Consider the following 66601-nt stretch of genomic DNA (forward strand, 5'->3'; position numbering starts at 1 on the left):
CGTCTGCAGGGGGAGTGGAGTGGAGTGAAGGCATTCTCTTGGGAGAAGCCCGCCGGCTTACGGGAAGAGTGTGCAATTAAACATACCAGCCACGCGAACACCAAGAGCCGTAAGCCCACAGGCAAATGTACAAGTGGATATAACAATAAGCAGGGGGTGACTAATGCCTAACGAATCAGCTGAAGCAACCTGGCTCTAAACCACCTCATATACACCTAGCTCCAAACACCCACAAAGTAGTAAACAGGTTACCCGATCATCACTAAGTTGAATTCATAATAATCAAATAATAGCATGCACCCAATTTAAGAATTCAGATCCGCAACGACAACAGCACAACACAACAGACAAATGTTCAAATTTGTTCAAATCCCACAAGGTAAAGCACAAGTTCTTCCGGAGCATTCAGACGCCATATATTTACCAGCAGAAAGTAAAACAGCAACGTAACTGTTCTGACATAGAACTCCTATTATAATATGGACACATTGCACATCCAATTTAAGTTCCTACTCAAATGCCCACGCATTCTCCCTGCGGACCACTTCTTCGTCCTCCGGAGTGCAGTCCTCAAGGTTGAAGTATTTTCGAATCTCCTCCGGAGTCTTCCCCTTGATCATCTCAGCCACCTTCTGACATGTTGAATCCAGCAGGCTCTTAATGTTAAGATAATTGGCTGCCTGTAAATAAGTTAAAACGAGCTCATCACGATCAGTTTATCAAAAAACGGTTTCGCGAGACACCACCATGCATACAGAACAATAACTTGAATGTTGGAAATCTTTTTCAAAATTTATTCAGGTTCCTTATGAGCCATAGTAATTACATTGCACATAAAGGCTCAAGACATATGTCAGATCCTAGATCTAATAGGGATAATTCTCAGCTATTTGAGAAGAAATTAGGCGGGGAAAATTGAGAGGGAAGCGTGAAAATTAGAGAATTGAGGGGGCAAATTCGAGAGAGAATTGATGAGGGAATCTGAATTTGCTTCCGTATTATTCCGTGGTTTGAAATGGCTGGGTCAGTTCTTCTTCTACTGCCTCAGCTACAGATTGGCCCCAAAAAAAGTTACCAATCTCTAATACTCTAGTACACCTTACATAACTGGAACATTTCTCCAGTTATGCTAATTCCCTTTAAAAAATAAAAGCCTAGTAGCCTAAGTACGTGACAACATGGAAACCCACAGCCAAAGCCAAAAACAAAAACAAATATGCAATAACTTCAATATTAACATACACCCCGATTGAAAAATAAAGCATAAAATTAAAAATTCATCCACATATAAAAGCAAGGTCCAATGTAATATAAGCATAAGACTTGACGAGCAACTTAACATTAATTGAATGAACCACTCATTAATTGAATACCTGTCATTTAGCTAAGGTTAATTGTACACACCCCCTGCTAACCAAACATGTCGGGAAAAACTTTAAATTGCAATAAGATGATAATCTTGTGTTCCGTGAAGGTCAATCAATCCATCGGGTTCACACATCAGCCACAAATTAACCATAAAATCCAGCACGATGGCAATTAGCTAACCATCCAAGAAGAAAGATAGCAATCCCATGAAGAAGGAATCAATCTGGCACAGTTAGGCTTTTGTGATGCACAAAGAAAACGCATACAAAGGGGTGGGAGGGATATAAGAATGTAAATAGATCACAAGACAAACAACAAAGCGACATTTAATACTCCAAACCAAATATGATCAAGTATTTATATGTTTTTATCTAATACTTAGTTCTAGTTCATCTTGTGCACTAATGGAAATTTTAACTTTTTAACATGATCACCATTCAACCGTGCCTTAAAAGGGTGTTCCCAGTAGACAATGTGTTAGAATGTTGTCTCGAAAAATCCAGAATAAAGGCAGTAAGAATGCATCGAAATTAGAGGGTATAAATAGGCAGGTCCCTACTTGTAATATTAGTTATTAGTAGATGGGAAAAACCTGTAATATCCAATTGTTTAAAAGCCTAGGAATTCCCACCCTAAAAATTCTATAAATAAGGAGGGGGGCTAGGCATTAGCGGCATATAATATCAGTTGTTTCTCGAGAAAGCTTTGAGAGAGGGAAAGCTGTGTTTTAAAATAGTTTTTGTAATCATGAGAGAAGGCTTGTAATCAAGGGGGTGCAACTGATGCACGATCACTCTTTCTGAATCAAAGAAGGCCGCACTTGGAAGGTTCTTAAGGCTGGATGTAGTGCCAATTCAATTGGAATGAACCAGGATAATCCCAGTGTTCTTGTGGATGTGTGGTTTGTGATTCTTGTTTGTTTTAATTCTGTTTCTGTTTATATTTTCTGTTGATTCTATTAAATCTGTTCCTAAGATCTAATCCGTGAGTGTGTGAGAGTAAGTGTGGTAGGATTCCTGTCCAAGAAAGTAGTTCCAGCGACCCTAGGTATAACACAATGTTCCCTGCTTTGTGAGGGTTGGGCAATGGTCGTTTTTCTATATAACCTTGCCTTTTCTTTACAAAGAGGCTGTTTCCATAACTCACCTTCCAGTCAACACAGAGCAACCTTGGCATTATTACTGAGGCCTGCCCCCAATTGTAAGCATACCTTGATTTTCAAAAATCAACAATTATAAAAGAATCCTAAGAAGGGCACAAAAGAGAATCATGGCCAGGTAGCACAAAATAATAAATGCTCAATGTATGATAAATCTGTCATTGGGTACAAAATAAACATGACAAATCAGAAAATTATTAATTCAGTTCAGTTTTGGTTACTGTATATACCAATTCGGTTTTCAAGTTTTGTAACCGAATTGGCCGAAAGCCAAAAGTACCAACCGAATGCTAGCCCCTACCACAAATTTCTGATATCGGGGTAAATTATTTCAACATACTAGCGTTAGAAGTACAATCATGACACACAGAAATAATGTAACAATTCAAAAACCCTAATCAAATGCAATACAGTTCTCCAAAACTAGATCTAGTTCTTACTTAGACCTAAAGATAAAATTTTGAAATCCCACAACGAACAGAGCCCGAATCACAAACCCTAATCAGTAGTATCACAAATCCAAGAGAAATCGTCGAGACAAACAGCTAATCAAAAGAGTAAATCATCGATCATCAAGAGGATCAAAGGGAATAAGAAGATCGAACCAGGATAAGATCGAACAGCGTGGTGTAGTCCACTTTGACGAACTCGGCATCAAAACTCTTGAGTTCTTCCTCCGCGGCCCCCGCGTCAACGTGCCTCTTGCAGTACTCGATAACCATTGCAAGGATCTTACTTGTAACGTTCGGTAAAGGAATGGTTTCGGCAGGGTTAACTTCGATCCTGGGCTTGATGGTTTCTAACAGCACCGCGACCGAATCCTCCACCTCGAAGATCTCGCCGTCCGAGCTCCTCAACGCGACCATCTTCGATGTCGGAATGGCTCCCGATTGGACCTGGTATTGAACGACCAACCCACAACCCTAGGAGGGAGAATAGAGGATGCAAGGAAAGTATGAGAGATAACGATCGGAACTCAAAAGGTTTTAGGGGTCGAAATTTGGAAGCCGTCGCTTATATAGGCATCTCCAACCCCTGACCCAAATTTGGGGTAAAATTTAGCCCAAATTTGGGTAAGAGCTAATTCCTTTCCAACTCTTAATCTTAGGGTAAAAGAATAGTTTATTTATTTATTTATTTTTATGATTCTAAACATTTTTTTATAATATAAATTATTTATTTATTTATTATATATCAATTTAAATTATTACCTAAAAATTATATAATTAACTAAAAAAATTTAATTATCAATAATATTAAAAAATAAAAACATTCCATTTACTATCTCGATTAATAAAACATTATATTGAACATGACAAAATTTATTAATTATTATTCATTAATTGATTATAATTTATTAATATTATTTAAATATTATTAATACTAATAATAAGTATATAAAAATGTATAAAGATGGGATAAAAAAGAATTAAATTTTATTATAGTTAAAATGAGAGGGACAAAATAGGAATAAATATATTACCCCAAATTAGGGGTCAAAGAATAGTGCAATCCCAAATTTGGGGTAATACTTTTCATAACCTCAAATTTGGGGTAGGATTTGGAGGTGGGTTGGATTACTCCAAATTTGGGGTTGGGTTGGAGATGGTCTAAGGGGTAGGTATTAGAATCAGACCCAGTTGAATTACTCAGTCAAATCAATTAGATCGAACCGACATTAAATCGGGCGTGTATAAATAGATTACGTTTGTGTGAATCAATAAATTAAGTAAAGTCAAATAAAATGATACAAATTAAATGCTCTTTCCAATTTAATTCCTAGATTTTTATTGAGGTATTTAGATATATAAAGGGAAGTTTCAAAAATTGAAAAATATATTGTGTGTACTGTGCAATTGTAAAGACATCTCTTTTATTTTTTTAATCATATTTCTTATTTATTACACATCCAAAGAAACCAAGTGCTTGCATATAATCATTTCTATTGGTATGCTGATTTAAGCATCTACCAGTGATATTATATATAATATAATATATATAAATATTTATCATGACAAGCATACAAACCAAAAGTCATCATTTGGACAACAATGCCCTTCCCGTCTATCACATGTAGATTTTATTGATCGGTTCATAACTGATATAACATAGCTAGAATAGTATCGGTATCGGTAAAGAGGAAAATCAAGATGGTAGGAACTCCTATACTGTTTGTCAAGTTTTTTCCTGACTATGACTTGAAGAAAGGTGTTTCAAGAGCCAGGTTGAGAGAGTTATTCAGGACAGACATTACTAACGGCAAGGTGAAATGTACTGATGATCATCAATGAAATCAATTTCAAGTCTCATGCGACGAAGGTAGATATCAAATATTTTCATCTGGCCTCCCTTTAGGAAGAGGCCAATAGTTTCTCTTAGGCAAACAACTCCTTTATCTTTACCACAGATAGTGCCATAATTCGCATTTTGAATGCGTTCAATCATAAGCACCACAACAAGAAGACACGACATGGGAGGTTTCCTAATTATATTACAGGTATAATTTTATATATAATTATATTGGTTATTATATATCGGTAGATCATCGGTTTATTGGGAAATATATCGGTTTTATCGTATCGGTATTTATCCAATTATTTTAACTGACATGTTTTCTGTAAACCGATATAGTTTATTATATATCAGTGGAGCATCAATTCATTAGGAATCATATCGGTTTTATCATATGTGTATTCAACTGATTATTTTAACCAACATGTTTTCTATGAACCGATATGTACAACCGATATGTATAATTTAAAACATTACAAGACATTTAATCTATTCTTTGTTTATTTATGTAGATTTTTATGTTTGAGGTCATGCCACATTTGGTTGATCTCCAAGTTGTTGAAAGAAATAAAAAAGGCCCTCAGACTCCAAAAATAAAGAAATGGAGACTTTATGATCCAAAACTCACCCAAGAACAGATTTTGGAGTTGAAAATTTTTGATGAGAAGAATAAAGGGTATGTTACCCCTATTGTGCCAACAAATGAGGAGATGTGTGAAGATTATTACAAGAAGTCATATTGTGTGGTGGTAGAAGAAAAAGAAAAGGAAGAAAAAAAAGAAGAAAAAGAAATTAAAGGTGAAGGAAGAGGTGAAAATATTGTGGAGATATGAGTCATTAAACTAAGCGGGAGCTAAGCGTGAAGACCCAAAGAAAGAAAAATCTATAAATAACTATCTATATGGTTTAAAGATAGAAATTGGGGAAGTTGTGAAAAGGGAAGTTATGAGGAAAGTGAGAAACGAGTTGGGTGACATAAAGCGTATGCTTAATATGTTAAGTTGCTCCTCAAGTCTTATGCTTATATTACATTGGACCTTGCTTTTATATGTGGATGAATTTTTATTTTTATGCTTTATTTTCCAATCAGGGTGTATGTTAATATTGAGGTTCTTGCATATTTGTTTTTCTTTTCAGCTTTGGCTTGTGCTTCTGACGTGATGGTAGTAGGAAATGTAACCATGAATTGACTTCTTACTTGGACTCTGTACGGAACTTAGGAGTTATTTTGTTGCTGACTTGAGAATTATTTATGGGCTTTTGAGGAGCTTGTGGTGTCTATATTATATACACATAGGTAAGCACTCCATCGTATCCGATAGAGATAAGGTGTTTATAAACCTGTTTTAGAGGGAATTACTACGATATATGTGCAGTAAATTACATATGTCCACCACTTACTAGCTTGAGATGGATGGACGATCAGAAATGGTCAACCAGTGCCTAGAATCATACCTAAGATGTCTTTGTTTCCTACAACTAAAGGGGTGACACAAGTGGTTATTAGTGGCTCAATAGTGGTACAATTCAAGTTATCACAATTCGTTTAAAGATGACTCCATTTGAAGCTTTATACGGATACAAACCAGCCTATCTACCAAATACTAGGGAGCAATCCATAGTGGCAGTTGTTGGGGCATACATGAAACAACGACGAGATATCTTAAATTTGTTAGAAACAAAATTGACAAAGGCACAAAACATGATGAAACAGATGGGGCGTAGTGAAAGGGAATTCGCAAGAGAAGAGGAAGTATACTTGAAATTGAGTCACCCACATCTCAAAGCCCTAACTCGCCAGCCAATGTCTAAGTTGAACCTCAAATTTTATGGGCCCTTCCCAATCCTTGAAAGGATAGGCAAGTGGCCTACCGTTTGCAATTACTAGAGGGATCTCAAATGCATCTGATATTTCATGTCTCTCTACTCAAGAAAGCTGTCGGAACACAAGTGGCTAGCCCAACCCTGCCACCTAATCTTGGGAAGTAGATTCCTTGACCCCAATTGTTGTTTCAAACCACGGAATAATACAGAAGCAAATTCAAATTCCCTTTTGAATTCTCTCTCCCCCTCTTCCTTTTCTCTCTCGAATTTGCCTCCTCAATTCTTTAATTCTCACCCTTTCTTCTCAATTTTTCCTGCCTAATTTATTCTCTAATAGTTGAGAATTATCCCTATCTGATCTAGATCTGACACATGTCTTGAGCCTTTATGTGCAATGTAATTTCTATGGCTCATATGGAACCTAAATAAATTTTGGAAAATATTTCCAACATTCAAGTCATTGTTCTGTATACATAGTGGTGTCTTTCTAAACTGTTTTTGATTAACTGATCATGATGAGCTTGTTTTAACTTATTTACAGGCAGCCAATCATTAAAAGCCTGCTGGATTTAACATGTCAGATAGTGGTTGACATGATCAAGGGAAGACTCTGGTTTAGATTGCAAAGACCCTCAACATCAAGGCCTTCAGTATGGTTCTATTTTGGATTACCTTCAACATCTATTAATTCTAATGATATATTTATTAAGCCGAAGGCCTTTGTCTCCTCTATCATCTCCACCTTCCCATCCTTCTTCTCCTCCATCCTTTCCCCCTCGACATCATTCGTCTTTGCCATTTTATCTACATTGCCCTCCTTTGTATCTTCCATCCTCTCTACTGTCCCCTCTTTCTTATCCTCTGTCCTCTCCACTGCCTCCTCCTTCTTATCCTCCGTCCTCTCCACCTCCCTCTCATTCTTCTCCTCTATCCTATCCATCTCCCACTCATTATCCTTCGTATCCTCAATTCTCTCCACCTCCCTCTCATTCTCATATATCCTATCCACCTCACCCTCATTATCCTCTATCCTCTCCTCATCGCCCTCCTTCTGCTCTTCCTCGGTAACTGTTGATTTGATTGACAATTGATGGCAGATTGAATGAACCACTCATTAATTGAATACTTGTCATTTAGCCAAGGTTAATTGGACACACCCATTGCTAACCAAACATGTCAAGAAAAACATTAAAGTGCAATAAAATGAAAATCTTGTGTTTCGTGAAGGCCATTCACATCCATCGACTTCACACATCAGCCATACAAATTAACCATAAAATCCATTTCGATGGCAATTAGCCAACCGTCCAAGAAGAAGATAGCAATCCCATGAAGAAGGAATCAATCTAACACACTTAGGCTTTTGTGATGCACAAAGAAAACGCATACAAAAGGGTGGGAGGGATATAAGAATGTAAGTAGATCACAAGACTCACAACAAAGCGACATTTAATACTCCAAACCAAATATGATAGAGTATTTCTATGTTTTTATCTAATACTTAGAATTCCAATTCTGTGGAATTCTAATTTTCACCCCAACTCTTAGGAATTTTAATTCCTTGATTTTAAGAAAAATCTTTACTTTTTGAACTAAGATGGAATTCGAATTCCATTGAATTAAAAAGTTGTTTGATAGAATTTCTATGAATTTAGATAGAAAATGAATTTCACCCTCATTTTCTACTCCTATCAAACGCACCCTAATAGAAATTTTAACTTTTTAACATGATCACCATTCAGTGCTATAGTAACAAAGATAGCTTTAAAAAAATGTTCACAACAAGCAATGTTCCCTGCTTTGTGAGGGTTGGGTGATGGTCGTTTTTCTATACAATCTTGCCTTTTCTTTACAAAGAGGTTGTTTCGATAACTGACCCAGCCATTTCAAATCACGAAATAATACAGAAGCAAATTCAGTATTTCAAACCACAGAATAAATGATGACAAAAGATAGATTTAATATTTAAAAATTTTATATAATTTAATATTTTTAAAATTAATAGAAGAATTTATTTTGAAATAAGTACATATATGTATTTTATTCATAAGAAATATGATTGTAAATTGTAATAATTATGTTATTAAGTAATATTAATTTATTTCTTATAAGCTAGTTCTCAACCCGTGCAATGGATACAATATTTAACAAAAATATGTATAAAATAATAGTTCAAAAATAGAATGCACATTATAACAAATTTAATATACTACATGAATTAACGAAGAAATAACAATTTTATTTAATTGTGATTAAAGTAAATTTTAAAAGACTTCTTTGTATACAATATTTGTGGTCGAAGTTGTTTGTTTACTCTCTTTATCACATATTAGCATCTTCATTCCATTACGATTTGTGATTCTTGATATTGCAATGTACAGTTACCTGTGACTGAACAGGTTTCTTAAAAAAAAAAGACCTGCATGGGTCAAAGATTGGCCTTGACTCTTATTGATAGCCATGGCATACAAAACAATCAAGGAAAATTGTTTTCGTTGAAATTTGAACGACAGCCTTGTTACAATAAATTGAATAATATATTTTTTGATGCATTGAAATTGTTGTATTCAATAAATTGAATAATTTATTTTTTTGTGCATTGGAACCAGCTGCATTCAATAAATTGAAGAATTCATTTTTTGATACATTGGAACCTGTTGCATTTAATAAATTGAATAATATATTTTTTAGTGCATTGAAACCTATTGTATTCAATAAATTGAATGTAGGTAGAATAATAGCTTGGGAAAAAAATAAATTAGCACAATCAACTTATTAAGTCTCCGCCTTCCTAGTTTTAATTGATAGTTATACATTTGATAATATTTATCTGTTTAAAGAATTAACATTGAAACCATCATTAATTATACTTACCAAGCTGAATAAATTTCAAAAACTTTTCATCACGGTTTAATATGTCTAAGATATATTTTTATTTGGCCACGTATTATCTATCTATTAGATAATTACTAAAAAAAATTGAGATAATGATAGGTGATGTATGTCACACTTAAAAAGATAAGAGAGACCATTGTGATAAATAGAGATAATTGTGGATCACTCCAGATTATATTAGTTATTTTTAATTATTATTTTTGATAGGTATTAAAATTTAACTATAATATATAAAAAAATAACAATAATTAGCAAAAATGAGTTTTTCTATGATATAACTGTTATAATATACATAGTTATCTAAATATATGATAATGAGTCAGAAGAATAAATGATACCATTGTTGTCAAACTCACGAATCAATTCATATAAATTTATGAATCGCATAATTTTAAACGAGTGAACTCGTTTATAAACTCGAATTTTCATAGAATTAAAATAAATTCGCAATTCAATATTGTAAACTCACATACTTGTGTTAGATGTTTAATAATATGTATTATTTTTATTTATAATAAATTATGATTAACTTATGAGAATTTAAAATACATATAAATTAATATTTAAAATTTTAATTATAAATCAATAATGATAAAAGATGGATTTAATATTTAAAAATTTTATATAATTTAATATTTTTAAAATTTATAAATAAATTTATTTTAAAATAAGTGCATACATATACTTTAGGGAATATAATTTTATTCATAAAGAATACGAGCGTAAATTGTAATAATCATGTTATTAATTAATATTAATTTATTTTTTATAAATTTATATCATTCTGAACATATATTTATATATATTAAAAATATTTTTAATTATCTTTAAAATCTTACAATTTTATGATTTAATTTTATAAACTCACATTCGCTTAAAATCTTGATTTTAATAACTTTTAAGGTACTAAAAAAACTAGACAAATATGAATTTACCAAAATTCATTTGATAGTCATTTTTCTTTTTGACATAAAACATTTGTGCTATAAAAATATTTTACATAATCACACACTTAAAAATAGATAAAATAGGTAGAATGAAATTATGACCTTACGATTAGGCATTTTTTTTTTTTCCAAAATGGCCACTGGGTTGGTTAGAACATACTAAATATAAAAAAAAATGGAGAAACAAATTTATTTGTCCAAAAAACACAAGTGTAGAGAGGAATGCTAATATTACAAATTATCTTCCTCTCAAGGCAACTGAACTAGTTCAATTTCCTAAACAAAGCAACGCAAGATCATAATACTTACTAGCAGGCCCAATCTATCTTCTTCATTGATGTAACAACCATCTACAGATCTTTTCCCAGGCTTTCAGATCTATCAACTTCATCCAAAAGAAGTAGGATGAATTGGACGGCTACACAAAAAATCCCACAGCACAGGGTAGAGAAATAAGCCACAAAGTATAACCATGATGCCACTGTTCTAGTCAGTCCTTCGGTCAAATTGTTGATTCCCATATCGGGGAAAGGAACTACCCACTTTCTGGCTGGGGTGCAGCCAAAGCCAATTCAATATCCTTCTATAGTTGCAGATCAAGATAAATATGCTTTTTGCAACAAGGTTTTTGTATGCGTAAACGACCGGGATCCGTCCTTTAGGCGATCCGCAATCGAGCAGAGCTCCATGGGTGAAAACTGTGGTGGAAGGGACCCATCCCTCTTCCATACTCACAGCAAGTCCATTGTTCTTACGAACGAGTGGAGCGCATTCAATGCGAATTGTGCTTGGCATTTCGCCTAAGCAGTTAAATAGTGGCGTTTGTCGTTTTGGAGTTACCGCTGCCTTCGCAAGTACACTCCTAATGGTACCTTAATTCCCCATAGGCGTCTGCAGGGGGAGTGGAGTGGAGTGAAGGCATTCTCTTGGGAGAAGCCCGCCGGCTTACGGGAAGAGTGTGCAATTAAACATACCAGCCACGCGAACACCAAGAGCCGTAAGCCCACAGGCAAATGTACAAGTGGATATAACAATAAGCAGGGGGTGACTAATGCCTAACGAATCAGCTGTAGCAACCTGGCTCTAAACCACCTCATATACACCTAGCTCCAAACACCCACAAAGTAGTAAACAGGTTACCCGATCATCACGAAGTTGAATTCATAATAATCATATGATAGCATGCACCCAATTTAAGAATTCAGATCCACAACGACAACAGCACAACACAACAGATAAATGTTCAAATCCCACAAGGAAAAGCACAAGTTCTTCCAAAGCAATCAGACGCCATATATTTACCAGCAGAAAGTAAAACAGCAACGTAACTGTTCTGACATAGAACTCCTATTATAATATGGACACATTGCACATCCAAATTAAGTTCCTACTCAAATGCCCACGCATTCTCCCTGCGGACCTCTTCTTCTTCCTCCGGAGTCCAGTCCTTGAGGTTGAAGTTCTTTCGAATCTCCTCCGGAGTCTTCCCCTTGATCATCTCAGCCACCGTCTGACATGTTGAATCCAGCAGGCTCTGAATGTTAAAATAATTGGCCGCCTGTAAATAAGTTAAAACAAGCTCATCACGATCAATTTATCAAAAAACAGTTTAGCACCATGCATACAAAACAATAACTTGAATGTTGGAAATCTTTTCCAAAATTTATTCAGGTTCCTTATGAGCCATAGTAATTACATTGCACATAAAGGCTTAAGACATGTGTCAGATCCTAGATCTGATAGGGATAATTCTCAGCTATTTGAGAAGAAATTATGCGGGGAAAATTGAGAGGGAAGGGTGAGAATTAGAGAATTGAGGGGGCAAATTCAAGAGAGAAATTGAGAGGGGGGGGGGGGGGAGGGAGAGAATTGAGGAGGGAATCTGAATTTGCTTCCGTATTATTCCGTGGTTTGAAATGGCTGGGTCAGTTCTTCTTATACTGCCTCAGCTACAGATTGGCCCCAAAAAACAGTTAACAATCTCTAATACTCTAGTACACCTTACATAACTGGAACATTCCTCCAGTTATGCTAATTCCCTTTAAAAAAAGGCCTAGTAGCCTAAGTACGTGACAACATGGAAACCTACAGCCAAAGCCAAAGCCAAAAACAAATATGCAATAACTTCAATATTAACATACAGCCCGATTGGAAAATAAAGCATAAAATTAAAAATTCATCCACATATAAAAGCAAGGTCCAATGTAATATAAGCATGAGACTTGACGAGCAGCTTAACATTAATTGAATGAACCACTCATTAATTGAATACCTGTCATTTAGCTAAGGTTAATTGGACACACCCCCTGCTAACCAAACATGTCGGGAAAAACTTTAAATTGCAATAAGATGATAATCTTGTGTTCTGTGAAGGTCAATCAAATCCATCGGGTTCACACATCAGCCACAAATTAACCATAAAATCCAGCACGATGGCAATTAGCTAACCATCCAAGAAGAAAGATAGCAATCCCATGAAGAAGGAATCAATCTGGCACAGTTAGGCTTTTGTGATGCACAAAGAAAACGCATACAAAGGGGTGGGAGGGATATAAGAATGTAAATAGATCACAAGACAAACAACAAAGCGACATTTAATACTCCAAACCAAATATGATCAAGTATTTATATGTTTTTATCTAATACTTAGTTCTAGTTCATCTTGTGCACTAATGGAAATTTTAACTTTTTAACATGATCACCATTCAACCTTGCCTTAAAAGGGTGTTCCCAGCAGACAATGTGTTAGAATGTTGTCTCAAAAAATCCAGAATAAAGGCAGTAAGAATGCATCGAAATTAGAGGGTATAAATAGGCAGGCCCCTACTTGTAATATTAGTTATTAGTAGACGGGAAAAACCTGTAATATCCAGTTGTTTAAAAGCCTAGGAATTGCCACCCTAAAAATTCTATAAATAAGGAGCGGGGCTAAACATTGGCAGCATATAATATCAGTTGTTTCTCGAGAAAGCTTTGAGAGAGGGAAAGCTGTGTTTTAAAATAGTTTTTGTAATCATGAGAGAAGGCTTGTAATCGAGGGGGTGCAACTGATGTACGATCACTCTTTCTGAATCAAAGAAGGCTGCACTTGGAGGGTTCTTAAGGCTGGATGTAGTGCCAATTCAATTGGAATGAACCAGGATAATCCCAGTGTTCTTGTGGATGTGTGGTTTGTGATTCTTGTTTGTTTTAATTCTGTTCCTGTTTATATTTTATGTTGATTCTATTAAATCTGTTCCTAAGATCTAATCCGTGAGTGTGTGAGAGTGTGGTAGAATTCCTGTCCAAGAAAGTAGTTCCAGCGACCCTAGGTATAACACAATGTTCCCTGCTTTGTGAGGGTTGGGCGATGGTCGTTTTTCTATATAACCTTGCCTTTTCTTTACAAAGAGGCTGTTTCCAGTAACTCACCTTCCAGTCAAAACAGAGCAACCTTGGCATTATTACTGAGGCCTGCCCCCAATTGTAAGCATACCTTGATTTTCAAAAATCAACAATTATAAAAGAATCCTAAGAAGGGCACAAAAGAGAATCATGGCCAGGTAGCACAAAATAACAAATGCTCAATGTATGATAAATCTGTCATTGGGTACAAAATAAACATGACAAATCAGAAAATTATTAATTCAGTTCAGTTTTGGTTACTGTATATACCAATTCGGTTTTCCAGTTTTGGAACCGAATTGGCCGAAAACCAAAAGGACCAACCGAATGCTAGCCCCTACCACAAATTTCTGATATCGGGGTAAATTATTTCAACATACTAGCGTTAGAAGTACAATCATGACACACAGAAATAATGTAACAATTCAAAAACCCTAATCAAACGCAATACAGTTCTCCAAAACTAGATCTAGTTCTTACTTAGACCTAAGGATAAAATTTTGAAATCGCACAACGAACAGAGCCCGAATCACAAACCCTAATCAGTAGTATCACAAATCCAAGAGAAATCGTCGAGACAAACAGCTAATCAAAAGAGTAAATCATCGATCATCAAGAGGATCAAAGGGAATAAGAAGATCGAACCAGGACAAGATCGAACAGCGTGGCCTGGTCCACTTTGACGAACTCGGCATCAAAACTCTTGAGTTCTTCCTCCGTAGCCCCCGCGTCAACGTGCCTCTTGCAGTACTCGATAACCATTGCAAGGATCTTACTCGTAACGTTCGGTAAAGGAATGGTTTCGGCAGGGTTAACTTCGATCCTGGGCTTGATGGTTTCTAACAGCACCGCGACCGAATCCTCCACCTCGAAGATCTCGCCGTCCGAGCTCCTCAACGCGACCATCTTCAATGTCGGAATGGCACCCGATTGGACCTGGTATTGAACGACCAACCCACAACCCTAGGAGGGAGAATAGAAGATGCAAGGAAAGGATGAGAGACAACGATCGGAACTCAAAAGGTTTTTGGGGTCGAAATTTGGAAGCCGTCGCTTATATAAGGGGTAGATTTTGGAATCGGACCCGGTTGAAGTACTCAGTCGAATCGATTAGATCGAACCGACATTAAACCGGGCGTGTATGAATCGATCACATTTGTGTGAATCAATAAATTAAGTAAAATCAAATAAAATGATACAAATTAAAGGCTCTTTACAATTTAATTCCTAGATTTTTATCGAGGTATTTAGATATATCAAGGGAAGTTTCAAAAATTGAAAAATATATTGTGTGTACTGTGCAACTGTAAAGACATCTTTTTTTATTTTTTTTAATCATATTTCTTATTTATTACACGTCCAAAGAAACCACTCTAAGTGCTTACATATAATCATTTCTATTGGTATACTTATTTAAGCATCTGCCAGTGATATTATATAATATATATAAATATTTATCGTGACAAACATACAAACCAAAAGTCATCATTTGGACAACAATGCCCTTCCGTCCACCACATGTAGATTTTATCGATTGAGTATGTTATATCAATTCATAACTGATATAACATAGTTGAAATAGTATCGATATAGTTATGTTATATCGGTTTATAATCGATATGTTTTTTCAATATCCTTTAAACAAACCAAAAGTCTTGCAACCAAACTGTCACAAATCACGAAGATCTTCGCTTAAAATTACTACTAATAATGCAATCAGACGTGTTTTTTTTGTTGTTTAAAATTTTTCCTTTGTAGTTTTCAATGTCACCATTGATATGACTTTTTATCTTTTGAACAACAGTGCCCTTCTTGCCCACCACATGTACTTTCACTTTCCCTTTGCCATGTTGCTCTAGCCTCGTTTCATTCTTTATCTCTCTAACTGCTCTATATTCTGATACAATCGATCGTTCATTTTTAAAATTTTTGATTTGTAATCCCCAGTCCTTATTACTGAAAATGGCTCGCTCACATATGTCATTTGAGAAGAACGCAAGCGATAAGGCAGAGAAGAAGGCGAATAACAGGAGCGAGAAAAAGACGACAAGGAAGGTTAGAACAATTTTTTGTTATTTTGTCATGTTTGAAAATACTCCACCGACATATGTCAATATGGGGCTACCCATATTAGTGAAAGGCTGATTTGTTAATATATCAGTTTTAACCGACATGTTTTGTTAACATATCGACTATAAGACACCATATTTGTTGTTTGTTTAATTGTTATTGTTTTCTCTATTTACTACAAATCTTAGATGCTAAATTGGAGATCAAGAAGTTTTTCAACAACAAAATAACTAGACTTGATCATTTTGATGCCACTGATGATTTAATTAGGAAGGCACTAAAGAAGAAGCCTGAACTAGAGGAACAGTTTAAGAATTTTGTTTTTGGCCACCTAGTATACAGATTGGAGGGAGTAACATGGAGCAATCAATTAGTCCACAATCTACTGTTAAGACTGTTGAAGAGAGAAGACAAGGACAAGGAAGGCTCTCCGTGCTTCAGAATTTGTAGGAATGATGTAAAATTTATGAGGAAGGAGTTTGCTCAGATAACATGGTTGAAATTTGGCAATAGCGAATCAGTAAAGAGGAAAATCAAGATGGTGGGAACTTCTACATTGTTTGCCAAGTTTTTTCTTAACTATGACCTGAAGAAAGTGTTTCAGGGGCCAGGTTGAGAGAGTTATTCAAGACGGACATTGCTAGCGGCAAGGTGAAATGTACTAATGATCATCAATGAGATCAATTTCAAGTCTTATGCGACGAAGGTAGATATCAAATATTTTTATCTGGCCTCCAATTGGGAAAAGGCCAATAGTTTCTCTTGGGCAAACGACTCCTTTATCTTTACCACAGATGGTGCCAGAACTCGCATTTTGAATGCGTTCAATCAGAAGCACCACAACAAGAAGACATATGATATGGGAGGTTTCCTAATTATATTACAGGTATAATTTTATATATAATTATATTGGTTATTATATATTGGTGGATCATCGGTTCATTGGGAAATATATCAATTTTATCATATCAGTATTTATCCGATTATTTTAACCAACATGTTTTCTATAAACTGATATAGTTTATTATATATCGGTGGCGCATCAGTTCATTAGGAATTATATCGGTTTTATCGTATGTGTATTCAACGGATTATTTTAACCGACATGTTTTCTATGAACCGATATGTACAACCGATATATATAATTTAAAACATTATAAGAAATTTAATCTATTCTTTGTTTATTTATGTAGATTTTTATGTTTGAGGTCATTCCACATTTGGTTGATCTCCAAGTTGTTAACAGAAATAAAGAAGGCCCTCAGGCTCCAAGAATAAAGAAATGGAGACTTTATAATCCAAAACTCACCCAAGAATAGATTTTGGAGTTGAAAATTTTCGATGAGAAGAATAAAGGGTATGTTACCCCTATTGTGCCAACAAAGGAGGAGATGTGTGAAGATTATTACAAGAAGTCATATTGTGTGGCGGTAGAAGAAAAAGAAAAGGAAGAAAAAGAAGAAGAAAAAGAAATTAAAGGTAAAGGAAGAGGTGAAAATATTGTGGAGATAGGAGTCATTAAACCAAGCGAGAGCTAAGCGTGAAGACCCAAAGAAAGAAAATCTATAAATAACTATCATATGGTTTAAAGATAAAAATTGGGGAAGTTATGAAAAGGGAAGTGAGAAACAAGTTGGGTGACATAAAGCGTATGCTTAATCTAATCTGCCATCAATTGTCAATCAAATCAACAGTTACCAAGGAAGAGCAGAAGGAGGGCGAGGAGGAGAGGATAGAGGATAAGGAGGGGGAGTTGGAGAGAATGGAGGATAAGGAGGGTGAGGTGGATAGGATAGATGAGAATGAGGGGGAGAGGGAGAGAATTGAGGATACGAAGGATAACGAGTGGGAGGTGGAGAGGATAGAGGAAAAGAATGAAGGGGAGGTGGAGAGGACGGAGGATAAGAAGGAGGAGGCAGTAGAGAGGATAGAGGATAAGAAAGAGGGGGCGGTGCAGATGATGGAAGATACGAATGAGGGCGATGTAGATAAGATGATAAAGACGAATGATATCGAGGGGGAAAGGATGGAGGAGAAGAAAGATGGGGAGGTGGAGATGATAGAGGAGACAAAGGTCTTCGACTTAATAAATATATCATTAGAATTAATAGATGCTGAAGGTAATCCAAAATAGAACCATACTGAAGGTCTTGATGTTAAGGGTCTTTGCAATCTGAACCGGAGTCTTCCCCTTAATCATGTCAGCCACCGTCTAACATGTTAAATCCAACAGGCTCTTAATGATTGGCTACTTGTAAATAAGTTAAAACAAGTTCATCACGATCAGTTAATCAAAAATGATTTAGAAAGACACGACCATGTATACAGAACAATGACTTGAATGTTGGAAATATTTTTCAAAATTTATTTAGGTTCCTTATGAGCCATAGTAATTACATTGCACATAAAGGCTCAAGACATGTGTCAGATCCTAGATCTGATAAGGATAATTCTCAACTATTTGAGAAGAAATTAGGCAGGAAAAATTGAGAGGGAAGGGTGAGAATTAAAGGATTGAGGAGGTAAAATTGAGAGAGAAAGGGAGGGGGAGAGAGAATTCAAAAGGGATTTTGAATTTGCTTATGTATTATTCCGTGGTTTGAAATAGCAATTGGGGTCAAGGAATCTACTTCCCAAGATTAGGTGGCAGGGTTGGGCTAGCCACTTGTGTTCCGACAGCTTTCTTCAGTAGGGAGACGTGAAATACCGGGTGCATTTGAGATCCCTCTAGTAATTGCAAACGGTAGGCCACTTGCCTATCCTTGCAAGGACTGGGAAAGGCCCATAAAACTTGAGGCTCAACTTAGACATTGGCTGGCGAGTTAGGGCTTTAAGATGTGGGTGACTCAATTTCAAGTATACTTCATCTCCTCTTGCGAATTTCCTTTCACTACGCCCCATCTATTTCATCATGTTCTGTGCCTTAGTCAATTTCTAACAAACTTAAGATATCTCGTCGTTGTTTCATGTATGGCCTAACAGCTGCCACTATGGATTGCTCCCTAGTATCTGGTAGAAGGGTTGGTTTGTATTCGTATAGAGCTTCAAATGGAGTCATCTTTAATCAAATTGTGATAACTTGAATTGTACCACTATTGAGCCACTAATAACCACTTGTGTCACCCCTTTAGTTGTAGGAAACAAAGATATCTTAGGTATGATTCTAGGCACTGGTTGACCATTTCTGATCGCCCATCCGTCTCAAGCTAGTAAGTGGTGGACATATGTAATTTAGTGCACATAGATCGTAGTAATTCCCTCTAAAACAGGTTGGTAAACACCTTATCTCTATCAAATACGATGGAGTGCTTACTTATGTGTATATAATACAAACACCACAAGCTCCTCAAAAGCCCATAAATAATTCTCAAGTCAGCAACAAAATAACACCTAAGTTCCGTACAAAGTCCAAGCAAAAAGTCAATTCATGGTTACATTTCCTACTACCATCACGTCAAAAGCACAAGCCAAAGCTGAATAAAAAAACAAGTATGCAAGAACCTCAATATTAACATACACCCTGATTGGAAAATAAAGCATAAAAATAAAAATTCATCCACATATAAAAGCACGGTCCAATGTAATATAAGCATAAGACTTGAGGAGCAACTTAACATTAATTGAATGAACCACTCATTAATTGAATACCTGTCATTTAGCCAAGGTTAATTGGACACACCCATTGCTAACCAAACATGTCAAGAAAAACATTAAAGTGCAATAAAATGAAAATCTTGTGTTTCGTGAAGGCCATTCACATCCATCGACTTCACACATCAGCCATACAAATTAACCATAAAATCCATTTCGATGGCAATTAGCCAATAGTCCAAGAAGAAGATAGCAATCCCATGAAGAAGGAATCAATCTAACACACTTAGGCTTTTGTGATGCACAAAGAAAACGCATACAAAAGGGTGGGAGGGATATAAGAATGTAAGTAGATCACAAGACTCACAACAAAGCGATATTTAATACTCCAAACCAAATATGATCGAGTATTTCTATGTTTTTATCTAATACTTAGTTCTAGTTCATCTTATGCACTAAGGGTGCGTTTGATAGAGGTGGAAAATGAGAGTAGAATTCCAATTCTGTGAAATTCTAATTTTCACCCCAACTCTTAGGAATTCTAATTCCTTGATTTTAAGGAAAATCTTCACTTTTTTAACTAAGATGGAATTCGAATTCCATGGAATTGAAAAGTTGTTTGATAGAATTTCTAGGAATTTAGATGGAAAATGAATTTCACCCTCATTTTCTATCCCTATCAAACGCACCCTAATAGAAATTTTAACTTTTTAACATGATCACCATTCAGTGCTATAGTAACAAAGATAGCTTTAAAAAAGTGTTCCCAGCAAGCAATGTTCCCTCAAATTTGTTAAAATCCCACAAGGAAAAGCGTAAGTTCTTCCAGAGCGTTCAGACGCCATACATTTACCAGCAAAAAGTAAAACAGCAACGTAACTGTTCAGAAATATAACTCCTATTACAAATTATCATCCTCCTCTCCTCAACTACTCCACTGTGTAGAATAAATTATCATCATAATTCAAAGGAGGCAAGGCAATTGAACTAGTCCAATTTCCTAAACAAAGCAATGCAAGATCATAATACTTACCAACAGGCCCAATCTATCTTCTTCATTGATGTAACAACCATCTACAGATCTTTTCCCAGGCTTTCAGATCTATCAACTTCATCCAAAAGTAGTAGGATGAATTAGACGGCTACCTATCACAAAGGAGAGAAATAAGACACAAAATATAGTGCCACGGTGGAGCTCTTCAACTGCCCACGCATTCTTGATCTTCAAGGCAATCCAAGATAGGACCCCGACCTCTTCAAATGCCCGCGCATTCTTGATATTGAAGGCAATCGAAGATAGGACCCCGACCTCTTCATATGCCCACGCATTCTCCCTGCGGACCTTTTCTTCTTCCTCCGGAGGGATGTCCGTCCGGATGTTGAGAATCTTTTGAATCTTGTCCGGGGTCTTCCGCTTGATCATGTCAGCCACCGTCTGACATGTTAAATCCCGCAAGCTTTTTATGTTCAGATAATTGGTTGCCTGTAAATAAGTTAAAACAAGCTCATCACGATCAGTTAATTAAAAACGATTAAGCGAGACACCACCATGTATATAGAACAATGACTTGAATGTTGGAAATCTTTTACAAAATTTATTCAGGTTCTTTATGAGTCATAGTAATTACATTGCACATAAAGGCTCAAGACATGTGTCAAATCCAAGATTATTGGGATAATTCTCAACTATTTGAGAAGAAATTAGGTGGGAAAAATTGAGGGAAACGTGAGAATTAGAGAATTGAGGGGGCAAATTCGAGAGAGAGAAGGAGGCGGGAGAGAGAATTGAGGGAATTTGAATTTGCTTCTGTATTATTCCGTGGTTTGAAATGGCTGGGTCAGTTCTTCTTATATCGCCTCAGCTACATATTAGCGCCAAAAAACAATTACGAATCTCTAATACTCTAGTACAACTTGCATTACTGGAACATTCCTCCAATTATGCTAATTCCCTTTACAAAATAAAGGCCTAGTAGCCTAAGTACGTGACAATTCCACCTCCCCTAACAGTTTATTGTCCTCAAGAAATGTGTAATAGGCTACCAGAGCTGGGAAACTGCCTCAAGAGATCTGGTAAGTACTCCTAAGTGTTGTTGTCCGAGTGGAGGGAAGACCATTTGACCAGTACTTGGGTGATGGAGGCTCCTTGCTTGTAGATGATCCGTCTCTCTAGGATAGCAGCTGGGGTCAAGGAATCTACTTCCTAAGATTAGGTGGTAGGGCTAGGTTAGCCACTTGTGTTCCGACAGCTTTCTTGAATAGAGACGTGAAATACTAGGTGCATTTGAGATCTCTCTAGTAATTGCAAATGGTAGGCCACTTGCCTATCCTTGCATGGATTAGGAAGGGCTCATAAAACTTGGGGCTCAACTTAGACACTGGCTGGCGAGTTAGGGCTTTGAGATGTGGGTGGCTCAATTTCAAGTATACTTCCTCTCCTCCTGCGAATTCCATTTCATCACACCCCATCTGTTTCATCATGTTCTGTGCCTTAGCCTATTCTGTTTTCAACAAATTTAAGATATCTTATCGTCATTCCATGTATGCCCTAACAGCTGCCACTGTGGATTGCTGCCCAGTATCTGGTAAAAGGGCTGGTCTGTATCTGTATAGAGCTTCAAATAGAGTCCTCTGGTAACTTGAATTATACCACTACTAAGCCACCCATTTGGTTGTAGGAAACAAAGGCATCTTAGGTATGATTCTAAGCACTGATTGACCATTTTTTATCGCCCATCCGTCTTAAGCTTGTAAGTGGTGGACATATGTAATTTAGTGCCCATAGATCGTAGTAATTCCCTCTAAAATAGGCTGGTAAACACCTTATCTCTATCGGATACGATGGACTGTAGAACTCCATGCAACTTCACCACATTATCCAAGAAAAATCTAAGACCTTCCTGAGCTGTGAAGGGGTGAGATAAGCCAAGGAAATGACTTAATTTCATAAACTGATCAACCACCACCAAAATGCAATCTCTTCCCTCAAATCTCGGTAACCCCTCTATAAAATCCATAGTCACATTAGTCCATGCTTTCTCTAGAATAGCTAAGGGTTGAAGTAAACCTAGTTGAGCCACTGTCTCATGCTTACATCTCTTATAGATATCACAATGCATCACATACTCCATCACATATTTTATTTAACTACACCCAATAGAAAACTTGCTTAACCTTCTTATATGTATTTTGTATACCAGAGTGTCCTCCCAATGGTGATCCATGTAATGATTGAAGAATCTTGTTCTTTAGTGCCTCACACTCACCAATCACTAGCTTGCCTTTATATCTTATCAACTTGTTAATTAAAGCATAGTTTAGTCTACTATCACCGTTAATGCTTAGTTGCTCTAATACTTCCTTTGCCCACGCCCCATTTTGATAATTATCTGTCACTTCTTGAAACCAATTTGGAACTATTGTTGTGATTGCTGCTATCATACCCTCCTCTTGGTAGCGAGACAATGCATTTGTTGCAACGTTGTCCTTGCCTCTGTTGAAATGTATCACATAATCCAACCCTATTAATTTGACTGTCCCCTTCTATTGTAAGTGTGTGTAGCCTCTGTTGCAACGGAAATTTAAGACTATTTTCATAATGAATTGCCCTCCCTCCAAGTAGTTTCCACTTATCCATAACCATTAGTACTTCCAAAAGCTCCTTATCATAGATGTTGAGCCCTTGATGCCTTGGGGCAAGGGCCAGCTAAGGAAAGTTGATGGCCTGCCCTCCTACAACAAAATCGTCCCTATCACGGTATTGCTAGCACCTGTCTCTAGCATGAAGAGCTTACTAAAATCTGACAATCCAAGTACGAGCACCTCACCCATTGCTTTTTTAAGCTACTCAAAAGCCTCATCTGCCCTTTAATCCCAATTGAACCCATCATTCTTCAACTGATCCGTTAACAGTTTGTTGATCAACCCATACTTCTTCACAAACTTTCTGTAGTGCCCTATAAGCCCCAATAACCCCCTTAGTGTCTTAATGTTAGTGGGCTTCGGCCATGCTATAATGGCCTAAATTTTCCTGGGATCCATGCCAACTCTAGCACTATAGATAATATGTCCCCAAGTATTCTGTGTTTTTGTGCGAAGGCACATTTTGACCTCTTGAGGTACAACTCGTTGAATCACAAGACCTTAAAAGTAGTCCTAAGATGCTCTAGGTGTTGGTTGAATGAGGAGCTATACACCAGGATATCATCAAAGAAATCCAATACGAATTTTCTGAGATAAGATTATAAAATATGGTTCATAAGGGCTTGGAACGTTGTAGGAGTGTTAGAAAGGCCAAAGGGCATCACGATGAACTCATAGTGGCCATGGTGCGTTTTAAAAGTAGTTTTTGGTATATCAGTTGGGTTCATTCGTATCTAATGGTAGCCAGACCGTAGGTTTAATTTAGAGAATAAGAGGCATGTTTGAGTTCATCAAGCAAGTCTTCAATGATAAGAATTATGAATTTATCTTTGATGGTGATGGCGATTAGTTGTCTCTAATCAACACAAAAGCACCATGTACCATCCTTTTTTTTCGCAAAAAATGACGAGTTAAGCAAAAAGGCTATGGCTAGGTCTGATCTTTGATTGGGACAACATGTCCCTTACCAATCTTTCAATTTTTGATTTAAGCTTGGGAGGGTATCTATAGGATCGGATATTCACTGGTTCACCATTTGGTTGAAGGGGTATGGAATGGTCTAAAGTCCTCTCAGTGGAAGAGACTTAGGTTCTACAAATAGGTTCAAATATTCAACCAATAATAGATCAAGTAAGGTCAGTTCATGTACCAACCATGGGACTAGAGGCTATCTGTGGCTACTCATTGTGCTCCTCCATTCCAATTCCCCATAATTCTCAAGTTCTTCCCTAGTTTCAATTGAGAATAATTGTGCCACCTAAGACTTCTTCCTAAACAGTTGTTGCAGCTTCTTCCCTTTAATCAATTTGCAAGTCCCCATCTCCACATTCCCTTGGAGAACCACCATTTGTCCTTCCTTTTCAAGAGATACTTCCATTTTATTAAAATCAAAACTGATTAGACTCACTCCCTTCATCCAATCCACCCCAAGCACTATGTGGCAACCTCTTACTTTCAATAGTCTCAAATCAGCTTCAAAAATTTCTCCATGTATTTCCCAATAGAACCCCAAACGAGCGAATTTGCTCAACACCCTATTTCCATTGGCCTTAGTTACTAATAATGGTTGTGTACTCGACAATTGGCACTTCATCTTCTTAGCAATTCCCTCGTCAATGAAACTGTGGGTACTCCTACTGTTAATCAAAATCATCAATGTGTTATCCTGCACCCTACTATCCACCTTAATTATCTTAATACTAGCCATTCCTTTAATTGCATGTAATGATATTGCCCCATTGTCTTCTTCCCCTAACTCTTCCACTACTGTTAGGCCTTCCTTTTCATCCTCATCTTCCCCCTTCTAATAGGAGCAATTGCTTCGTGCACTGATGCCCCGGTGAGTACTTATCGCCACATCTAAAACACAACCCTGTTTGTCTCCTCTGCTCTATAAGTTTGTCCCTGGGTTGTAGGGTTGGGGTGGATGATGGAGCTACTTGGTATCGAACCCCTGTTCTAGTCTTCAGGGATTCCCTTCCTTGTATCTTCCCACCATACTGCATTAGCCCTTGATTCCTTCCTTTATTTTGTCCCATTTGTTTCCTCATTAGTGACTCTTTCACCGAACCTTCCACACAAGCCCTTAGTAAAATCATCCCAATTATATGTATCCCTAACCTTGGACCATCCTTCACCAACATCATTGAGATAGGTCGATTCCAGAGCCATTCTCTGATTCCCAGCAACCTGGTGGATACTAAATAATTTTTCACATCGCCTTATCCACCATCAAGGTTTCTGTCCCTCGAAAATGGGTAATTCCAAATTCGATACTTGAAAACCAAATTGGCGTGGGAGTTTGAATCTCCTGTCTCCTTTCCACCACATTCTCTCCCACCATGGCTGAATCCACCTCCAATTATGATGATCTGACGTTTTGGTTATTGGTCCCAATTCCAGGTAGAATTGGTTCCAACCTATCCTTAGGAGAGAAATTTGGTGAAATTCTTACTTGATTTTGGCTAGAAAACATGAGCATGAATTGATGCAATTGATCACGTAACAAATTGCCTTAATCCCTTACACAATGGATTGAATTTTAACTCAAAAACAGTAAGAATTCCTCAATTACAATAGCTTCAATAATGGATGTAAGCGAAAAACAATGAAAGGAAACAAATCAGGCCTATTTGAGAGGGCCTCACTCTCCCCACGACTTCTTCAACAAATTTTCCAGAAACCTCTCATTTCTCTCCTCCCTTTTATACCTACTGCTCTTCCTCGTTCCAACCACATGCCCGATTATTCCCCTCTAACCAACTTGTGACTCTTTTACCCTCGAGTTAATTACTTGGTTGCCCCTGTGGTCCCCACCCTTTTCCCCTCCTTCCTTCCTTCTCTGATAAGTTTGTTTAATGGGGGTCTTAACAACACTCCCACCCATAAGTCTCACATTGTCCTCAAGGTGGAATTCTAGAAATTGAAGTAGAATCTGATGGTAAGGCTCCCATGTTACTTCCAATGGGAGCAACCCCTTCCATTGAATAAGGACATCAAGGTTCCTTAAATTTTTTCTTGTACCTGGCATGATTCCCAACAAAAATTTCGATGACACCTTCATTTCCAGCTCAGTTGAAAGCTGATCAGGAATTTCGAGGGTTTCCCTAATTGCTCCTTCTGCCTTGCATAACTGCAACACAAGGAATATGGGGTGGATAGCACTAGAAGGTGGTAAGGACAGCTTGTAGGCCACATTCCCGATCCTCTCCTCCATTGGAAAAGGCCCATAGAACCTCGATGATAACTTCTCATTCAGTTTCTTCGCCAACCTCTTTTGCCGATAGGGCCGAATTTTTACATAAATCATATTGCTCACGTCCAAATGCACATCTCGTCGCTTCCTATATGCTATTTCCTTCATCCCGAACTTGAGCCTTCAATAGTTGGGACTTTAATTTATCGAGAATGGAGTCCCGCTCCAACAGTTGTTGTTCAATTGCTGAAACTACTGTAGTACCCTTCTCAAATCTCAATAATGGGGGAGGTTCACGCCCATAAACAATTTGGAACGGAGTTCATTTTGAGGATGCATGAAAGGAAGTATTGTACCAGTATTCAGCCCATGGTAACAAGCTGCACCACGCCTTAGGTTTCGACAAACAAAAACAACGAAGATAGGTTTCCAAGGTGCGGTTTAGGACCTCCGTTTGTCCATCGGACTGTGGGTGGTAGGAGCTGCTCTTGTTCAATTGAGTGCCCTACAATTGGAATAGCTCTTCCAAAACATGACTAAATTTTTTTTATCTCTATTGGAGATGATAGAGTTTGGAAACCCATGAAGCCTGACAACCTCCTTCACAAAGATCCCTACTACGCTTGCTATTGTGAATGGGTGTTTTATAGCAATCAAATGTCTGTATTTGCTTCACCAATCAACCACCAATATTGTATCCCTCCCCCTGACCTTGGCAACCCTTCAATAAAATCCATGGACACATCCTCCCAAATTTGGAGCGGGACTAGAAGTGGCTACAACAACCCACTAAGTGATAACACTTCATATTTATTATGTTGTCACACAGGGCGATCACGAACATATTGTTGAATATCCCTCTTCATCCCTACCCAAAACACATTCGAAGAGATTCTTTTATAGGTCTTGAGAACCACGGAATAGCCTCCAATCTGCCCATCATGCCCTTCTTCAGCATTAAAGGAATCAAGGTGGAGCCTTTAGGTAGATACAGCTTCCCTTTGAACAACAAGTGACTATCTACTAGGGTAAACCTAGATTTTCTAGGGGATCAGCCTTCACCTCCTTAACTATTATTTGGAGTGTCACATCCTTCTCCACCTCCTTAAGTTGGTCAAGTTGCACCACTCGAGGAACGATTAGAGTCAATAATGAAACAGGAGGTGTGAGAAGGCATCCGCTGCCCGATTCTCCAACCTGGGTCGATATTGAATCTCACAATCATATCCCATCAACTTCATGGCCCATTTTTGATACTCTGGACTGAGCACCCTTTGTTCCATTAAAAACTTTAAGCTTCGTTGGTCTGTCCGAATAACAAATTTTCACCCAATCAAATAGTGTCTCCACTTCCTCACCGCAAACACCATGGCCATCAGTTATCTCTCATACACTAACCTTTGTCAACCTTTAGGATTTAGGGAATGGTTGAAAAAAGCTATAGGTCGTTGTTCCTGCATCAAAACAGCTCCCAACCCGTGTCCGGATGCATCACTCTCCACCACGAACTCCTTGGAAAAATCTGGTAAGGCCAACACCGGCAGTTCAGTAATCTTGAAAGGCATGTTCTGCTAATTCATCCTAGAAAAAATTCTCCTTCCGGAGGCGGTCTGTCAATGGCCCAGACAGCTTCTCATAATTCTTAACAAACCTTCGATAATATCTCGTAAGACTCAAAAATCCCCCAAGCTCCCGTAAGGATTTAGGACTAGGCCATTCCATGACTGCCTTAATTTTTGAGTCATCCACAGCCACACCTTGGTGAGAAATGACGTGTCCCAAGTACTCAATCTTCCGCTGCCCAAACTGACACTTCTTCGCATTAGTATACAGTTGATGCATTGCTAACAGCCCCAAAACACACCTCAAATGTTCCTTGTGCTCAGCCATATCCTTGCTATAAACTAAAATGCCATCAAAAAATACCAAAAACAAATTGCCTCAATTGCTCCTTAAAGATCTCATTGATCAAGGATTGAAATGTGGCAAGGGCATTGGTTAACCTGAACGACATAACCAAGAATTCATAATGTCCCTCATGTATGCAAAATGCAGTCTTAGAAATGTCCTTAGGATTGATTCGTATTTGATGATACCTTGATTTTAAGTCCAACTTGGAAAATACAACAACCCCATTAAATTCATCCAATAATTTTTCAATAACTGGAATGAGAAATCTATCGAGAATGGTTACCTTGTTTAAAGCTCTATAGTCAACACAAAATTTCTAACATCCATCCTTACCAACAATACTAGACTAGAAAATGGACTTGCACTCGGCCTGATAAGCCCTATTGCCAACATCTCCCTAACTAGCCTCTCAATCTCATTTTTCTGAAAGTGGGGATACTGATAAGGCCAAACATTCACTGGTGGTACCCCCGGTTGTAGTGTAATCACATGGTCTTGCTTCCGGTGCAGGGGAAGACCCTGTTTGAACTTCGTGAGCAGCTCTGGCAAGTTTTCTGGAACTGCCCCTCCAACCTTGTTTTTCGCAGCAATCAAGCTCCCCAATTCAAGTAACACCCCTTCCCCATTTTCTCTAAATGCCCTCATCATCGATTTCAATGTTACCAAGGTCTTACTAAGGCTGGGATCCTCGTGTAGTGTCACGGTGGCCCCCTTACCTTAAATCTCATCACCAATGAGCCGCAATCAACTTGGGTTTCCCCTAAGGAAGCCAACCACTTCATTCTGAGGATCACGTCTGAACTCCCTAGCTCCAATGGCAAAAAATCCTCCACTATTTCCATATTTTGCAGCGTTAAGACTACCCCTTACACACCCCTCCCCCCTGAACAGCCATACCCGACCCCATGATCACCCCATATCTTCTCGTTTGGGTCCTGGTCAACCTTAATTTCTGCACCAATTCAGCTGCTATAAAATTATGGGAAACCCCACTATCAATTAAGACCACCACTTCTTGTCCCCCCACTTCCCCTTTTACTTTCATGGTTTGTGGAGGAGTTAATCCCACTACTGAGTTGAGGGATAGCTCCACCACCTCCCTTGATTTGACCGAGTCTCCCCCTTCCCCTGAATTATCCCTTGTTTCAGCCTCTTATATCTCTTCTTCTTCCTCATCCCTTTCTACCTCATAAATCACCATCACTTGTAGCTCCATATTCTTGCATTTATGGCCCGCCGAATACTTCTCGTCACAACGGAAACATAACCTCTTCGCCTGTTTGGCTTACAATTCACTCTCACTCAACTTCTTAAAATGAGGAGTGCTCCACTTACCTGCAGTCAACAACAGGTATGAGGCAGCTGCACTGGCCGTCGGTGATCTCGGTGGGGGAGGTGTAATCACAACCCTTGGGTGATTCGGAGATGGTCTAGAATGGATGGAATGAATTGGCCCCCTGTTCTAGCCGGTACCGGAAGGGTTCCCCGGGACCACCTGATTCCTCTCTTTGATTCGTTGGGCCACGTCCATCATTTGCTCCAGCCCATTCAGCCTTAACACTCTCATTTCAGCTCGAATATTCAGCTTCAACCCATTGAGAAATTGGCCCTCTAGCAAAGTCTCTAGCATGCCTTCAAGTGGTGAGGCCAGTGTCTCAAAGCTGAAACGATAGTCTTTGACAGACCCCCACTATACTTGAGAGCCAGGAATCTCTCCTCCAACGTGCACTCCTGTGTGGACCGAAAATAGCTTCTCAGCATCGCCTTGAGTTCCTCCCAGCTCCTGACTCAACGCCACCTTTGTTCCCATTGAGACCAGGCAAGTACAGGCCCATCAAAGCAGAGAGCCGCTGAGTTTAATTTCTTAGCTTTTGTCAACTGGTTGATAATGAAGTACCTCTCAGCCTTGAAAACCCACCCATTAGGGTCGCCCCCTTTGAAGATCGGCATCTCTAGCTGTCGACTTCTACCATCTTGCCTCTAGGGAGCTTCATCCTCCATTCCAACCTCGCGGCTACGCTCCCCTGATGCTGACGATCCTCCCAAGGCAAGGGATGAGTCTGCAGGTACATCCTCTTCGCCCCGTTTCCCCTTTCGGCCCCTCTTCTGCTCTCCCCACTTCTCTACCAGTAGGTTAAATTGTTCCAACACCATCGCTAGACTCTTCTCGATTCCTTGCATCCTCTGGAACTTGGTCTTAAGCGAATCCACACCCGCCAGCAGACCATCCATCCTCCCTTCTAACTTGCCCACCCTCTCAGATATAAACACCCCCATGGATCACGCTCTGATACCGAAATGATAGAATCCCTTACACAATGGATTGAATTTTAGCTTAAAAACAGTAATAATTTCTCAATTACAGTAGCTTCAACAATAGATGTAAGCGAAAAACAATTAAAGAAAAAAAACCAGGCCTATTCGAGAGGACCTCACTCTCCCCACAACTTCTTCAACAAATTTTTCAGATGCCTCTCCTTTCTCTCCTCCCTTTTATACCTACTACTCTTCCTAGTTCCAGCCACATGCTCGATTATTCCCCTCTAACTAACTTGTGACCCTTTTACCCTTGGGTCAATTACTTGGTTGCCCTTGTGGCCGTCTTTTCCCCTCCTTCCTTCCTTCTCTGATAAGTTTGTTTCATGGGGGTCCTAACACCTTGCTCCTGCATCTCCTCCCATATGTGATCACACATATCTCCACAACAACCTCCAACTTCCGATCTACCACCGATTCGATCTTCTCCTCCATGGATCCCACTCGATTCTATATTTCTCCCACTGTTGTTGTCACTTGTTGTAACGGTGTCTCCATCTATCTCATTCGAGTACTATCAGCCGTGGTGTTTAATCACTCCAAAAATCACCAACCATGACCTTGCTCTGATACCAGAATGTCATATCCTAGATTTGACAGGGATAATTTTCAACTATTTGGCAAGAAAATAGGTAGGGGAAATTGAGAGGGAATAGTGAGAATTAGAGAATTGCGAGGGGAAATACGAGAGAGAAAGGGGGAGAGAGAGAATTGAGGAGGGAATTTGAATTTCCTTCTATATTATTCCGTGGTTTGAAATGGATGAGTCAATTCTTCTTATACTGCCTCAACTACAAATTAGAGCCAAAAAACAATTACCAATCTCTAAGGTGGTGTTCTCTTTGCGTTTTAGTTTTGTGTTTTGAGTTTTGTGTTTTGAGTGTGTTTCGAAATTTTTGAAAATGCATTCTTTTTGTCATTTTGAAAAATTATTTTTCAAAACAGAAAACTAGAAAACACATTTGCTTTGAAATTTTAAAAATGATTTTTTTTTGTTATAATGATATTTTATTTAATAAATTTAATTTAAAATAAATAATAAATATTTATTAATAAATTATAAATTTGATTCAAATACTTTAAACTATAAAATAAAATTTAAATAAAAAAATCAATAACCTTAGAAATATCATTTAAAAAAATTAATACAAATAAAACATCACATATTCAGTTTAATAAATAAATAAAATTAAATAACAAAAAAAATCAAATCAGGAGCCGCAACCATCTTCTTCATCTAGGGTTTTCTGTGTATGTGTGTGTGTGTGTGAGGGGGGGGGCGGCTATTCGCGGTGGCTGTGGCGGTGGGGGCGTTGGTCGCGGTGGCAGAGGGGGGTGCTGGTCCTGGTCGCGATCGCGATGGCGGAGGGGGATGCTGGTCGCGGTGGTTGTGGGGGGCTAGGTCGATGATGGTGGTTGCGGTATTGGTCGCGGTGGCGGTGGCGGTGGAGTCGAAGGTCGATGGCGGTGGCGATGGCCAAAAGAGGATAGGAGAATGGAGAGAAGAAAGGGGGGAAAGAGAGAGAGAGAGAGAGAGAAAAAGGGGCAGTGGGTCTGTGCGTGTGCGCGCGGGGGGGGGGGTGCCAGGGGGCTGTTTTTCGCGTTTTTCATTTGTTTTGTGTTTTCAGTGTATTTTCACTGAAAACGCCCAAAACAACAAAATGTTATTTTGGGTTTTCTTAACAAAATTTTTAGTTGTTTTCGAAAACGCGTTTTGAAAAATAATAAAGAGAACGCATTTTCGGTGTTTTCAAAAACTGAAAACAGAAAATGGCCCGAAAACGGGAAAGAGAACAGCCCCTAATACTCTAGTGCAGCTTGCATTACATGGAAACCTATAACCAAAGCTAAAAAGAAAAACAAATATGCAAGAACTTCAATATTAACATACACCCTAATTGGAAAATAAAGCATAAAACTAAAAATTCATCCACATATAAAAGCAAGGTCCAATGTAATTAAGGAGCAGCTTACCATTAATTGAATGAACCACTCATTAATTGAATACCTATCATTTAGCTATGATTAATTGGACACACCATTTGCTAACCAAACATGTCAAGAAAAACATTAAAGTGCAATAAGATGAAAATCTTGTGTTCCGTGAAGGCCATTCAAATCCATTGAGTTCACACATCAGCCATACAAATTAACCATAAAATCCAATGCGGTGGTAATTAGCTAACCATCCAAGAAGAAAGATAGCAATCCCATGAAGAAGGAATCAATCTAGCACACTTAGGCTTTTATGATGCACAAAGAAAACGCATAGAAAGGGATGGAAGGGATATAAGAATGTAAGTAGATCACAAGATTCGCTTTTTATATGTTTTTATCTAATACTTAGCTCTAGTTCATCTTGTGCACAAATGGAAATTTTAACTTTTTAACATGATCACCATTCAGTGTTGTAGTAACAAAGATAGCTTTAAAAGGGTGTTCCTAGCAGACAATGTTCCCTGCATTGTGAGGGTTGGGTGATGGCCATTTTTCTATACAACCTTGCCTTTTCTTTACAAAGAGGTTGTTTCCATAACTCATCTCATGACCTTCCAATCAAAATAGAGGAACCTTGGCATTATTACCAAGGCTTGCCCCCAATTGTAAGCATACCTTGATTTTCAAAAATCAACTATTATAAGAGAATACTAAGAAGGGAACAAAAGAGAATCATAGCCAAGTAGCACAAAATAATAAATGCTCGATGTATGATAAAGCTGTCATTGGGTACAAAATCAACATGACAAATCATAAAATTATTAATTCAGCTCAGTTTTGGTTACTGTATTTACCAATTTGGTTTTCCAGTTTTGTAACTGAATTGGCCAAAAACCAAAAGAACCAACCGAATGCTAGCCCCTACCACAAATTTCTGATATCGGGGTAAATTATTAGAACATAATAACGTTAGACGTGAAATAATGAGACACAAAAATAATGTAGCAAATCCAGCTTATTTCCAAAACCCTAATCAAACGCAATACAATTCTCTAGAACTGGATCTAGTTCGTACTTAAACCTTAAGATAAATTTTGAAATCGCACAACGAACATAGCCCAAATCACAAACCCTAATCAGTAGCATCACAAATCCAAGAGAAATCGTCCCTTGGTAAAATCATCCCAATTATACGCATCCCGAACCTTGGACCATCATTCATCAACATCATTGAGATAGGTCGATGCCAAAGCCATTCTTTGGTTCCCAGCAACCTAGCGGATACTAAATAATTTTTCACATCGCCTTATCCACCATCGAGGTTTATGTCCCTCGAATATGGGTAATTCCAATTTCGGTACTTGAAAACTGGATTAGTGTGGGAGAGTTTAAATCTCTTATCTCCTTTCCACCACATTTTCTCCCACCGTAGCCTAATCCACCTCCAATTCTGATGATACGATGTTTTGGTTATTGGTCCCAATTCCAGGTAGAATTGGTTCCAACTTATCTTTAGGAGGGAAATCAGGTGAAATTCTTACATGATTTTGGCTGGAAAACATGAGCGTGAATTGATGCAATTGATCACGAAGCAAATTGCCTTGCTCCCGCATCTCTTCCCATATGTGATCACACACATCTCCATAACAACCTCCAACTTCCGATCTACCACCGATTCGATCTTCTCCTCCATGGATCCCACTCGATTCTATATTTCTCCCACTGTTGTTGTCACATGTTGTAACTGTGTCTCCATCTATCTCATTCGAGTACTGTCAACCATGGTGTTTGATTGCTCCAAAGATCACCAACCAAGACCTTGCTTTGATACCAGAATGTCAAATCCTAGATCTGACAGGGATAATTCTCATCTATTTGAGAAGAAATTAGGCAAAAAAAAAATGACAGGGAAGGGTGAGAACTAGAGGATTGGGAGGGGGAAATTTGAGAGAGGAGGGGGGGACAGAGAGAATTGAGGATGGAATTTGAATTTGCTTCTGTATTATTCCGTGGTTTGAAATGGATGGGTAAGTTCTTCTTATATTACTTCAGCTACAAATTGGCGCCAAAATAGGGTTACCAATCTCTAATACTCTAGTACAACTTGCATTACTGGAACATTCCTCCAGTTATGCTAATTCTCTTTACAAAATAAAGGCCTAGTGGACTAATGTTGATGTTTTGCATTGAGAAAACAGTCCAGAAGGTTAAGAAGAACAGTAGATGTCTCGAATGAATGGAAGTAGGTGGAAATTCTAAGTTAGGAAGAGGCTAGCTTAGGTGTTTTATTATTAGGGTTAGTTTAGTCTGTGTAGGCTAAAATAAAAAGCCTTGTAATTATCGCCTTCTACCCTCTATAAATAAAAGGCTTAGGGCAAGGCAGTCGGATATAACAAATGATCATTCTCTGTCTCTGAATGCGAGTGATGTTGTAAAAGAGAGGAAAGACTTTGTGAGAATGAGAGTTCTTTGTAATCTCTATGTGTGTAGTGTACTTGTGTGATAGAGGATAGGGATCTTGTAACTGTTTTCACTTGTAACAAGTGTAGAAAAGAATGCTAATATTACAAATTATCCTCCTCCTCTCCTCTCCTCTCCTACTCCACTGTGTAGAAGAAATAATCATCATATTTCAAAGGAGGCAAGGCAACTGAACTAGTTCAATTTCCTAAACAAAGCAACGCAAGATCATAATACTTACCAGCAGCCCAATCTATCTTCTTCATTGATGTAACAACCATCTACAGATCAGTTTCCCAATTTAAGAATTCAGATCCATAAAGATAACAGCACAAGACAATAGACAAAAGTTCAAATTTGTTAAAATCCCACAAGGAAAACCATAAGTTCTTTGAGAGCATTCAGACGCCATGCATTTACCAGCAGAAAGTAAAACAGCAAACGTAGCTGTCCGGACATAGAACTCCTGTTATTATAAACACATTGCACATCCAATCTTAGTTCCTACTCAATTATTCCTGCGGACCTCTACTCCTTCCTCAGGAGAGGAGTCTGTCTTCATGCCGAAGATACTTGGGATCTCGTCCAGATTCTTGCCCTTGAACATGTCAGCCGGCGCCTGAAGGGTTAAATCGACCAGGCTCTCAATTTGAAGATAATTGGCTGCCTATAAATAAGTTAAAAAAAGCTCATCACGATCAGTTAATCAAAAAACGGTTTAGCAAGACACCACCATGTATACAGAACAAATACTTGAAAGTTGGAAATCCTTACAGAAATTTATTCAGGTTTCTTATGAGCCATAGTAATTACATTGCACATGCGGGTATAAACCACCTCTACTGCTAGCAATAGTAGGGGAGGTAATAGTGGAGACAATGGAATCCTACTTACAGCAAAGACAAGTAGTGTTGCATGGTGTTGAAGAAGGAATTGGCCAATGCTCGGAACTGCACAAAGCAGTTTGCTGATAAAAAGAGTTTTGACCGAGAGTTTCAGGTAAGAGATCTGGTCTACCTAAAGTTCAGAAAGGCCCACATGCAAACCTTGTCTCTAGGTCAGCACTCCAAATTGAGTCCAAAATACTTTGGCCCCTATCCTATTGCCACAACGATAAGCAGGGTAGCTTACAAACTACAGCAGCTCCTAGAGTCCCAAGTCCACCTCGTGTTCCATGTTTCGCTTCGCTACAAAAAAAGACTATCGTGACTCATGCAGCCAGCACTACCCCACCAAAGCCCCTAATTGATACTACAGCGACCCCGGAGCCAGTGGCGATTGTAGATAGGGGCATTATACACCACCATGCAGCCCATTTCATGCAAGTCCTAGTTCGATGATACAATCCCCATCCGAAGAATAACACTTGGGAGTATCTTCCCCAATTACTTAATCAATTTCCAAAGGAGGCTGGCCTATTATGAACTTCTTGAGGACACGAAGTTGCTAAAGGGAAGGGTAGTTGTCATGAGAATGATAAGGGGGGCTCAAGTGTAATTAGTAAATTAGAATGAAGCGGGAAGATTGGTTAGTTAAGGAAGTTGATTTCAAATTTTTTGTAAATAAAGCAAGTGGCCTTTGGCGCCTAAGGGTGAAGTGGAGCAATATATATGGCTCTAATGCCATCCTCCCAAACTACCCAGAGAATTCAATATACGCATTCTCCCCTGCCATTTCTCTCTCTCTCTCTCTCTCACCCCCAAACCTTCTGGTCCTTTTCTAGATTCCTCTCGACTAAAGAGGAATTCCACCTATCAGAATTCCAATTCAGACAAGTTATTGGTCCCAGATCCAAGTAGAATTGGTTCCAACCTATCTTTAAGAGGGAAATTAGGTGAAATTCTTAACTAATTTTGGCTGGAAAACATGAGCATGAATTGATGCAATTGATCACATAGCAAATTACCTTGCTTCGGCATCTCCTCCCATATGTGATCACACATATCTCCACAACATCCTCCAACTTCCAATCTACCACCGATTCAATCTTCTCCTCCATGGATCCCACTCGATTCTATGTTTCTCCCACTGTTGTTATCACTTCATGTAACTTGTTGTAACTGTGTCTCCATCTATCTCATTCGAGTACCGTAAGCCATGGTGTTTGTTCACTCCAAAGATCGCTAGTCATGATCTTGCTCTAATACCAGAATGTCAAATCCTAGATCTAACAGGGGAAAATTTTAGCTATTTGATAAGACACTAGGCAGGGAAAATTGAGGGGAAAATTGAGAGGAAAATGTGAGAATTAGAGAATTGAGAGGAGAAATTCTAGAGAGAAAGGGTGAGAGTAAGAGAGAGAGAGAGAGAGAATTGAGGAAGGAATTTGAATTTGCTTCGGTATTATTTCGTCCTTTGAAACGGATGGGTCAATTCTTCTTATACTGCCTCACCTACAGATTGGACCCAAAAAACGGTTACCAATCTCTAGCACAGCTTGCATTACTGGAACATTCCTCTAGTTATTCTACTTCCTTTACAAAATAAAGGTCTAGTAGCCTAAGTACGTGACAACATGGAAACCAACAGCCAAAGCCGAAAAGAAAAACAAATATGCAAGAACTTTAAACCAAATATGATCATGTATTTATATGTTTTTATCTAATACTTAGTTCTAAATCATCTTTTGCACTATTGGAAATTTTAACTTTTTAACACGAATCACGATCACAATTCAACCTTGCCTTAAAAGGGTGTTCCCGGTAGACAATGTTCCTTGCTTTGTGAGGGTTGGGCGATGGTTGTTTTTCTGTATAACCTTGCCCTTTCTTTGCAAAGAGGCTGTTTCCATAACTCCCCTTCCAGTCAAAATAGAGCAACCTTGGCATTTTTACGGAGCCCTGCCCCCAATTGTAAGCATACCTTGATTTTCAAAAATCAACCATTATAAGAGAATCCTAAGAAGGGCACAAAAGAGAATCATGGCGAGGAAAAACAAAATAATAAATGCTCAATGTATGATAAAGCTGTCATTGGGTACAAAATAAACATGACAAATCAGAAAATTATTAATTCAGTTCAATTTTGGTTACTGTATATACCAATTCGGTTTTCCAGTTTTGTGACCGAATTGGCCGAAAACCAAAAGAACCAACCGAATGCTAGCCCCTACCACAAATTTCTGATATCGGGGTAAATTATTAAAACATACTAGCGTTAGAAGTGCAATCACGATACACAGAAATAATGTAACAATTTCAAAACCCTAATCAAACGCAATACAGTTCCCCAAAACTAGATCTAGTTCTTACTTAGACCTAGAGATAAAATTTTGAAATCGCACAACGAACAGAGCCCGAATCACAAACCCTAATCAGTAGCATCACAAATCCAAGAGAAATCGTCGAGACAAATAGCTAATCAAAAGAGTAAATCATCGAACACGAATCCAAGAGAAATCGTCGAGACAAATAGCTAATCAAAAGAGTAAATCATCGAACACGAAGAGGATCAAAGGGAATAAGAAGATCGAACCAGGATAAGATGGAACAGCGTGTGCGCGTCCACTTTGACGAACTCGGCATCAAAACTCTTGAGTTCTTCCTCCGCGGCCTTGTCTTCAAACTTGGGCGCGTCAACGTGCCTCTTGCAGTACTCGATAACCTTTGCAAGGATCTGACCCATAACCTGCGGTAAAGGAATGACAGTGTCGACACTGTTATCTTCGATCATGTGCTTGATGGTTTGTGACTGCACCGCGACCAACTCGTCCACCTTGAAGATCACGTTCTCGGAGCTCTTCAACGCAACCATCTTCGATGTCGAAATGGCTCCCGATTGAACCTGGTATTGAACGAACAACCCAAAACCCTAGGAGGGAGAATAGAAGATGCTAGGAAAGCAGAGAGATAACGATCGGAACTCAAAAGGTTATCGAAGCCGTTATTTATACATATTGGAATCTAACTTGCACGGAAGGAAAAATGTTTCTATAAGAAATAAAAATATAAAATAGATATTTTTTAAAAATATAGACGGATCCAAAATGAGAATAAAAAAAAATTTAAAAATAAAATTCATGTAACATAAATTGAAATCGAACTCGGTTGAATCAGTCAGTCAAATCGATTAGATCGAACCGACATTAAATCAAGCGTATAGAAATTGATCTCCTTCATGTAAATTAACTAAAATTAAATAAAACGATACAAATTAAATATCCTTTACAATTTAATTCCTAAATTTTTATTGAGAAATTTAATAAATTATAGCAATAAATCTCGGAGGTGAAAAATTTGGAGGGAAGTTTCAAAAATTGAGAAATATATTATGTGTATTGTGCAAATATAAAGATATCTCTTTTATATTTTTTAATTATTATACATCCGAAAAAACCACTAAATGCTTGCATATAATCATTTTCGTTCGTATATTGATTTGTGAGTGATATTATATATAATAATATAATATATATAAATATTTATCATGTGGGCAGGGAGAACGATTCTCCCGCGCAATGCTCCATTTTTTATTTCTGATGTGTTGCGGGAGCAATTGATTGGCCCAGCAAAGCTGCGTCCGACCTTTTTAATTTCGAATAATTTCAATTTTGCCATTGCCATTTTGTCTCTTTCTTTCGAGTTATGCTATTCGGCCACCACTCTCAAAGCCATTCACGATATATCGTGATATCTCGTATTTTATCGAGCTCAAAATATCGCGATATATTGGGATATGAAGAGTAGCAGAAAACTCAATAATTTCTAATTTTTGCCCACTTTCTCTCTCCCCGCCCCCGAATCTGCCCCCCCCCCCTCTCTCACTCTCACCCACGTCGAAACATGTCTCTCCCTCCCTCTCCCTTTCGGCCGTCGGTCTATCTCCCTTCTGGTCGTCGAGTCTCTCCCTTCCTCTCCCTTCTCTTCCAGCCGTCGGTCTGGCTCCCTTTCGGCAGCCCTTGGATCGGTCCGGCGCAAGCATTATCCACCGGCGTCTCTTTGTCTCTCGGCTTGTCCGATCCGATCGTGTCTTGCTTTCTCCCTTTCTGGCCATCTCTCTCATTCTCCCGCCCATGCAACCGATCGTCCTCCATTGCAGCTTCTTTCATTCTCTCAAGAACTCTGTAAAGCACTGATTTACAAAAATCCAACCGTCTGATATTCGATCCGAGCGTATTTTTACTGTGAAAGTGGCCCCGATCTACAAAAAGGTAAGTCATATAGTTTTATCAGCAATGATTTTCAGCATACATCGATGATATACATGTATATATGCGTGATTTGGGTTTTATCGAAAGTTTAAGCTATGATTTATGGAGACTCGGCCGTTGGATGTTGCTGGTTTTTGGGTATGTGGGTTGATGGAGATAAGGCTGTCGGGTGGTTGTCTCGGATCGTCGAAAACCACCGGCCACGGTGGCCGGTGGTGACTGGCATTACTCACATTTTAAACGTCCTCGCTCGAACTTGCCGTTCTTGCACACTGTACTGACACAACTAATTTCTCAGTTATTGGATTGGCTTAACCCAGTTTTTATTGTAATGCATTCTTTATTCGATTTATATGAATATGAATTATTTTGTTATATAGTTGTCAATTTATTCAGAATCAGAAAATTAAGATGGACACTAGTTTAGAAATTAGATTAAATTACTTGCAAAGTAGATTCAGAATCCCTCGGTGGCGAGAGCTAAAATTGCAAAAGATTTAAGACCAAATAGCAACTGGTATGGTTAGCTAGACCTCTGATGAATTTATTTTTTTTTTAATTTTTTGGGCAGAAAAAACAATTTTTTTTTGTAGTGTCTGTGTTTATGTTTGTGTTTGAGAGAGAATTGGTAATGATATGGAATTGAATGATTAGTAAATGAGTGGAATGAAAATAAAAGAAATTGAACGAAAATGTGATGAGAAGCAACAGATTGAATAGGATAAGCACTTTTACTCTCATTTTTATCAAATTTCCTCCAATTTGAAAAGATTAAATTCCATTGCTAGAAGTCCTCTCAAACAGTTTTCATTCTTAACCATTCTATTCAATTTCATTACTTTTCACTCTTCCAAATACACCAAAAGAGTGGCTTTGTGCAGAAGGTAAATGATATGTCCATAATTTCTGGTCATTTTGTTGTGATATGAATTTGAATTTTTTGTGCTTTGATCTACTGTCTTTCTTGGAGGTTACTTGGTTTTTCTAGTTAAGAATTTGGGTAGTTGCTTGTGTAAGGGATTTGCAAAGATTCTCTTATTAACCTTACTCATCTTCTTCCTTTCCCCTTAAAAGGTGAGTTGTAAAGTAGTTAACGAGTTATTGAAAAATAATGTCCAGATCTTCATTGTGCCATTATGATCTAAACATTGATTCTATATTTTCTTCTCATTAATGCTTGTTTTTTTTTATTATTATTATTTACTTTATGATGAATAATTGTTGAATTATGCAAATCCTATTGTCGGATATTGTTGAATTCCTTGGTAGAAGAAGGAAAGAGAAATTGTAGAAATAAAAAAAAAGTACATTATTATTCGAATTTACAAAGCAGTAGTAAATGTTATTAACCTTTCTTTTGTTTGTTTGTGGCAGAGCATTCCACCATTCTATATTATATTGTATTTGTAACAAAGTCGGGAATGGTGTAAGCATTGTTGATGGCTGATGGGTGATGACTGATGAATTTTGGCTTTGGGGCTTTGCCATCTTTATCTTATTCTGTGTAGTGTAAACATATGGCAAAACTTCATTACCTTGTAAAAGTCTAAAACTTTCTCATGTTTTGAGTAATAAGATGTTGAAGATTGAATTCAGACTAATGAGAGCAATAAAAAATTATTTCTTGAATTATTTTTGGTAAAAACCTTTTAGTTAGTTGCTGGCAACTATTTATTTTATTACTAAAATAATAAAGTTATTTTTTGTATTTGCATTATTATGATCAGATCTATTCTCTGTTCGCGTCAAATTTGCCCAATGTAGGGGAGGGGGGAGGCTGCCCCATTTTTTCACAAATCAAACCCACAAGATTGGCAACATTGATGATGTCATTCCCCAAACTGTTGTTGTCCAGAATCCTATGTAGGTTGATGAAAGTGGCAAATTGGTAAGTTTTCTTGCAACCATCCTCATCCCTCCTTACATCTGGCCCTTCTCCTCCACTGGCAGTTCCTTTTTCTGCAGAATTCAACGGCCTTCAGCTGATATAATTACGAAATTTGTAGGTGAGCAATGTTGTTCGAGTGACTACAGAGAAGAAGTGATTCCGACTAACTTCACATTTGCCTTGTGGAATACCAATCCGTAGATATTAGTTCAAGATTATTGTGTCCTTCAGGAGTGAAGATGGATATATATGGAGATACATTGTGCATATAAGAGTGAAATTGGCATTACAACATTGCAGATATGTAAGGGTCTTAAAGAAATCGAACTGATTGATTTGGATTGAGAGGACAAGAATGGGAAATACATGACATTTGTGGCATTTGTGTGATGTTATATCAGATAATTGTTTGCAGTATATGTGTTTCTAGTTGTACTCATGAAGTCTTTGGCAATTAGATGATTTTGGAGATGACATTTGTTTCTGGACTTAAATGCATTAGATTTGCTGGATATGATACAAGGAGGAGGAGCTAGAGGTCTTTAAACTTGATTCATGAGATCTTGTAAACAAAAAAATAAATGAATATCTACCAAAACAAAAAAAAAAGTATAAAAAAAAGAAAGCGTTGCAAAACCTTAAAGTGATAAGGGGGGCATTAGGGGTTGAAAACTTTCATGTGGATGAGCCCACATCACTGGCTATTTTGTATGTTTAGGTGGTGAGTTTATGTGAAGTAATGATTGTAAATTCTCATTTTGTAGGAATGAAGACTCAATTGTGCATGGGAATTTATTGCTACTTGACCTTCGAGTCATGATTCTTTTTCATGAATGGAGCATTGTCTAAATTTATATCTTTGTTGGATGCTATGCTGGGTATCAAAGATTGTCAAACACACAATGTTGCACATCAGCGGGGACTCACTCCCAAGTACATGGTGACGCCATTCAACAATAAAATACACTGATCACAAGTCATTTTTATAACAATGGATCACAAGTCATTTTTACAATCATTGACAAATTGAATATTAAAACAACAGCAAGCAAGCAACAGACAAGTATAAAATTGAGTAATAAAATAAAAGTTCAAAATAATAAAATAGATAGATCAAAATAATAAAATAGATTTATTGGATCACGCAAGGATTTTTGCTAATTCAGCTGGTTTGATGTCATGTTCAAGGAGTTCAATAAAGCATGCACAATTGATGTATAAAACCTTGGCCATAGGATCATATGTTATGTTTGGTGCCTCCAACGCCAGACCCAATTGGTCACAAAGAAAAAAAACCAGTATTTAGGCTGTGCTCTAAGGGAGAGAAGAAAATGACAAAAGTCCTGTTTAACGTTAAATTTGAGTGTGTTACATTAAGTTTATGTTCAAATAATACTGTAAATAAATAGAGTATTGTCTACTAAAACAATTCAACTCAACTTATTAACTTACGTTAAATATATTGAAAAGCTTAAACTAAACTGAATTAGTAATTAATTATATATAATCAAACTTATTTCACTTCTTCAACGCAGTGACCTTGATCCGAAAGGCCTTGGAATTGCTGACTTAGTTTCATAAATGACCTCCTTCTGTTGTTAAGTTTACAGAACATTTTACTACTCAGATGCCAAGATTCACACATCGATCATACCCAACCTATTCATTTTCAATTTCGCCATATATTGGAACCAATACAAAACGTTAGTTGCATTATAGGATGATGGTTACGTCCAACACTGTTTCATCATCAATCACAGCATGTGCACTACATTTTCCAAATCTATATAACATTTTCCAACTTCCACAAAACTTAAATCAATTTAAACATACGATTAAGCCTAACTTTTGTTTACTTAATTTCTTGTCGGCTACTGATAATACAACCCCATGTGCATCCTGAACTACAAATTTTTCTATCAATACCTCACCATCGATCTCTCATAATTCACTCCCATTAAAGCACTAGCAACTCTCCTTAATATCACATATCCATCAGTTCTTATTGCTGGCATTGGATGGAGCCGTTGTGTTCATCCTGCTAGCAGTGGCGGTGATGGCCACAGCCATTACTACTGCAGCCTCGAACTTCCATTATGTCCACAAAACCAGCCTTGTCACATAAGCTTAATTCTCTATCTTTCGTGAATGATACCTGGATGCACACACAACACAATATAAAAATAAATTATAATTTTTTGCGACTCAAAACAAAACATGTTCTTTAATTTCCATTTCAACAACAAAATCATCTTTATCATTACCACAAAAAAATATAACATAAGCAAAGAATAAAAATTAAAATACAAAAAAAGAATATAAAATACATGCAAAATAGCCCCCCAACCAGCCCCCCCAGCAGCCGCCGGCGACCACCGCTGGCCGAAAAATTCCGCGATCAGAGCCAACCATTAAAAACACCAAGTCAAGAGAGTTAATATACAAAAAAGTGGACAAGATTCTAACTAAATGCTATCAAACACACCCTTAGAGAATTGAGAGGGGAAATTCTAGAGAGAAAGGGGGAGAGAGAGAGATAGAATTGAGGAGGGAATTTGAATTTGCTTCTATATTATTTCGTGGTTTGAAATGGATGGGTCAATTCGTCTTATACTGCCTCAGCTACAAATTGGCGCCAAAAACAGGTTATCAACCTCTAATACTCTAGTACAGCTTGCATTATTGAAACATTCTCCTAGTTATGCTAATTCCCATTACAAAATAAAGGCCTAGTAGCCTAAGTACGTGACAACATGGAAACCGACAACGAAAGCCCGAAAGAAAAACAAATATGCAAGGACTTCAATATTAACATACACCCTAACTGGAAAATAAGGCATAAAACTAAAAATTCATCCACATCCACATATAAAAGCAAGGTCCAATGTAATATAAGCATAAGACTTGAGGAGCAGCTTAACATTAATTGAATGAACCGCTCATTAACTGAATACCTATCATTTGGCCAAGGTTAATTGGATACACCCCCTGCTAACCAAACATGTCAAGAAGAACAATAAAGTACAATAAGATGAAAATCTTGTGTTTCGTGAAGGCCATTCAAATCCATCGGGTTCACACATCAGCCATACAGATTAACCATAAAATCTAGTGCGGTGGCAATTAGCTAACCACCCAAGAAGAGAGATAGCAATCCCATGAAGAAGGAATAAATCTGGCACACTTAGGCTTTTGTGATGCACAAAGGAAACGCATAGAAAGGGGTGGGAGGGATATAAGAATGTAAATAGAACACAAGATTCTCAACAAAGCGACATTTAATAGTCCAAACCAAATATGATCAAGTATTTATATGTTTTTATCTAATACTTAGTTCTTGTTCAACTTGTGCACTAATGGAAATTTTAACTTTTTAACACGATCACCATTCAGTGCTGTAGTAACAAAGATAGCTTTAAAAGGGTGTTCCCAGCAGACAATGTTCCCTGCTATGCAAGGGTTTAGCGATGGCCATTTTTCTATACAACCTTGCCTTTTCTTTACAAAGAGGCTGTTTACATAACTCATCTCAAGACCTTCCAGTCAAAATAGAGGAACCTTCGCATTATTACCGAGGCCTGCCCCCAATTGTAAGCATGCCTTGATTTTCAAAAATCAACCATTATAAGAGAATCCTAAGAAGGGAACAAAAGAGAATCATAGCCAGGTAGCACAAAATAATAAATGCTCAATGTACGATAAAGTTGATTTTGGGTACAAAATCAAGATGAAAAATCAGAAAATTATTGATTCAGCACAGTTTTGGTTACTGTATTTACCAATTCGATTTTCCAGTTTTGTAACCGAATTGGCCGAAAACCAAAAGAACCAACCGAATGCTAGCCCCTGCCACAAATTTCTGATATCGGGGTACATTATTAGAATGTACTAACGTTAGAAGTGCAATAATGACACGCAGAAATAATGTAACAAATAAAGCTTATTTCCAAAACCCTAATCAAACGCAATGCAGTTCTCCAGAACTAGATCTAGTTCTTACTTAGACCTACAGATAAAATTTTGAAATCGCACAAAGAACAGAGCCCAAATCACAAACCCTAATCAGGAGCATCACAAATCCAAGAGAAATCGTCGAGACAAATAGCTAATCAAAAGATCAAATCGTCGATCATCAAGAGGATCAAAGGGAATAAGAAGATCGAACCAGTAAAAGCCCGAGCAGCGTGCACAGATCCACATCGACGAACTCGGCATCAAAATTCTGAAGTTCTTCCGCCGCGGTCTCCGCGTTAGCGTGCCTGTCGCAGTACTGAATAACCCTTGCAAGGGTCTCACCCATAACGTTCGGTAAAAGAATAACCATATTTTGTGCCTCCATCGCCACACAATCCACCTGGAAGATCACGTTCTCGGAGCTCTTCAACGCGACCATCTTCGATGTCGAAATGGCTCCCGATTGGACCTGGTATTGAACGACAACCCAAAACCCTAGGAGGGAGAATAGAAGATGCAAGGAAAGTAGAGAGAGAACGATCGGAACTCAAAACGTTGAAGGGGTCGAAGCCGTCATTTATACAAGAAGTTTCGGTGGTGAAATTTCAAGGGAAGTTTAAAAAATTGAGAAATATATTGTGTGTACTGTGCAAATGTAAAGATATTTATTTTATATTCTTTAATTATATTATTATTTATTTATTTATTACACATACGAATAAACCACTAAGTGCTTGCAGATAATCATTTTCGTTGGTATACTGATTTAAGCATCTGCGAGTGATATTATATATAATAATATAATATATATAAATATTTATCATGTGGGCAGGGAGAACGATTCTCCCGCGCAAAGCTCTGTTTCGGATGTCTGATGTGCTGCCTCCCACCTTTTTAATTTCTAATAATTTCAATTTTGCCATTGTCATTTTCTCTCTTTCTCAATGGCCCATTCTAACCCATGCAGGCAAATTAATTGCTCGTGTGAGCTGTGACGGGAAAGACAACCTTTCTCTCAATTTCACATGAGGCAATCAAATCACTTTTTGATTTTGATAATTATTGATTTATATATAATATAGTATATATAAATTATTAACAATGAATTAGTACTCAAAATCAGCTCAATATCAATAATTTAATATCACACGCACTTGTGAAATATTATAAATATGAGCAGCGATAATTTTGATTGGGAAGATAGAGTGACGATCGAAGAGGTGAAATGAAACAAAGACAACAAGATTAAAGCAGTAGCGAGGTAATAGTAACATTGACGATCTTAAGAATATATATTTTTTTCGAATTATTACTCTACTTATATTTTTTTTTTCATTTTACATTTACAATAATCAAATCGTGTCATTAAAATATTTCCTTATAATTGCCTAGAATTACCTATTATTCATTAATAGTCGTTTGATTTATTTAAATTTTTAACATTTTGAACAAATTACTCAAATAGTTGTTTTCCTGGCATTTGAAAAAAGAAATCGGCTTATGAGAAATTTAATTGAGTGGCTCATGGCTCACTTTTTGGTTTGATTTAAGTATATATTTAGTCCCATCTTTATTTGATTAATCTAACAAACTGAGCAGTTCGATTTCTTTTATGTTTTTCTTTTTTCAAATATCAAAATATGCAATGAAGAAGAATGATATATTGAAATCTGGAAAGCAAATTAACAAAATAAATTTAATAAATTCCAAAAAAATAAAAAAAATTATGACTTGTGTAAAAATTATGACCTTATGATCAGGCAATTTTTTTTCTTTTCTTTTCTTTTTTTTTCAAAATGGCCGCTGAGTGAGTTAGAATTAGAGAATACTAAACATAGAAATAAAAGGGAGAACCAAATTTATTTGTCCAAAAAACAAGTGAAAAAAGGAATGCTAATATTACAAATTATCATCCTCCTCTCCTCTCCTACTCCACTGCGTAGAATAAATTATCATCATGATTCAAAGGCATAAAGATAACAGCACAAGACAACAGACAAAGTTCAAATTTGTTAAAATCCCACAAGGAAAAAGCATAAGTTCTTCCAGAGCATTCAGACGCCATACATTTACCAGCAGAAAGTAAAACAGCAACGTAACTGTTCTGAAATATAACTCCTATTATAATATGGACACACATTGCACATCCAATTTAAGTTCCTACTCAAATGCCCACGCATTCTCCCTGCGGACCTCTTCTTCTTCATCAGGAGTGAAGTCATTCTTGATGTTGAAGGTCTTTCGAATCTCCTCCGGAGTCTTCCCCTTGATCATCTCAGCCACCGTCTGACATGTTGAATCCAGCAGGCTCTTAATGTTAAGATAATTGGCTGCCTGTAAATATGTTAAACCGAGCTCATCATGATCAGTTAATCAAAAAACGGTTTAGCGAGACACCACAATGCATACAGAACAATAACTTGAATGTTAGAAATCTTTTCCAAAATTTATTCAGGTTCCTTATGAGCCATAGTAATTGCATTGCACATAAAGACTCAAGACATGTGTCAGATTATAGATCTGATAGAGATAATTCTTAGCTATTTGAGAAGAAATTAGGTGGGGAAAATTGGGAGGGAATGGTGACAATTAGGGTGCGTTTGATTGCAAGGGTAGAATTTGGGTGGAAAGACAATGAATTCCAAGAAATTAAGATACCTAGAATTAAATTCTAGAGAAAATATCAATTGAAGGTGTTTGATTGGCTTAATTTTCTACCTAAAAATAAATCAAATATACTATACAAAATATTCAAAAAACCAAATATATATACACAAATATACATACACACCCAGCTTTAGAAAAACAGGAAGAGCCAAGAAGAGGGAAGAGGCGACGATGGGAGCATCGTCTTCAATCGAGCAAGTTCCAACGGAGCAGCGCAAGGCTGAGAGCCTAGCGACATCGATCGGAGCACTTTCGATGCTTCAGAATGCTTTCACCGTCCTCGCCCTCTCTCTCGCTCAGTCTGTCGCTGCCATCACTAGTCCCGGCTGCCATGCCTAACTGCGCTTCCCCTCTTCTTCTCCTTCGTGCTTCCACTCCTCTGCTTCTTCTCCAAATGCCTGAAATTTCTTTTCCAACCCCCCCCCCCCCCCCCCCCCTCTCCTCCCTAAGAATTGGTTTTCCAACAAAAGTTAGAATTGGGCATCACGTGAGCAAAAATGAGAATTTGAATTACCTAGAAAATATGGTCTATCAAACACCACCAAAACTGGAATTTACATGGAAAATGGCTATTTTTTATGGAAAATATAGCCAGTCAAACAAGCCCTAGAGAATTGAGGGGAGAATTCGAGAGAGAAATGGGGAGAGAGAGAGAGAGAATTGAAGAGGGACTTTGAATTTGCTTTTGTATTATTCTGTGGTTTGAAATACCTGGACCACCTGTTGATGTTTTGCCTGAGTTAGTATGCTGGACGCTCAGAAGAAATCAGAGGAGTTTATGATGATGATCAAGTGGCAGTTAGTATATAGGATATGTCTGTAATTAACTGAATTTACTAGGGATAGTTTAAACTTTGTAGAGTCGAGTATGTCCCTAGGTTGGTCCGCCCCATAGTTTATAAATATGAGGGCAAGGGATCAATTGTGATTATCAATCATATATCATTGTCATTCTCTTGTACAAGTACAGTGAAAGGAGAAAGAGATGGGAGAAAAATAGTTCTTGAATTCTTTGAGAGAATTGTACTCAGGTTGTATGAGAGGGCGAGGAGTTCCATTGTACTAATTTCTTTTCATTCTTAGTGGAATGTTCTCTCGATGGAGTTGCTGGATGTAGTGCTATTTCTGTGGCATGAACCAGGGTAAAATTGGTGTGCAACAATTGTGGTTTGTTCTTCTTTTGCTTTATTTCAATTTCTGTGTTTTATTTACTTTCCGATTTGTATACATCATGCGATTGTGTTGGTGAGTGATTGAGTACTGACAGTGTTTCCAGACTCAACAATCTAGTATCAGAGTCAAATCACCCAATCAAGAACCCCAAGAAACCTATAATTTAATTGTCTGTCATAGCTTCCGCGACCTCAGCTGCTCGGTACGATATTGAAAAGTTTGATGGCACTAACGATTTTGGACTTTGAAGGATAAAGATGAAAGTCTTGATGGGAAACCTAGGGTTAAAAGAAGCCTTAAAACCCCAAAAGTCATTGCCTAAAACAGCTACTAATGAACAGAAATTAGAAGCAAATTGTTGTAGGCAAGAAATTTGTGAAAAGGCCTTCAATACCCTAATCTTGATTCTAGGGGACAAAGTCCTAAGGGAAGTGTTTAAGATGGAAACTGCCGAGGCATTATGGTCTAAGTTAGAAAGTCTCTATCTGACTACGTCTCTCTCGAGTAGGTTATATGTTGTTGTGTTTGCCTCGAGATAGATAATAGGACATAAGTGCAAACTTTGAAAATTTATTGGTTGGATTTATTTTAGGCAGTTAAGAGTTTTATTTCTCAAAGTATAATTGTTGTATCTTAGGGGGTCTAACTATAATATCTCATATTTAATTAGTTATATACATCTTCTATAAATAAGAGGGCAAGGCGACAGTCGAGAGAGAATCATTATTCTCTCAAGCTCTCTGTTGCTATTGTGAGTACATGTCGTTCTAGAGAAAGTGAGGCTTGTGTATGAATTCTAGAGCTTTCTTGGAGTGAATGAGGGATTGTACTTGAGGCGATAGGATTGTATGAGAGGTTGGGTTTTGTACTGATCAATATCTACTGAATAAAGGCTACTCGATTGAGGGTGTTGAACTGCTGGATATAGAGACAATTCAATTGGCTTGAACCAGGATAAAAGGTTGCGTCTCATGTGGTTTGATGTTTCTTTCCTGTTCTGATTTATGCTCTTAAATTCTGTTCTTTATTATCTGACATGTGGTGGTATGTTGGCCGGTGAGTTATGTGTTGAGTGATATTTGATTGGTTTCTTAGGTGTGTTTAAAGGCTGCCAGTTCTCCTAATTTACAACATATTTGAAAACTAAATTCTTTACGTTCAAAATGCAAGAAGGGCAAAAGCTCCAAAACCATATCGATGATTTTAACAAATTATGCCTTGATTTGGAAAACCTAAATATATCATATGAAGAGGAGGATAAGGCCCTAATTCTGTTGCATTCATTACCTAAGTCATATGAACATTTTGTAGACATTCTAAAGCATGGTAGGGACGACACCATATATTTAGAGGATGTTATAGGTGCTCTTAACTCTAAAGAGCTGCAACAAAAAGTAGAGATAAAGAAATCTGTTGGGGATGCCCCTTACAACTAGATATAGATCTGAAAAGAGAGACCCTAAGGCTAAGGGGAAGTATCGATCAAAGTCAAGAAGTGGTAAAAAAAACTTTAAATGTTTTTACTGCCATGAGGAAGGGCATATAAAGAAAAATTGTCCAAAGAAAAAGCAGGAATTTTCAGATAAAGGTAAACCAAAATTCTCAAACTCTATATATGATTTTGACTATGATAGTTCAGATGCACTTGTGGTATCAAGACATTCAAATAAAGAGGTGTGGGTATTAGATTCCGGTTGTTCTTTCCATATGTCACCCCATATAAAATAGTTCTTGAATTATAGACACATTGGTGGGGGGAAGGTTTTGTTAAGAAATAACCAAGAGTGTAGCATAAAGAGAATTGGGGACATTAGCTTAAGATGTTTGATGGGTCAGTTAGGACCCTATCATCATTAAGATATGTCTCTAACTTAAAGAGGAACCTGATTTCCCTAGGGGAGCTAGCTAAGAGTGGCTACAGTTATAGTCATCATGGTGATGTTCTCATGGTAGCTAGAGGATCACTTGTATGTATGAAGGCAATCCTGAAAAATGGGATATTTGTTATGATAACTTCCACATTATGCAGGGATGTGGCTGTAGGGGAAGATAAGACCTATGAGCACACAAAGCTATGGCATTTTAGGATGGCTCATATGAGTATCCAAGGGCTTAGAGAACTAGTTAGTCAAGGGATTTTAGGCTCTGGTAAAGTAACAGATTTAGATACATGCAAATCATGTATCCATGGAAAATCTGCGATGGTAAAGTTCTCTAAGAAGGCACTCCATACCTCTAAAGGCCCACTTGAATATGTCCATTCGGACTTATGGGGCCCTAGTCAAATTCTAACTTATGGTGGAGCTAAGTATTTCCTTTCTATAATAGATGACTACTCTAAAATGGTTTGGGTTTTTGTTTTGAAATCCAAAGATAATACCTTTGATGCATTTAAGAGCTAGAAAACTATGATTGAAAACCAAAGGGGTGTAAAATTGAAGGTCATTAGAACTGATAATGACCTAGAATTTTGTAACAAGGAATTCACCCAATTATGTAAAAAGAGTGGTATTCATAGACACCTTACTACCCCCAGGTAACCCTAAGCAAAATGGGTTAGCCAAGGCCGGACCTTTCATGAGGCCCATGAGGCAGTTGCCTCGGGGCCCATGAAAATTTGGCTATTTGGGGGCCCATAAATTGGAAACCCCCCTTTTTGGTAAGGGCCCAACCGCCTAGCCCAGCCACATCGCACACAGTCTACCCCCTCCCCCTCTGTAGAGCTTTGCGTTGGTTCATCAAATACAATAGGAGATTTAATTGAAGAAAGATATAATGTAGGCAAAGAAGAATTAGTAGGCCATCAGTGAGATATGGTTTCTCTGATTTGGTGGCATACGCATTGCTAAGTGCAGATGAGATAGCTAGAAAAGAGCCTCAGTCCTATGAAGAGGCTGTAAACTCAAAAGAATCTCAGAAATGGCAGGCTACCATGGAAGCTAAGATGGAAAGCTTGAGGAAAAATGAGACGGGTTATGATAAATAGACCCTTGGGAAAAGAATAGTAAGTTGTAGGTGATTGTTTAAAGTGAAAGAAGGAGCTGGAGATAGCATGAAGCCTAGGTATAAAACTAGGCTAGTAGCAAGGGGTTTTACCCAAGTAGCGGAGGTAGATTTCAACGAAGTGTTCTCTTCAGTTGTAAGACACTTCTATAAGAACCTTGTTAGCTATGACAGCCCAGCTAGACCTATGCCTAGAACAAATGGATGTTACCATCACATTCCGCCATGGCAAGTTAGAAGAGGAAATTCTAATGGATCAGCCTAGAGGGTTTGAAATTAGGGGAAAGGATGACAAGGTTTGCTTGTTAAAGAAATCCTTATATGGATTAAAACAGTCTCTTAGGCAATGGTACAAGAAATTTGATTCATTTATGATAAGTCAAGGGTTTAAAAGAAACTCTTTTGATTCTTGTGTCTACCTTAGGCATGTTTCCTCTAAAGTAGCAATCTACCTCCTGTTATATGAAGATGACATGCTTATTTCAAGTCATTCACCAGCAGAAATCCAAAGTTTAAAACTGAAACTTAGTTCAACCTTTGAGATGAAAGAGTTAGGTGAGGCTAAGAAAATTTTAGGGATGGAACTTACTAGGGATAGACATAACCAAACTCTCCAGCTATATCAGAAAGCCTATCTAGAGAAAATCATAAAGAAATTTCATATGTTGGATGCAAAAGTAGTAAATGTACCCTTTGCACAACATTTCAAGTTATCGCATGCCCAACCTCCAACGGATGAAGAGAACCTAAGAGAAATAGAGAGAATTTCCTATTCTAATGTTGTTGGCAACCTTATGTATGCTATGGTGTGTTCTAGACCGGATTTAGCCCATGCCATGAGTGTGGTAAGTAGATTCATGGCTAATCCGGAGAAGGAACATTAGACAATTGTAAAGTGAGTGCTTAGATATCTAATGGGGTCAATTAATAAGGTTTTAGTCTATGGTGGAGCTAAAGAATTAGAAGAGCTGAATATTATAGGTTATACAGATGCAGATTATGCATCAAACCTAGATAAGAGAAGGTCTTCCACTGGCTATGTGTTCCAATTATGGAACTCAACAATTAGTTGGAAGACTAATCTTCAGCCAGTTGTGGCACTTTCAACCAATGAATCAGAGTATATAGCAGTAACCAAGGTTGTTAAAGACTCGTCGTGGTTGAAAGGTTAGGTTAGTGAGCTCCTAGCAAATAATGTGAGGGTTATTCTAAAGTGTGATAGCCAAAGTGCTATACACTTGGCTAAAAATCAAAGCTACCATGTAAGGACTAAACATATTGACATTAGGTACCATTTTATAAGAGAAATTCTTGAGAAGGAGATTAATCTGATAAAAGTTGCAGGTAATGATAATACAGCTGATATGTTCACTAAAGATATTCCCATGTCCAAATTACATCATTGTTTAAGGTTGTTATAGTTTTATGTTGTTTGATTGATCATTTTTCAGGTTTTCAGGGAAAGCAAAACAAGAATGATAAAGTCTAAGGTTTTACTCGAGGCAAAATAGTGGAGATTTGTTGATGTTTTGCCCGAGTTTAGTATGCTAGAAGCTTAGAAGAAATCAAAGGAGTTTATGATGATGATCGAGTGGCAATTAGTATGCAAGATATTTCAGTAATTGACTGAATCTACTAGGGGTAGTTTAGACTTTGTAGGGTCAGTTATATCCCTAGGTTGGTCCGCCCCATAATTTATAAATATGAGTGTAAGGGATCAATTGTGATTATCAATTAGATATCATTGTCATTCTCTTGTACAAGCATAGTGAAAAGAGAGAGAGTTGTGAGAAAAATAGTTCTTGGATTCTTTGAGAGGATTGTACTGGGGTTGTATAAGAGGGCGAGGGATTCTCCATTGTACTGATTTATTTTCATTCTTAGTGGATTGTTCTCTTGGTGGAGTTGTTGGATGTAGTGTCATTTCCGTGGCATGAACCAGGGTAAAATCGATGTGCAGCAATTGTGGTTTGTTCTTCACTTCTTCTTTTGCTTTATTTCAATTTCTATGTTTTATTTACTTTTCGATTTGTATACATCGTGCGGTTGTGTTGGTGAGTGATTGAGTATCGACAATGCTCCTAGATTCAACATCAGTTCTTCTTATACTACCTTAGCTACAGATTGGCACCAAAAAATGGTTACCAATATCTAATACTCTAGTACAACTTGCATTACTTGTGAACATTCCTCCAATTACGCTAATTCCCTTTATAAAATAGAGGCCTAGTAACCTAAGTATGTGACAATTTCCCCCCCCCCCCCCTTTCAGCAATTTCTTGTCCTCAAGAAATGTGTAGTAGCCTGGTTAAGCCACAGTCTCAAGCTTACATCTCTTACAAATATCACAATGCATCACATACTCCATCACATTTATTTAACTACGGCCAATAGAAAACTTGCTTAGCCTTCTGATAAGTATTATGTATACCGGAGTGTCCTCCCAAGGGTGATCCATGTAATGACTAAAGAATCTTGTTCTTTAGTGCCTCACACTCACCAATCACCCTTTATATCTTATCAACCCGTTGGTTAAAGCATAGTCTAGTCTACTATCACCGTCAATGCTTAGTTGCTCTAATAGTTACTTTGCCCACGTTCCCTTCTGATAGCTCTTTGTCACTTCTTGAAACCAATATGGGACTAATGTTGTGATTGTTGCTGTCATATAATAATGAACTGCCCTTCCTCCAAATAGTGTCTCCACTTATCCACAGTCATTAGTGCTGCCAAAAGCTCCTTATCATCGATGCTAAGCCCTTCGTGCCTAGGGCCTAGCTAAGGAAAGCCAATGGCCTGCCCTCTTGCAACAAGACTACCCCTATCCCAGTATTGCTAGCATTTGTCTCTAGTGTGGAAGGCTTACTAAAATCTAGCAATCCAAGTACGGGCACCTCACTCATTGCTTTTTAAGCTACTCAAACGCCTCATCTGCCCTTTGATCCCAATTGAACCCATCCTTCTTCAACTGATATGTTAACGGTTTGCTAATCAACCCATAGTTCTTCACAAACTTTTTGTAGCACCCTGTAAGCCCCAAGAACCCCCTTAGTGCCTTGATGTGAGTGGGCTTTGGCCATGCTGTTATGGCCTCAATTTTCTTAGGATCCATGCCAACCTGCACTGGAGATAATATGTCCCAAGTATTCTATGTGTTTCTGTGCAAAGGCACATTTTGACCTCTTGAGGTACAACAGGTTGAATCGCAAGACCTCAAAAATAGTCCTAAGATGCTATAGATGTCGGTTAAATGAGGAGCTATAGATTAGGATATCATCAAATAAAATCAATACGAATTTTCTGAGATAAGATTCAAAAATATGGTTCATAAGGGCTTGAAATGTTGCAGGAGTGTTAGTAAGGCCAAAGGGCATCACGATGAACTCATAGTGGCCATGGTGCATTTTAAAAGCAGTATTTGGTATATCAGTTGGGTACATTCGTATCTAATGGTAGCTTGATCGTAGGTCTAATTTAGAGAATACAAAGGCATGTTTGAGTTCATCAAGCAAGTCAATGATAGGAATTGAGAATTTATCCTTGATGGTGATGGCATTTAGTTGTCTATAATCAACACAAAAACGCCATGTACCTTCCTTCTTTTTGACCAACAGGACAGGTGAGGCAAAAGGGTTATGGCTAGGTCTGATCACTGATTGGGATAACATGTCCCTTACCAATCTTTCAATTTCTGATTTAAGCTTGGGAGCATATCTGTAGGATCGAATATTCACTGGTTCAACATTTGGTTGAAAGGGTATGGAATAGTCCAAAGGCCTCTCAAGTGGAAAAGAGTTAGGTTCTACAAATAGGTCCTGATATTCACCAGTAATAGATCAAGTAAGGTCAGTTCATGTACCTGCAATGGGACTTGAGGCTGTTTGTGGCTACTCATTGTGCTCCTCCTTTCCGATTCCCCATAGTTCTCAAGTTCTTCCCTTGTTTCAATTGAGAATAATTGTGCCACCTGAGACATCCTCTTCCTAAATAGTTGTTGCAACCTCTTCCCTATAATCAATTTGCAAGTCCCCATCTCCACATTCCCTTGGAGAACCACCCTTTTTCCTTCCTTTTCAAGGGATACTTCCATTTTATTAAAATCAAAACTAATCGAACTCACTCCCTTAATCCAATCTACCCCTAGCACTAAGTGGCAACCCTTGAGTTTCCATAGTCTCAAATTAGCTTAAAAAATTTCTCCCTGCATTTCTCCTCCATGGGTCCCACTCGGTTCTATATTTCTCCCATCGTTGTTGTCACTTGTTGTAATAGTGTCTCCATCTGTCTCATTTGGGTACCATCGACGACCATGGTGTTTGATCGCTCGATCAGGACCTTGCTCTAATACCAGAATGTCTAATCCTAGATCTTATAGAGATAATTCTCAACAATTTGAGAAGAAATTAGGCTGGGAAGGGTGAGAATTAGAGAATTGGGGGGGGGGGGGGGAATTCCAGAGAGAAAGGGAGAGAGAGAGAGAGAGTGAATTGAGGAGGGAATTTGAATTTGCTTTTGTATTATTCTGTGGTTCAAAATGGATGGGTCAGTTCTTCTTATACTACCTCGGCTACAAATTGGCGCCAAAAAAGGGTTACCAATCTCTAATACTCTTCTAGTACAAATTGCATTACTGGAACATTCCTCCAGTTATGCTAATTCCCTTTACAAAATAAAGGCCTAGTAGCCTAAGGCCCTAAGTACATGACAACATGGAAACATACAACCAAAGACAAAAAGAAAAACAAATATGCAAGTGCTTCAATATTAACATACACCCTGATTGGAAAATAAAGCATATAACTAAAAATTCAACCATATAAAAAAGCAAGGTCCAATGTAATATAAGCATAAGACTTGAGGAGCAGCTTAACATTAACTGAATGAACCACTCATTAATTGAATACCTGTCATTTAGCCAAAGTTAATTGGACACACCCCCTGCCAGCCAAACATGTCAAGAAAAACATTAAAGTGCAATAAGATGAGAATCTTGTGTTTCGTGAAGGTCGTTCAAATCCATCAGGATCACACATCAGCCATACAAATTAACCATAAAATCAAGTGTGGTGGGAATTAGCTAATCATCCAAGAAGAAAGATAGCAATCCCATGAAGAAGGAATAAATTTGGCACACTTAGGCTTTTGTGATGCATAAACAAACTGCATAAAAAGGGGTGGCAGGGATATAAGAATGTAAATAGATCACAAGATTCACAACAAACCGACATTTAAAACTCCAAACCAAATATGATCAAGTATTTATATGTTTTTATCTAATACTCTTAGTTCTAGTTCATCTTGTGCACTAATGGAAACTTTAACTTTTTAACATGATCACCATTCAGTGCTGTAGTAACAAAGATAGCTTTAAAAGGGTGTTCCCAGTAGACAATGTTCCCTGCTTTGTGAGGGTTGAGTGATGGTCGTTTTTCTATACAACCTTGCCTTTTCTTTACAAAGAGGCTGTTTCCACAACTCATCTCGTGACCTTCCAGTCAAAATAGAGCAACCTTGGCATTATTACTGAGGCCTGCCCCCAATTGTAAGCATACCTTGATTTTCAAAAATCAACCATTATAAGAGAATCCTAAGAAGGGCACAAAAGAGAATCATCGCCAGGTAGAACAAAATAATAAATGCTCAATGTATGATAAAGCTGTCATTGGGTACAAAATCAACATGACAAATCAGAAAATTATTAATTTAGTTCAGCTTTGGTTACTGTGTATACCAATTCGACTTTCCAGTTTTGTAACCGAATTGGCCAAAAACCAAAAGAACCAACCGAATGCTAACCCCTACCACAAATTTCTGATATCGGAGTAAATTATTAGAACATACTAACGTTAGAAGCGCAATAATAGAAATAATGTAACAAATCAAGCTTATTTCCAAAACCCTAATCAAACGTAATACAGTTCTCCAGAACTAGATCTAGTTTCTACTTAAGACCTAAAGATAAAATTTTGAAATCGCACAACGAACAGAGCCCAAATCACAAACCCTAATCAGTAGCATCACAAATCCAAGAGAAATCATCGAGACAAATATCTAATCAGAAGAGTAAATCATCGATCATCAAGAGGATCAAAGGGAATAAGAAGATCGAACCAGGATAAGATCGAACAGCGTGGCCTGGTCCACTTTGACGAACTCGGCATCAAAACTCTTGAGTTCTTCCTCCGCGGCCTTGTCTTCAGACTTGGGCGCATCAACGTGCCTCTTGCAGTACTCGATAACCTTTGCAAGGATCTTACTCGTAACGTTCGGTAAAGGAATGACAGTGTCGGCACAGTTATCTTCGATCATGTGCTTGATGGTTTGTGACTCCACCGCGACCGACTCATCCACCTCGAAGGTCTCGCCGTCCGAGCTCTTCAACACGATCATCTTCGATGTCGACATGGCTCCCGATTGGACCTGGTATTGAACGACCAACCTCCAACCCTAAGAGGGAGAATAGAAGATGCTAGGAAAGAAGAGAGATAACGATCGGTACTCAAAGGTTAAGGGGCCGAAATGTGGAAGCCGGCGTTTACATATATACGGGGTAGATATTGGAATCGGACCCGGTTGAATCAGTTAGTCGAATCGATTAGATCGAACCGACATTAAACCGGAGATCACGTTTGTGTAAATCAGCAGTAAATTAAGTAAAATCAAATAAACTTATTAACTTCTTAGTAAAAAGTAAATAAATCTAACGAAGCTATATGATATGATTCTTTTCCTGCTCTACCCCAATTCTTCTTATTAGAGTGTAGGGAATAGGTTTTATGAGAGGGCAAATAGTAAAAAAATATTTTTTTTTTTTGTGAATTTATAAATTTATTCAAACTTTTCAATTTTGATAATTATATTCTAATTGACTCGATTAAATATAATTTTATTTAACACTTAAAATCAATTTGAAATGTAAGATAGAATCGACATGTACACATGATAGTACGATCCAAATGTATAATTTTTTTTTTATTTTTCTTCATATTGTTTATATGGGTCTCACTCAAATATTTTTTTATGATAAATGTCATGCCACATCAACAATAATACATGTCTTCCAAATTAATTCAGGTATTGAATAAAATTACATCTAATTGAATCAATTGGGATATAATTGTCAAAATTTAAATATTTGAAAAAATTTATAAATTCTCGAGAAGCGTTGGATTTTTTTTTTTTTGTTATTTGTCCTTTATGAAAATATATTAATAAATATTTTTAATAATACTTGAAACAGATATAAGGATTTAAGACTAAGGTTTCTTTGTGGTAACATAAAACTCATGACAACATAAAACTCATGACATTTTATGTAATATCCCAAAAGCTTAAAGAAGCAAGTATATATCGAGGATAGTGTAAGAAATGAAACAACACCAGCTGAATATATTTTGGACTGAATGTAGGTAAAGAATTTTGGGGTTAAGCCTGGTTGAGTTAGGGAATCTCAATAATGGGTAACCCCTTGGGAAGTTCGCGTAGGTCCGTTAGGGTAAGTTGTTCTGATCTTTCCTATCGCTTGATGTGGGATGTTACAGATGGTATTAGAACCGATCCTTAGTTAACACCTAAAATTAATTTGAAATGCAAGATAGAACCGACATGTACACATATAAATAGAATCCAAATGTATAATTTTATTTTTTATTTTTCTTCATATTGTATATATGGGCCTCACTCAAATATTTTTTTATGATAGATGTCATGTCACGTCAACAATAATACATGTCTTCCAAATTAATTCAGTTATTGAATAAAATTACATCCAATTGAGTCAATTGGGATATAATTGTCAAAATTGAAACGTTTAGAAAAATGTATAAATTCTCGAGAAGCTTTGGATTTTTTTTTTTTTTTGTTATTTGCCCTTTATGAAAATATATTAATAAATATTTTTATAATACTTGAAACAGATATAAGGATTTAAGACTAAGGTTTCCTTTGTGGTAACATAAAACTCATGACATTTTGTGTAATACCCCAAAAGTCTAGAAAAGCAAGTATATATCGAGGATAGTGTAAGAAATGAAACAACATCAGCTGAATATATTTTGGACTGAATGTAGGTAAAGAACTCTGGAGTTAAGCGTGTTTGAGCTAGGGAAACTCAATAATGGGTAACCCTTTGGGAAATTCGCGTAAACCCATTAGGGTAAGTTGTTCCGGTCTTTCCCATCGCTTGATGTGAGATGTTACAGATGGTATTAGAGTCGATCCTTAGTAAAGGCAGTCCGATGAGGGTGAGGAACGGCGCCGGGGCTCGAGAGTCTGTTCAATGAGTAGCTTCTAACAGGCTTCTAGGATAGCAGCCCCCAAATGAAAAAATATCTGAAATCAGTTATAAGGTCGTATGACGAAAACATTATGTGCTTAAAGGGGGGAGAATGTAATACCCCCAAAGTCTAGAGAAACTAGTATATATCGAGGATCGTGTGAGAAAGGAAACAAAACCAGTTGGATACCTTTTGGACTAAATGTAAGTAAAGAACTTCGGGGTTAAACATGCTTGAATTGGGGAAGCTCAATGATGGATGACTCCCTGGGAGGTTTGTATAAGCTCGTTGGGGTAAGTTGTTTCAATCCTTCCTATCGCTCGACGCGGGATGTTACATTTTGGCTTTAAACCATTTTATTCGTCACACATTTTTGTTATTTCTTCTATCTATGTTGTTCTCGTTAGGGTGCTCTGTATGCGAACAGTTTGCTTCCAAGCCTTTACTTGCTTTATCACATAGGCACTGTATTTAGGCACATCCTTGAGGAAAAAATAATTGTTAGCTCTTCATTGGAGGACATTTCTCCGAGGGAGATTTTTCATGCAGTTGTACCAAATGGAAGGGTGTTTGCGACCTAATCTTATTACCATTCTCCTTGCTTTTCTATTGAATGTGGATGATGATGGCTACTTCATATGCTGTGATCTACTACCCAATTATTAGGTAGCAAGTCCAAGGGAAGCATATGCACATCAAAGTTCCTCTATGTTTTGGCTTGTTGCTAAGTGGCTTCAACACCTATGCTTTTCTTGATTATATACACTTGCTCTTTTTACTTTTTGTTGTTATTAATTTTTGGGGTCTTTTAGGAGTATAATACCCTAGTAGAATTTCATGTTATAGCCTTATAAATGATATAACTATAAATAGAAATTATTAGAGAGTTAAAATTCATGTACTCAATCGAGTTTGTAAAAGTTGTTACGAAAATAACCACATCAATTTCTTAAAAGTGAAGTTGTTGGTAGTTATAAAATTATATAATTTTGAGCAATGATTGCATTTAGTTAACATCTATTACTTGATTATATATAATATCACTTAATTTCAAAAATAAATATTGAATAAGGGTGTCTCTTGAAAATTTTCTATTATCTGTGTCAGACAACATAAAATTTACCTGATATAGGCAAATTAAAAGAGAGTTGTAAGCACCATGGAGAGTGAGACCCACACACCCATCCTTTTACAAGTCCACATCGAATAACATAATAGTCTTAAATTGTCATTTATGCACGAGACTCTTAGGCTGTGTTTTTTTTACTGTTTTCAAGTCATTTTTAATTTTTGATTTTTTAAAATAATGAAAACGTATTATCTTTACTGTTTTTAAATTATATTTTTGAAAACAAAAAAAAAATGTAAAGGAAACTCAAAACAACAAAAGTGTTTTTATTCAAAACAAATTTTAAATTCAAAATACATTTATTTATTTATTTATTCATATTTTATTATTATTATAAAAAAAATATTACAAAATTCATTAACTTTAAGTTGTATATATATTTTTAATAATATACTAATATTAAATATTTATAATTTATTGAATAATCAAATTTATTAAATAAAATATCATTAAAAAATTATTTTCAAAATTTCAAAGAGAACGCGTTTTCTAATTTTCTGTTTTGAGAAATAGTTTTTCAAAATTATAAAGAAAATATGTTTTTAATTTTTTAAAAACAGACTATCAAAATAGAAAATTATAAAGAAAATATGTTTTTAATTTTTTAAAAAACAGACTATCAAAATAGAAAATTAAAAATAAATTTAAATTTAAAACTAAAAAAAAACACAGCCTTACTTTGTGAGGATAAAATGAGGGAGTTTTATTTGGCAAAGAGATTACCTTCAAAACTCACCTGCCTCTTAACTTTCAATACAAAAAAACATGGACATTTGATTAATATAGAATATTATTGAAAGGCTCGAAGATGATGGAGAACTTCGTTGGCTGTAGAAATATTTTATCCTTCTTCTATTTTTATTTTTATTTTTCTTATTCTTCTCTGTTATTTAACATCTTAGAACTTTGTTGGCTATTAACATATTTATTTTAAATTTTTTAAAATGCACTAAGAGTGAGAGTTTTATGAGATAAGAGGAATATAAGTTATTTTTTTTTTTTTATATAAAATCTCAAATAAATTTATCTATAAAATTCTAGATAAGAAATCACCTAATTTTTTTTGAATGGATTATCAGATAAATTTAATAAATATAGTAAAAAATATTTTTGCCTAAAATAATTTATATAGTCTATTTTTTTAGTTTATATCTTAATTAACAAATAATACTTAAATATATTTGTATTTCTATTATTATATTGTATCCATGTTTTATGAGGGCCCACGTGAACACTACCCAAACTCGTTTCAAAATAAGATTAAATTTAATTTTTTATACCCATAAAAGTATTGCTTGATAAAACAATAAAGTAAATTAATATTATTAAATAGTTTCCATCTATTTCCTTTTTTTGTTTATTTTTGGCTTTGAATGAAAACGAATAAAACATTACTAACATATTTCCTAAACGGGCAAAGCAATCTTCCATCATTTATTTTTTAAAGTTGTCTAGTATTATTCTTATAATTATGATTTGAAATTTAAATTTGACTAAGATTAAAATTCTTAATTTGAATGTGATTATAATTTCAAATTTCACTATGATTATGATGTTTTAAAATTCGATTTTCACTAGAATTTATCTCATCTGAAATAATATTCTCATGAATCATCTTCTAATTATAATAAAAAATTTTGTATACATCTATAGATTATTTTAAATTTATAAATAGATATTCAATACTCTAAAATTAATAGTAATAATATCACTTTTATTGAAGTAATATCTCATAATGATATTTTATTCTTTCTGTCCGTAATTTTTCTCAATTTGAAATTTTCACATAAAATTCTATGTCTATTTATATGGTTAATGATTTATTTTTGATCTAATTTCGTAACAATTGTGTTTTTTAAGGACATTAAAAACGACAATATTTTGTCAATTTGTTTTAAGTGACATTTGGTAAATTAAACTCTACTTTAAAAAGATGATTGCTTCTTCCAACAAATAGGTTTTAAATAGCTTTTAACAAAAGAAAGAGTTTCTTGCCTTTTATAGAAAAAGCTATTCCAAACAAGAGCAAGATATTCTTACCTTTTATAGAAAGAGACAGCAACTTTCAATGGCCCCATATGTTCTTTATTTTTATAACAGTTATTTTCCCTTTATTATTATATATATACTTTCCAAAATAGTCATTTAGTATGGTAATACATTTTTAGTCATTTTATGAATCTATAAGTTTACGGTAAAATAATAAAATATTAATTAAATACTTATTACTTACTTTTAATATTAATTAATAAATATAACACCACACTAAATTATCAAACATTGTTTTATTAATATTACTTTTATAACACAAAACAACATAATTGTTAACTTTAAGGATACAATTATTATTTTGACGATAACAAAAACAAAATGTTATCTTAAGGTAAAATAGATACTAGATGATAAATTGCATGCTCATTTTGATGTATGATGCATGTTGAAAAACTTAATGTATGTGCAAAAACTAAGACCTCTAAATAAAGATAAAAATATTTTATAACTGTCCAAACTTAATATTAAATTAAAATAGTAAATATGATTTATCGTGACTCTCTATCATCATAGATGATAGTCACTCAATTGGATGCACTCTCGTTGCCCGAAGATGGGAAGGTGCATTTCAAGAAAATAGATCAATGCCTATCTAAAGCATAAGATATTGTTGTGTACATGCACAAATATGGCTTAGAAACCACCAAAGTGTTATAGTTGAGTTGTCTTTAAATCAACATTAAAAATAGTGTATAAAACTCATATTTCAAAATTTTTTAAATGGAATTACACATGTTGAATTAAATTTGAGTTTGTTTTTAGAATATATTATACAATTGATATCAAAATTAATAAAAGTTAAAAAAACAATGAGGAGAATTTCTAATTGCATTCACCATTAAAGAAAGAAAAAAATGATACATTAAACTACTATCCTTATATTTAAATAAAATATCAGATGGAGGATATAAACATTATTCATAACATATGTAATACGTAATAATAAAATTATTTAACCTAAGTTTAATATAATTTTCATTATGTAGATGTCAATTATGCAAAATAGGTATTGAACCAATAATTCATTCTCATAGCGGACATATATTCAATTATTTTCCCATTGACCATAGAGGTGGGGCTGATCATTAAGAAAATCAATGTAATGAATTCATATATAACAAAAGTCATTTTTATTTAATTTAAAGTTATTCTCAACGAGGTTTTGAAACATAATATTCATCTATAATAGGATTTAGATTTATTTTCTCAGCAAGTTCCCGTTTGATGTTGAGTATCATACAATCAGAAAGAAAGTCATGCTCCATTTTGTTACGAAGTTCCGTCTTTACGTGTTTCATTACTAAAAATACTTGCTCAGTAGTCGTAGTAGAAATAGATAAAGTCAATATAAGACGAATCAACTTAGTCACCATAATATAAGTTTTCGACATTTCACTCTCAATCAAAATATGACATAACTCAACAAATGTAGATACTTGAAAATGAGAATCACTATTCATATCTAGTTCATAATGTTGCAGCTCGTATTCCAAAGCACAAATGTTTAAAAATCTTCATGATAGAATTTTTTCTGTAAATGTACAAATATCACGACCGTTAAATGATTCAAAATGAGTTTTTGGGATCTAAAGTTGCATTGAGAGAGAGAAACTCTACTGATGTATCATTAAATTTTGTATTTAATCCATCAGTACAAAATCTATTATTTTATTGAAAATATCAAAATGATAATGATGCTCCACTATAATCTGATCATGAGAATGACAAGGACCAACCTTATAGAAGCTATCTAGATTAGGTATGTTAACATCATACTTGGAGCAAAAGCTTTTCATTTTCTGAAGAAATTCTTCCCATCAATCATCATCTCTCAATTTTTGAAGAAGTGCTTTTGTTTTATAAACAAATTTTATAGCAGCCAAGATATCTTGATATTTCCTTTGGAGCGTTTGACAAAGAACATTAGTGATTCTCATAATATTATGCATTAAATGCAAGTTGAACACAAAATCAAAACTTTTCAATTGTTTGTAAGCACCAATAGTTTATTGGTGCTTACAAACAATTATTTAGAGCTACTCGTTGGAGTTCTTATTATAACCTCTACAAAGAGCTCAATAGACATATACAATTTCAATACAATTTCAAGAGAGATGGAATTGGATGAATTTGCTTAGTAGGAATTAAAGGTTGAGTTTTAGTCAATCCATCAAACAGTTGTAGTTTCAACTAGATTGATCTATTTTTGAAAAGAACGAATACAAGTTCCTACTTTTCTTGAAGGGGGTTGACCTTTAATTTGTGAATTCTAAAAATCAAAAACAACAAAAAATAACAATCCATCAATAACACAACT

General features: G+C 36.7%; 5 protein-coding genes and 1 long non-coding RNA gene across 6 annotated transcripts; 1 reads left to right on the top strand and 5 right to left on the bottom strand.

Annotated features, from left to right (window-relative positions):
• Nucleotides 1-237: 237 nt before the first annotated feature.
• LOC127801983 (SKP1-like protein 1B) lies at nt 238-14916 on the bottom strand. Its single transcript, XM_052337573.1, has 3 exons — nt 14806-14916; nt 3133-3423; nt 238-680 (listed from the first exon to the last, which is right to left on the bottom strand). Exons 2-3 carry the CDS (start codon nt 3391-3393, stop codon nt 510-512), a joined length of 432 nt encoding a protein of 143 aa, XP_052193533.1. The 5' UTR covers nt 3394-3423; nt 14806-14916; the 3' UTR covers nt 238-509.
• LOC127801984 (SKP1-like protein 1B) lies at nt 11638-14824 on the bottom strand. The gene is made up of 2 exons (XM_052337574.1): nt 14515-14824; nt 11638-12043 (listed from the first exon to the last, which is right to left on the bottom strand). Exons 1-2 carry the CDS (start codon nt 14773-14775, stop codon nt 11873-11875), a joined length of 432 nt encoding a protein of 143 aa, XP_052193534.1. The 5' UTR covers nt 14776-14824; the 3' UTR covers nt 11638-11872.
• Nucleotides 14917-20641: 5725 nt separating the features above from the next.
• Nucleotides 20642-39606, bottom strand: LOC127802225 (SKP1-like protein 1A). Its single transcript, XM_052337937.1, has 3 exons — nt 39592-39606; nt 38468-38776; nt 20642-21013 (listed from the first exon to the last, which is right to left on the bottom strand). Exons 1-3 carry the CDS (start codon nt 39604-39606, stop codon nt 20642-20644), a joined length of 696 nt encoding a protein of 231 aa, XP_052193897.1.
• A 127-nt stretch (nt 39607-39733) lies between these two features.
• On the top strand, nt 39734-42411 carry LOC127801987 (uncharacterized). Its single transcript, XR_008023240.1, has 3 exons — nt 39734-40142; nt 41870-42030; nt 42149-42411. It is a non-coding gene; the product is annotated as an uncharacterized LOC127801987 (long non-coding RNA).
• A 1392-nt stretch (nt 42412-43803) lies between these two features.
• Nucleotides 43804-46544, bottom strand: LOC127801985 (SKP1-like protein 1). Its single transcript, XM_052337575.1, has 2 exons — nt 46196-46544; nt 43804-44185 (listed from the first exon to the last, which is right to left on the bottom strand). Exons 1-2 carry the CDS (start codon nt 46421-46423, stop codon nt 44072-44074), a joined length of 342 nt encoding a protein of 113 aa, XP_052193535.1. The 5' UTR covers nt 46424-46544; the 3' UTR covers nt 43804-44071.
• Nucleotides 46545-47976: 1432 nt separating this feature from the next.
• Nucleotides 47977-59348, bottom strand: LOC127801982 (SKP1-like protein 1B). Its single transcript, XM_052337572.1, has 2 exons — nt 58939-59348; nt 47977-48318 (listed from the first exon to the last, which is right to left on the bottom strand). Exons 1-2 carry the CDS (start codon nt 59230-59232, stop codon nt 48145-48147), a joined length of 468 nt encoding a protein of 155 aa, XP_052193532.1. The 5' UTR covers nt 59233-59348; the 3' UTR covers nt 47977-48144.
• Between the last annotated feature and the right edge of the window lie 7253 nt (nt 59349-66601).

The sequence above is a fragment of the Diospyros lotus genome, chromosome 5 (genome assembly GCF_014633365.1).
Source record: "Diospyros lotus cultivar Yz01 chromosome 5, ASM1463336v1, whole genome shotgun sequence".
NCBI classification, from domain to species: domain Eukaryota; kingdom Viridiplantae; phylum Streptophyta; class Magnoliopsida; order Ericales; family Ebenaceae; genus Diospyros; species Diospyros lotus.

Excerpts from the sequence above, each read along its gene's own strand:
- LOC127801983 (XM_052337573.1), bottom strand. The coding sequence starts at position 3,393 with ATGGTCGCGTTGAGGAGCTCGGACGGCGAGATCTTCGAGGTGGAGGAT. Across the intron at positions 681-3,132 it reads CGCTGTTCGATCTTATCCTG|GCAGCCAATTATCTTAACAT; the intron begins GTTCGATCTTCT and ends ACTTATTTACAG.
- LOC127801984 (XM_052337574.1), bottom strand. The coding sequence starts at position 14,775 with ATGGTCGCGTTGAGGAGCTCGGACGGCGAGATCTTCGAGGTGGAGGAT. Across the intron at positions 12,044-14,514 it reads CGCTGTTCGATCTTGTCCTG|GCGGCCAATTATTTTAACAT; the intron begins GTTCGATCTTCT and ends ACTTATTTACAG.
- LOC127802225 (XM_052337937.1), bottom strand. Across the intron at positions 21,014-38,467 it reads CGCTGTTCCATCTTATCCTG|GCAACCAATTATCTGAACAT; the intron begins GTTCGATCTTCT and ends ACTTATTTACAG.
- LOC127801985 (XM_052337575.1), bottom strand. The coding sequence starts at position 46,423 with ATGGTCGCGTTGAAGAGCTCCGAGAACGTGATCTTCCAGGTGGATTGT. Across the intron at positions 44,186-46,195 it reads CGCTGCTCGGGCTTTTACTG|GTATCATTCACGAAAGATAG; the intron begins GTTCGATCTTCT and ends GTGTGCATCCAG.
- LOC127801982 (XM_052337572.1), bottom strand. The coding sequence starts at position 59,232 with ATGTCGACATCGAAGATGATCGTGTTGAAGAGCTCGGACGGCGAGACC. Across the intron at positions 48,319-58,938 it reads CGCTGTTCGATCTTATCCTG|GCAGCCAATTATCTTAACAT; the intron begins GTTCGATCTTCT and ends ACATATTTACAG.